Source organism: Hordeum vulgare, chromosome 6H, assembly GCF_904849725.1.
Source record: "Hordeum vulgare subsp. vulgare chromosome 6H, MorexV3_pseudomolecules_assembly, whole genome shotgun sequence".
Taxonomy (NCBI): domain Eukaryota; kingdom Viridiplantae; phylum Streptophyta; class Magnoliopsida; order Poales; family Poaceae; genus Hordeum; species Hordeum vulgare.
In genome coordinates, this window is record NC_058523.1 from 467,297,164 (window position 1) to 467,369,252 (window position 72,089).

The following is a 72,089-nucleotide window of genomic DNA, read 5'->3' on the forward strand; positions in this document are numbered from 1 at the left end:
ATTATGCCCTAGAGGCAATAATAAATGTATAGTTATTATTATAATTCCTGTATCAAGATAATAGTTTATTATCCATGCTATAATTGTATTGAATGAAGACTCATTTACATGTGTGGATACATAGACAAAACACCGTCCCTAGCATGCCTCTAGTTGGCTAGCCAGTTGATCAATGATAGTCAGTGTCTTCTGATTATGAACAAGGTGTTGTTGCTTGATAACTGGATCACGTCATTGGGAGAATCACGTGATGGACTAGACCCAAACTAATAGACGTAGCATGTTGATCGTGTCATTTTGTTGCTACAGTTTTCTGCGTGTCAAGTATTTATTCCTATGACCATGAGATCATATAACTTACTGACACCGGAGGAATGCTTTGTGTGTATCAAACGTCGCAACGTAACTGGGTGACTATAAAGATGCTCTACAGGTATCTCCGAAGGTGTTAGTTGAGTTAGTATGGATCAAGACTCGGATTTGTCACTCCGTGTGACGGAGAGGTATCTCGGGGCCCACTCGGTAATGCAACATCACACACAAATCTTGCAAGCAATGTAACTTAGTGTAAGTTGCGGGATCTTGTATTACGGAACGAGTAAAGAGACTTGCCGGTAAACGAGATTGAAATAGGTATGCGGATACTGACGATCGAATCTCGGGCAAGTAACATACCGAAGGACAAAGGGAATGACATACGGGATTATACGAATCCTTGGCACCGAGGTTCAAACGATAAGATCTTCGTAGAATATGTAGGATCCAATATGGGCATCCAGGTCCCGCTATTGGATATTGACCGAGGAGTCTCTCGGGTCATGTCTACATAGTTCTCGAACCCGCAGGGTCTGCACACTTAAGGTTCGACGTTGTTTTATGCGTATTTGAGTTATATGGTTGGTTACCGAATGTTGTTCGGAGTCCCGGATGAGATCATGGACGTCACGAGGGTTTCCGGAATGGTCCGGAAACGAAGATTGATATATAGGATGACCTCGTTTGATTACCGGAAGGTTTTCGGAGTTACCGGGAATGTACCGGGAATGACGAATGGGTTCCGGGAGTTCACCGGGGGGGCAACCCACCCCGGGGAAGCCCATAGGCTTTGGGGATACACACCAGCCCTTAGTGGGCTGGTGGGACAGCCCCAAAGGGGCCTATGCGCCAAGGATAAGAAATCAAAGGAAAAGGAAAAAAAAGAGGGAGGAGGTGGGAAGGGAGGAGGACTCCCTCCCACCAAACCTAGTCCAACTCGGTTTGGGGGGGGGGAGTCCTCCCCCTTGGCTCGGCCGACTCCTTGGGGGTCCTTGGACCCCAAGGCAAGGCCCCCCTCCCTCCTCCTATATATATGGAGCAATTAGGGCTGATTTGAGACGATTTTCTCACGGCTGCCCGACCACATACCTCCACGGTTTTTCCTCTAGATCGCGTTTCTGCGGAGCTCGGGCGGAGCCCTGCTGAGACAAGGTCATCACCAACCTCCGGAGCGCCGTCACGCTGCCGGAGAACTCTTCTACCTCTCCGTCTCTCTTGCTGGATCAAGAAGGCCGAGATCATCATCGAGCTGTACGTGTGCTGAACGCGGAGGTGCCGTCCGTTCGGTACTAGATCGTGGGATTGATCGCGGGATTGTTCGCGGGGCGGATCGAGGGACGTGAGGACGTTCCACTACATCAACCGCGTTCTCTAACGCTTCTGCTGTACGGTCTACAAGGGTATGTAGATCACTCATCCCCTCTCGTAGATGGACATCACCATGATAGGTCTTCGTGCGCGTAGGAAAATTTTTGTTTCCCATGCGTCGTTCCCCAACAAATGCATGATTTGCTCTCATTATGGTCAACATTGAGTAAGCGGCATCCTGGAGCGCCACATCAACAGTGACCCCAATTCTTAAGACCAATGGATTAGCTTCACGGTATTCTGGATATACCCTAACAGTACATAGTGTTGGGGAACGTTGCATGGGAAACACAAAAATTCCTATGCACACGAAGACCTATCATGGTGATGTTCATCTACGAGAGGGAGATCGGATCCACATACCCTTATAGATCGCTAAGCGAAAGCGTTAACAAACGCGGTTGATGTAGTGGTACGTCTTCACGATCCGTCCCACGAACCATCCCACGATCCGTCCAGATCAAGTGCCGGACGGACGGCACCTCCCTGTTCCGCACACGTACAGCTCGATGACGATCTCCGCCTTCTTGATCCAGCAAGAGGGGCGGGTAAGTAGATGAGTTCTCCGTCAGTGTGACGGTGCGCCGGTGATGGTGATGATCTATTCCTGCAGGGCTCCGCCCGAGCTCCGTAGAAAACCGATCTAGAGGAAGAACTACGAACTAGAGGAGAGGGAAGCACGTGGCAAGGTTGTCTCAAAAGCCCTAAAACTCTAGTATATACAGGAGGAGGGAGGAGGCATCCTTGGTGTGCCAAGGGATTCTCCCTTGGGTCAGCCGAAGTGGAGGAGGGAGGAGTCCTCCTCCAATCCCACTTGGATTAGGACTCCTTCCTTGATTTCCCACCTCTTTTGGATTTTCTACTTTTTACTCATGGGCTTTCCTTGGATGACTTTCTCAGCCCATTATGCCTTATTGCACATCCAATAAACCCATGTGACCCCTTGGGGCATGGTGGGACCACCCAGTGGGCCCCCAGAACCCATTCGTCACTCCCGGCACACTGCCGGCAATGCCCGAAAACCTTCCGGAATCCAAATACCAACTTCCTATATATCAATCTTCGTTTCCAGACCATTTCGGAATTCCTCGTGACGTCCGGTATCTCATCCGGGACTCCGAACAAAACTTCAGTCACCAACACACATAACTCAACTATATCGAAACGTCACCGAACCTTAAGTGTGCAGACCCTGGGGGTTCGAGAACTATGAAGACATGACCTGAGACACTCTCCGGTCAATAGCCAACAGCGGGACCTAGATGTCCATATTGGCTCCTACATATTCTACAAAGATCTCTATCGGTTGAACCTCTATGTCAAGGATTCATATAATCTTGTATAATATTCCCTTTGTCCTTCGGTATGTTACTTGCCCGAGATTCGATCGTCCGTATCTCTATACCTAGTTCAATCTCGTTAACGGCAAGTCTCTTTACTCGTTCCGTAATACAAGATCCCGTAACTAACTCCTTAGTCACATTGCTTGCAAGGCTTGTTGTGATGTTGTATTACGGAGTGGGCCCTGAGATACCTCTCCGTCACACGGAGTGACAAATCCCAGTCTTGATCCATGCCAACCCAACACACACCTTTGGAGATATCTGTAGAGCACCTTTATAGTCAACCAATTACGTTGCGATGTTTGATACACACAAGATATTCCTCCGGTGTCCGGGAGTTGCATGATCTCATGGTCATAGGAACACATACATTGACATGCAGAAAAGAGTAGCAATAAACTGACACAATCATATACTACGTTTATAGTTTGGGTCTTGTCCATCACATCATTCTCCCAATGATGTGATCCCGTTATCAAGTGACAACACTTGTCTATGGTCAAGAAACGTTGACCATCTTTTATCAACAAGCTAGTCAACTAGAGGCTTACTAGGGACGGTGTTTTGTCTATGTATCCACACATGTATTTGTGTTTCCAATCAATACAATTATAGCATGGATAATAAACGATTATCACGAACAAAGAAATATAATAATAAATAATTTATTATTGCCTATAGGACATATTTCCAACAGTCTCCCACTTGCACTAGAGTCAATTATCTAGTTCACATCACTATGTGATTTTAACGAATCCAACACCCATACAGTTCTGGGGTTTGATCACGTCTTGCTTGTGAGAGAGGTTTTAGTCAACGAGTATGAACCTTTTAGATCTGTGTGTGCTTTACAAATCTCTATGTTATCCTGTAGATGCTGCTACTACGTGCCATTTGGAACTATTCCAAATGACTGCTCCATTATACGAATCCGCTTTACTCCTTAGAGTTATTCGGATTAGTGTCAAGCTTGCATCGACACAACCCTTTACGACAAACTCTTTAATCACCTCCATAACCGAGAAAAATTCCTTAGTACATTAGTTACTAAGGATAACTTTGACCGTTGTTCAGTGATTCAATCATCGATCACTCTTTGTACCCCTTGACAGACTTATGGCAAGGCACACATCAGGTGCGGTACACAGCATGGCATACTTTAGAGCCTACGGCTAAGGCATAGGGGACGACCTTCATCGTTTCTCTTTCTTCTTTCATGGTTGGGCTTTGAGTCTTACTCAAATTCACACCTTACAACACAGCCAAGAACTCCTTCTTTGTTGATCTATCTTGACCTCCTTCAAAAACTTATCAAGGCATGCATTTCATTGAAAGTTCTATTTAGCGTTTTGATCTATCTCTATAGACTTGATGCTCAATGTTCAAGTAGCTCTATCCAGGTTTTCCTTTGAAAAACCCTTTTCAAACAACCCTTTATGCTTTCCAGAAATTCTACATTACTTTCGATCAACAATATGTCAACCACATATACTTATCAGAAATTCTATAGTGCTCCCACTCACTTCTTTGGAAATACAAGTTTCTCATAAACCTTGTATAAACCCAAAAGCTTTGATCATCTCATTAAAGCATATATTCCAACTCCGAGATGCTTGTACCAGTCCATAGAAGGATCGCTGGAGCTTGCATACTTGTTAGCATCCTTATGATCGACAAAACCTTCTGGTTGTATCACATACAACCTTTCCTCAAGCAAATCGTCGAGGAAACAATGTTTTGATATCCTATGTGCAATATTTCATAAATAATGCAACAACTACTAACATAATTCCAACAGACTTTTAGCATCGCTACGAGTGAGAAAATCTCATCATAGTCAACTCTTTGAATTTGTCGGAAACATCTTTGCGACAAGTCGAGCTTTTCTTAATGGTGACTTTTCACCATCATCGTCTATCTTCCTTTTAAAGATCCATATGTACTTAATAGTCTTACGACCATCAAGTAGTTCTTCCAAAGTCTATACTTTGTTTTATACACGGATCCTCTCTCGAATTTCATGGCCTCCAGCCATTTGCCGGAATCCGGGTCCACCATTGCTTCTTCATAGCTCGTAGGTTCATTGTTGTTCAACAACATGACCTCCAAGACAGGGTTACCGTATTACTCTGTAGCAGTACGCGGCCTTGTCAACCTACGAGGTTTGTAGTAACTTGATCCGAAGCTTAATGATCACTATCATCAGTTTCCACTTCAATTGGCATAGGTGCCACAGGAACAACTTCCTGCGCCCTGCTACACACTCGTCCAAGTGACGGTTTAATAACCTCATCAAGTTCCACCACCCTCCCACTCAATTCTTTTGAGAGAAACCTTTCCTCGAGAAAGGACCCGTTTCTAGAAACAAACACTTTGCTTCCGGATCTGAGATAGGAGATGTACCCAACTGTTTTGGATATCCTATGAAGATGCATTTATCCGCTTTGGGTTCGAGCTTATCAGACTGAAACTTTTTCACATAAGCGTCATAGCCCCAAACTTTCAAGAAACGACAGCTTAGGTTTCTCCAAACCATAGTTCATACGGTGTCATCTCAACGGGATTACGTGGTGCCCTATTTAAAGTGAATGTGGTTGTCTCTAATGCCTAACCCAAAACGATGGTATTTCGATAAGAGACATCATAGTATGCACTATATCCAATAGGGCGCGGCTATGACGTTCGGACACACCATCACACTATGGTGTTCTAGGTGGCATGAATTGCGAAACAATTTCCACATTGTCTTAGCTGTGTACCAAAACTCGCAACTCAGATATTCATCTCTATGATCATATCGTAGACAGTTTATCCTCTTGTCACGACGATCTTCACTCTGAGATAGCTTTGAACTTTTCAATATTTCAGACGTGTGACTCATCAAGTAAATACTCTTGTATCTACTCAAATTGTCAGTGAAGTAAGAACATAACGATATCCACTGCGTGCCTCAGCACTCATTGGACTGCACACATCAAAAATGTATTACTTCCAACAAGTTACTTTCTTGTTCCATCTCACTGGAAAACGAGGCCTTCAGTCATCTTGCCCATGTGGTATTATTTGCATGTCCCAAGTGATTCAAAATCAAGTGTGTCCAAACGATCCATCTGCATGGAGTTTCTTCATGCGTTTATACCAATAGGTATGGTTTGCATGTTTCAAACATTTCAAAAATGAGTGAGTACAAAGATCCATCAGCATGGAGATTCTTCATGCATTTTATACCGACATGACTCAAGCGGCAGTGCCACAAGTAAGTGGTACTATCATTACTACTTTGTATCTTTTGGCATTATGAACATGTGTATCACTACAATCGAGATTCAATAAACCATTGAAGGTATTTATTCAAGCAAATAGAATAACCATTTTTCTCTTTAAATGAATAATCGTATTGCAATATACACAATCTAATCATGTTCATGCTCAACGCAAACACCAAATAACAATTATTTTGGTTTAACACTAATCCCGATGGTAGAGGGAGTGTGTGATGTTTGATCACATCAACCTTGGAAACACTTCCAACAGATATCGTCACCTCGCCTTTAGCCAGTCTCCGTTTATTCCGTAGCTTTTATTTCAAGTTACTAACACTTAGCAACTGAACCGGTATCTAATACCCTCGTGCTACTAGGATTACTAGTAAAGTACACATCAATATCATGTATATCAAATATACTTTAGTCGACTTTGCCAACCTTCTCATCTACCAAGTATCTAGGGCAGTTCCGCCTCAGTGATCGTTCCCCTCATAACAGAAGCACTTAGTGTCGGGTTTGGGTTCAACCTTGGGTTTCTTCATTAGAGCAACAACTGGTTTGTCGTTTCATGAAGTATCCCTTCTAGCCCTTGCTCTTCTTGAAACTAGTGGTTTTACTAACCATCAACAATTGATGCTCCTACTTGATTTCTACTTTCGCAGTGTCAAACATTGCGAATCGCTCAAGGATGATCATATCTATCCTTGATATGTTATAGTTCATCACGAAGCTCTAGCAGCTTGGTGGCAGTGACTTTGGAGAACCATCACTATCTCATCTAGAAGATTAACTCCCACTTGATTCAAGCGACTGTTGCACTCAGACAATCTGAGCACATGCTCAACGATTGAGCTTTTCTCCTTTTACTTTGTAGACCAAGAATCTTGTGAGAGGTCTCATACCTCTCAACAAGGGCACGAGCATGAAATCCCAATTTCATCTCTTAGAACATCTCATATGTTCCTTGACGTTAAAAACGTCTTCAATGCCTCAATTCTAAGCCGTTAAGTATTACGCACTGAACTATCACGTAGTCATAAAAAATGTGTATGTCAAATATTCGCAACATCCACACACGACGCTCGAGGTGCGGCACACCGAGCGGTGCATTAAGGACATAAGCCTTCTGCGCAACAATGAGGACAATCCTCAGTTCACGGACTTAGTCCGCAAAGTTGCTACTATCATCTTTCAACTAAATTTTCTCTAGGAACATATAAAAACAGTAGAGCTACAACGCAAGCTACAACATAATTTGCAAAGACCTTTTTGACTATGTTCATGATAATTAGTTCAATTAATCATATTACTTAAGAATTCCCACTCAAATAGACATCCCTCTAGTCATTCGAGTGGCGCGTGATCCAAATCCACTAACTCAAGTCCGATTATCACGTGAGTTGAGTTTAGCTTCAATGGTGAACATCTCCATGTTGATCATATCAACTATATGATTCATGCTCGACCTTTCGGTCTCTTGTGTTCTGAGGCCATGTATGTACATGCTAGGCTCGTCAAGTTTAACCCGAGTGTTCCGTGTGTGCAACTCTTTTGCACCCGTTGTATGTGAACGTTGAGTCTTTCACATCCGATCATCACGTGGTGTCTCGAAACGACGAACTGTCGCAACGGTGCACACTCAGGGAGAACACAATTTTATCTTGAAATTTTAGTGAGGGATGACCTTATAATGTTACCGTCGTTCTAAGCAAGATAAGGTGCATAAAAGGATTAACATCACATGCAATTCATAAGTGACATGATATGGCCACGATCTTGTGCTTCTTGATCTCCATCACCAAAGCACCGACATGATCTTCATCGTCACCGGCGCCACACCATGATCTCCATCATCGTGCCGCCATCGAGGGTGTCGTGCTATCTGTGCTATTACTACTAAAGCTACATCCTAGCAATATAGTAAACGCATCTGCAAACACAAACGTTAGTTTAAAGACAACCCTATGGCTCCTGCCGGTTGCCGCAGCATCGACGTGCAAGTCGATATTTAACTATTACAACATGATCATCTCATACATCCAACATATCACATCATGTCTTTGGCCATATCACATCGCATGCATACCCTGCAAAAACAAGTTAGACATCCTCTAATTTGTTGTTGCATGTTTTACGTGGCTGCTATGGGTATCTAGTATGATCGCATCTTACTTACGCAAAACCACAATGATGATGTGCAAATTGCTATTTAACCTCTCTCCAAGGACCGCCTCGGTCAAATCCGATTCAACTAAAGTTGAAGAAACAGACACCCGCTGGTCATCTTTATGCAACAAGTTACATGTTAGTCGATGAAACCGGTCTCTAGTAAGCGTACGAGTAAGGTTGGCCCGGGCCGCTTCAATCCAACAATACTGCCGAATCGATAAAAGACTAAGGAGGGCAGCAAATCGAATATCAACGCCCACAAAAACTTTTGTGTCTACTCGAGATTACATATACGCATGAACCTAGCTCATGATGGCACTGTTGGGGAACGTTGCATGGGAAACAAAAAATTTCCTACTCACACGGAGACCTATCATGGTGATGTTCATCTACGAGAGGGAGATCGGATCCACATATCCTTGTAGATCGCTAACCGGAAGCGTTAATAAACGTGGTTGATGTAGTGGTACGTCTTCACGATCCGTCCCACGAACCGTCCCACGATCTGTCCCGGTCAAGTGCCGAACGGACGGCACCTCCGCATTTCGCACACGTACAGCTCGATGACGATCTCCGCCTTGTTGATCCAGCAAGAGGGGCGGGGAAGTAGATGAGTTCTCCGACAGCGTGACGGTTCGCCAGTGATGGTGATGATCTATTCCTGGAGGGCTCCGCTCGAGCTCCGCAGAAAACCGATCTAGAGGAAGAACTACGAACTAGAGGAGAGGGCATCACGTGGCAAAGTTGTGTCTCAAAAGTCCTAAACCTCTAGTATATATAGGAGGAGGGAGGAGGCAGCCTTGGCGCACCAAGGGAGTCTCCCTTGGGTCGGCCGAAGTGGAGGAGGGAGGAGTCCTCCTCCAAACCCACTTGGATTAGGACTCCTTCCTTAATTTCCCACCTCTTTTGGATTTTCCACTTTTTCCTCATGGACTTTCCTTGGATGACCTTGTCAACCCATTATGCCATATTGCACATCCAATAAACCCATGTGGACCCCTTAGGGCGTGGTGGGCCCACCCAGTGGGCCCCCAGAACCCATTCGTCACTCCCGGCACACTGCCGGCAATGCCCGAAAACCTTCCAGAATCCAAATACCAACTTCCTATATATCAATCTTCATTTCCGAACCATTCCGGAACTCCTCGTGACGTCCGGGATATCATCCGGGACTCCGGACAAAACTTCGGTCACCAACACATATAATTCAACTATACCGAAACGTCACCAAACCTTAAGTGTGCAGACCCTGCGGGTTCGAGAACTATGCATACATGACCCGAGACACTCTCCGGTCAATAACCAACAGCGGGACGTGGATGTCCATATTGGCTCCTACATATTCTACGAAGATCTCTATCGGTTGAACCTCTATGTCAAGGATTCATATAATCCCGTATACTATTCCCTTTGTCCTTCAGTATGTTACTTGCCCGAGATTCGATCGTCGGTATCTCTATACCTAGTTCAATCTCGTTACCGGAAAGTCTCTTTACTCGTTCCTTAATACAAGATCCCGTAACTAACTCCTTAGTAACGTTGCTTGCAAGGCTTGTTGTGATGTTGTATTACCAAGTGGGCCCCGAGATACCTCTCTGTCACACGGAGTGACAAATCCCAGTCTTGATCCATGCCAACCCAACAGACACCTTTGGAGATATCTGTAGAGCACCTTTATAGTCACCCAGTTACGTTGCAACGTTTGATACACACAAGGTATTCCTCCGGTGTCCGGGAGTTGCATGATCTTATGGTCATAGGAACAGATACATTGACATGCAGAAAACAGTAGCAATAAACTGACACGGTCATATACTACGTTTATAGTTTGGGTCTTGTCCATCACATCATTCTCCCAATGATGTGATCCCGTTATCAAGTGACAACACTTGTCTATGGTCAGGAAACCTTGACCATCTTTGATCAACAAGCTAGTCAACTAGAGGCTTACTAGGGACAGTGTTTGTCTATTTATCCACACATGTATTTGTGTTTCCAATCAATACGATTATAGCATGGATAATAAACGATTATCACGAACAGAGAAATATAATAATAACTAATTTATTATTGGCTCTAGGGCATATTTCCAACACATAGATATTGGCTCTGGTTAAAGTCTCGGTACTGCTCCTCCACTATATACCCTGGGTACCCGCCGTAACCGGCTACTGACATCACTATGGACAACATGGTCGTGTGACCCGGTACATCAATGCACCTAGTCATACGGACCACCGGACAAGAAGGACGAGGAGGCATCTGAAATAGAGGATAATGCAAAGGCATTAGAGCTCTTAGCAAAAATCGGGCAGCATAATGGCTGAAAATGCTCAAAAACAATTTTGAGACATTGTGCAAAAGATTGGATAGCATAACCACTCAACTTTCAAGTTCGGGATTCCATGGTCAACAATTATTACTCACAAAGGAAAACTTGAAACTGAGTTGACTCTCAAACAATTTTCCCTGCAAGTCTAGAGAATAGTAACACGTGATCCTGAGAGATACATAAGAAGCCTAGTTCTTAATCCCCGTAGAAAGGATGAGGGTGACTCATAATAGAATAACTTGAGAAGAGAAGCAAAAAAGAGCCTTACGATCCCTTCCACAATCAATTCCCTTATATAACTAAAGCATTTCTAGACTCAACTTTGACCAGTTTGGCTTGGTAATCCTACAGTTAGTCACGCTCTGGTACCAACACTGTCGGGACCCCAATCCTAAGCCATAGGAATCCATCCTGTAACACATCACATCACTTTGCGATCTCACGCACGGTTATCCCCACGGCTACCACCTTACCTTGGCTTGGACCGTATGCGTCTTTTGACTCACGTATGCAAATGTGTCGCTAGCATTCCAATGTCAAAGAACCCGAGTTGACATAAATAGTTATAAACCCAAGTGGCACATCCATACAAAGACATGCATACATAACCCAACAATGCAGGTGTCGGTCATCAATGTGTGTAGACGAGTCATAGCAAGCTACAAGGACTCCATTACGCCGTGGGACATTAATGTCATCACTACACGTAGACGAGTCGTAGTAGGCTACATGGACTCCATTACAGTGCAAGCCATTTCCCCGAAGGGACACACACAACAACAAAGAAGGATACATGTCGGTCAACCAATGTGTCCGGAGTAGTAGCAAGTAATCAAGGCTCAGTGGAGGCACAAAGGGGCATATCCCTATTAAGAGTACTACTAAAGGCACACAACTAAGTGTCAAACCCCATACATATCGCATCACATCACACGTACGCATGACATACTCAATATGCATAGATACAACAATGCATCACAACATAACCATCCAACATCACAACATTTATTTAGAAGGCTCAGAAGAGCCTTGCATAATATGTTCATACAGGTAGGGGTCACATGACCCGACATCAAGTCATACAAGCCGTGTAGAAGCTTAAGGCTGTATGAGTACAGACAAATGAAAGGTAAAAGGCATAAAGCCTGACTATCTACAGTTCCCTTCCGAAGAGGCCATATCATAGCTAGGACATCAGCTACTCGTTATCGTCAACGTCTAGGTAGAACCCACCTGATGGATCATGGGTGTCGTCTACAACAGTTATTAAGCAAACATGAGTACGAAAGTACTTAGCAAGACTTTAAATAAGATCTATCTACTCATGCACATGTATCATCAAGGGGTTATGGGGTTTCATGCAGCAACCCAGCTTTGACTCTTGGCTAACCTGTACTGCGACTACGAGTACTTTTGAACAATTTTGAGAAGTCATACACGAGTCCACTATCTCCATAACAATACACTATCATGGATTATTTCTCGTCTCCCTACGAGAATGCCATCCATGGTACTCACACTTCTCTTGATACTTTTATGAGTAGCCATTAACGTTATCTATGAACAACATATGTTTCCAACTAGTCTATATCCGAGGACGCGGCTATTCGAATAGATCATACCCTGCACGGGTGTACTTCTTCACACACGCTCTCGCCACTTATCACCATGTGTACTTCACGCACCTCGGCAACCTTCAAGCGGAAGCCTGGCGAGGGAGTCGGCCACGACAGTTAACCACACTAACACCTAGTCCAGGTTTATCGCCTATTTGAGACTGAACCCGCACGGAATTCCGGCCGAAGTTTCCTCTACAGCCTCAAAAGATGTATGCAGGGTTCCCAAGCCCACCATCCGGGTGCCACTTGGTACACCGTGCCATTTCCTACCGCGTCACAACCGACCTCTAAGGTCAGCGCTATGCACGACCCCCAACATATGCTACAAACACCAGAAACTACTTGCAACTCTTGGACATGACACTAGGCGATTAATAAGCCGAGAGGGTCAATTAAGCATCCCAATGTGTGGTAGCATCTAGTCTTGGATCACATACACGAAACTCAGTTCCTAAGAATGGTTCCAATGAGACAAACCGCCATGTACTCCTACACAGCCTCTCATCGGTACCTTTACCAAATCAGGTTCAACACTTAACTTTTGCCACCATAACACATTCATTCACTCCAGTTCATCATCCAGATGAACACAGGCCTGACACAACTCTAAGCATAGCAAGGTAAGGCACATCATGGCTCCAGCACCTACCAGGTATGCTAGGTTGCATGGTTTAGCTATTTACTATGACAATGACATGTCATGCAGAGGAATGGGTTCAACTACTGAAGCAAGTAGCATTTGAAACGTTGTGTCCTAATGCAATAAATGAGAGCAGGAGCGAGAACATGGGATTTTATCGAAATGATCAAAAGGGGTGCTTGCCTTGTGGATCAACGGTGGGATACACTCCTTCACATGGATACTCCTGGGTATCATGTGGAGCGGAGCCGACTGTAATGCAAACAAGTAACAATCAATACACAACAAGTGCAACAACATGATGCATGGTCATGACATGACAAGAGTAAGTTGGATGAGCTAATGCACCTATTAACAAATTGGTTGAAGCTCGTTTGAATCAAAGATTCAAATTCGACTTCAAATAAGGTATTTTAAAGACCCCTTAATTGATTTGACCTCATGAACAGGTGCAATTTGTTCTATCATGTATGATAATAGCACCAATGGATTCCTTGGAGTTTTTTGATAATTTTTCATATATAAATTATTTTAATCTGAGTTACAGATTATTTTCTATGAATTTTAGAAGTTTTAAGCTATTTCTAGAATTAAATTAAACCAGAAAAGTATTTACCGCATCAGCACCGCGTCAGCATGACATCAACTCGTCAAATGACCGTTGCACGTCACATCTGACCATCGGGGTCCACTAGTCAGTGACACAGACACTAATTGAGATTAAAATTAATCATTAAACCTAATTAGTGGAAGTGGGGCCACTGTTAGCATGTGATTAGATTAATTTATTTAATTAATTAAATTAGTACTAATCTGAAATTAGTCAGGGGCTAGGCCCCACCTGCTAGTGACCCAGGGGGTCAAACCTGTGGTCAAAGGGGTCAGGCTCACTGGCATTGAGCCGCCGGTGGCACCAGACACTATGGAGGGGATTGTAATCCCTTCTGCAACGACCATTTGGCCGACAAAGAGCATATACAAATCGACCACTCATTGGCGCATCCAATGGGAGCAACCCCAGGGGCTGGGGTGGACCAGAACGTCGCCGTCGATGAGCTTGGCGACTGCTGGAGCTCGAGCGAGCTCGGGGTCGACGCCACAGGGAGTGGAATCCCCACTTGAGGCCACCTACGTGCTCTATGTGAGCATATGGTCGTAACGGCGACATTGACTTGACCTGAGGGGCACCGGAGTGTCGACGTCGAGGTCCGCGACGGAGCTTTTCGGGCTTCGATGGCAACGACGACTACGACACACAATCGATCAGGGGAGAGGGGGAATGGGTTCGCCAGCTCACTGCGAGTCTGCAGCCATTGAAAGCGGGCTCGGAGACGCCATGATGACGACGAATCGGCGGCGGTGGCTCCGGTGGCCGGAGGTTGAAGATGACCTTGGGGCGGCATCTAGGAAGCTCATGGCGTCGGTTGGATTGGCAAGGAGCGGCAACAGGTCACGACGGAGCTGATGAGCTGCTCGGAGGCGAGAAAGAGCGGCAGGGCTGCGCTAGCAACGACGACGAGCTTCGGCTGTGGCGGCCATGGCGATAGAGAGGAGAGGAGAGAGTAGAGGGGGCGAACGGCGAGGAGGGATGGATCCAAGCGGCTCCTCGAGTACCTATCCACCTCGCGAGCGCGATGGGTAGGCCAGACATGCAGCCTGTTGCGTGCCGATGGCACAACGAGCGGCGTCCATCTCCTCCCATGCCTATTGGCACGAGGAAGACGACATGCTGATGGTGAGCTGGGCTGGGCCGACTACAAGTGAGCGTGAGGTAAGGTTTTCCTCTCTTTTCTCTATTTCTGTTTTCTATTAAATTGCTTCTGTTTTTATTTTGTTTGGGCAAAAATCTAATGCCAAAAACCCTAAAATATTTTATGGAGTATAATTGGATTATTCCCTAACTCCACAAAAAGTTTCAGAAGTTTTGGTGCAACTAAAATATTTATAATGCTTTTATTTGATATTTTCAATGGCTTCTATGATTTATATAAAATGCCTAACTTGTTTTAAAATTATAATTCACCTCTGATATGCTGTTGCCAACATTTATATGACATGGTGAACCTTTTTTTGAAGGCCATTTTGGGTTCATTGAAATTCACCACTATTTGGAATTGTTTTATTCAATGAGGTGCTAGGGTTTGTTAGTCCCCATTTCAATTTAGCAAAATTTTAAACATGGCGCACACTCTAGCTAGCACAATGCAAGTGAAAAGACTAGGTATGTGAGAGGAGCATAAAAAAGAATCACCAAAGCTATTGGCATGATCATCATCAAGGAAAAATAGAAACATTGTATGCACGTTCGATTAACTTCGAGGCTGCAGTTCGTCTCTTCGCCAATGATGCAACATGTCATCCAATGAATACAAATATAAATGGGATGTAGGCCGTTACCTTACTACGACGGCTGAATGTGGGTAAACCCCTCGTGTAACCTCTATTCTGGTACTTTCGGCCGCGTTCGTCACCCCACCGAGGGTATTGACGATTTTCTGCACCGTCACGCTAGTTCACTTTTAGGACACAACTATAGTGCAAAGGAGGCCTAGACATAATAATATAGGTTCGCGGTCCGCTCTCGATATCCTACTACGTACTCTCACGACACAAAATGCTCGACTTCTTTTATCAACATAACATCATGCAACAATTTAGAGCCTCTTTAATCCACATGATTTTGAAAACGAACCAATATAAAAAGTACTCCCTTTATAAACTAATATAAGATATTTATATTACCAAAATAGTGTTTTAAATGCTTTTATAATAGTTTACGGAGGGAGTAGTATATAATTAGGGTGATACGCCCACTTGAATCAAAGGAGGCCTAGCAGTGAGAAGACTTTCACGAGTTTTTTCCCACCCATCCCTCTTTCAATTTAGTACTCCCTACGTTTTAAAATAAGTGTCTTAAGCTTAATACAATTTTGTACTAGAGTTAGTACAAAGTTAAGACAGTTATTTCGGGACGGAGGGAGTAAATGTTTCTGTGGAGAACAATGCATGGCTACCGCCTCCTACCACGTGCCTTCTAACAAAAACCACCAGCTCTTTCCTTTCCGGGATGATAAGATGTAACAAGAGGAGCATAGGCAACACTGGTCGAAACATTAACGATACATGAGTTGAGAGTAGGTAGAAATGGCAAGAAAACATACTCCCCATTTGTTCGGAGAACCGTACTCCCGTCAAATTTTCGTTTTTTTTCCAGTTGAGACATTTCGTTGCAATGCTGCGCGCGGCTTGGCACATTGCCATTTGATTCGGGGAAACGTTTCCTTCGGCGCGCCGGCGGAACCGACGCGCCGGTCGCTCGCTCGCTCACGCGGGCCATGCAACATTTTTCACACACGCGCGCTTCGTTGGTTAGTGGATGCAACTTTTATACCGTGTAAATTTGCTATAACTACTGTTTAATTTTGCTACTAGCGTTTTTCATTTGTTACATTTGTCCATTAAAAATGTTGCATTCACGTTTAGTTGCAACTCAACTTCGCTGGTTTTTTTTGCTACAACCGATGTTTTTTGACTTTTGCTACAACCGGCATCATTTTGTGCTGCAACTGTTCATTAAAAAAGTTGCATACACGTTTACGTAGATTTTGCTATAATCGGCGTTTGACTTTTGCTACCACGCATCATCAACTTCGTTTTTTTGCTACGATCACGCAAATATTTTTTTTGCTACAATTTTTTTTTGCAACCGTTGATGAAAATTGCTGCATCGCGTCGAAATTTACTGCATCAAGAAAAAAATATTGTATGGATAAATCTAACGATACGGACGCACGGCTCGGTCGGAAGTTTCGGCCGGCGCACCGGCGCAGAGCACTCGCTTTTGATTCGGGACTGACGTGAGGTGAGTGCGCTTCGAAAGAAAAGAAAAACAAGGTTGGTCGAAGGCGGCGTTGGTTCGTGTACCAGCCCGAGTCCCTCGGCGCGGGCACACTCGCTCACGCACGCACGCACACGGCACGAGCTCAGCTCACGCCGAGGCAGTCGCGCAGGAGACGCGGTGAAGCGCACACACCAACCAAACACTAGTCAGCACGCAGCCCACCCAAGTTGACAAACGTCACTCGCTTGTCTCCCCCACCCAGCAGCTCCCCTCCCTCGCTCTCGCTCACGCTCACGACACAGGTCCGCATAGCCGCACGGAGACGAATCGAATCGAAGCCCGAGCGGAGGAGAGCGCGAGGCCGTACCTAGGGTTTCGCTCGCCGGCGAGGATCCCCACGCAGCGCCGCCGGAGGCGGCGCCTCCGCCGAGGTAACCGCCCCTTTGCTCCGGGCCCCCCTCCACGCCGCTGGGTCTAGTCGAGCTCGAGCTAGGGTTTCCGCGACGGAATTCCGGGGGGGTTTTCGGCCGGGTTCGCCGGATCTGGAGGGACTCGGCGGGCCGATTGGGGGTGCTCCTCGCGGGAATTGCGGGCTCCGGAGGCGCCGCATTGGCGGGGGTTGGTGGGGGGTGGAATTGGGGACGCTTCCTGCGCCTAGTGCTTGTGGCGTACACTACGGGGTTCCACTTTCCGGGGAGGTTGTATGCATGTACGAGGCGAATGTTGAAAGTTTTATATAGGAGTATTGGGTAGCGATGGCTGCTCGACCTCTCCCTGGAGGGACCTGGAAATGATGCTGCCTGCTTGGGAGCTTAGTAGCACCGTGCTGCTGCACTCTGTGCTTTTGTTGCCGTCCGGGTCGCTGTGTTAAGGTGGTGTTGATTTGTTGGCCGTTTGGGAGACTTTGTAGCAAATGGCTTGGTTAAATTTAGTCTGTCTCTTCATCCTAGACACACCGAGTATAGACATTAGGCTGGTACTGTTTCAGATATAGCTGTGGATAGGGTGATTTTGCCGGGCAACGGTCGGATTTGGTGTTTTTTGTATGCATCTTTGAATTTGCGAGACATATCTCTTTCCATTTTTGCTTGCCAGGCCTCCGCGTTGGCGCCTACATGACTAATGTGTTTAGAGATATTAATATCCCTAATGTTCCGTGTAGCTTAGTTCTTGGTGATTTAGGCTAAGCCTCTGATTTTGGCAACCTTTCTGCATTAATAATGGGTAATTTTTTGGTTGGACCGTTGAACTGGATGTGCTTCATTAAATTTTAGAAGCGAATTTTCGTTAGGGTCAATTAGAAGATTCACTGTACTGATCAAACTTAGTATGCCGTGTTAATGTTTTAACTCCACTTCATTGATTGGACTTCACCGATGGGCAGCAATTTGTCCTGTGATACTGTATTTGTAATTTTGACGGAATTGGGATTATTTTAGGTGATGACGTTATTATTGGTCCTAGCGCTATTATTATTTTCTTGATTTTTTGGCGTTATTCTCATGGATCTGGACTTAGTCTTCACCCGATTGGAGCCAGACAAGTGAGCTGTCCTACCTATCGTTGTAATTTTCATTGGTTCATAATGGTGCTGCTTAAGGGGCAATCATTTATTGGAATGGGCACTACCGTTTCGCTTCTCTAGCTTTCAGATAATGGACTTCTTAAAATGGGGTTGAAATATTATTTCCGTTTTGACGCTTTTCTGATTTAGTAACGAAACTCTGAACTCCTGAAGTCATGTTGGTATTGCGACTTTGAGTCTGTGTTGGCATTGTTTGGTAAATATCCTTGTTTTTAAGGCGTCCCTGAAGAGGCGTCAGAGCGCTCCCCCTCCGCTTTAGAAAATCGACCGCTTTGGGCGCCTAGGCGCCTAAAGCGTCCGCCTAGTCGTCGCCTAGGCGTCAAAGCGCCCCCCCTCCCTAAAGCGTTAAGGCGTCGCCTTAAAAACCTTGGTAAATATTCATCACCCTGTCTCTATGTGAAGTTGTGCTGGCTTAGGACAGCATGGTGATACGAAATTTATTATCATATAGTTTGGGTTTCTTGGTGTGTCTTTTTGTATGGATAGTAAACACTAAACCTGTATACTCGAGTGACGTGTAGTTATTGTTGGCAGTGTAATTACTAATTATGGGATTATTGCGTTCTACTTGTTTGGCAGGTTTCTTCGGGCCTGTATCTATGCTTTCAGCTTTCAGAAGGTGATTGTAGAGGGGGAGGATGGAAGAGGAGGAACACCGTGGAGTTGTTCTGGTATGCAGCGTCTGTGGGTTCCTCTTCGCTGTCCTTGGCCCTCTCAGCTTTTGGGTTCTATGGGCTGTGAATTGGAGGCCATGGAGGTTATATAGGTATGCTTTTGATTGAATATACTTTTTTGCTAGGCTTATACTTTTATTTGCATGTATCATTTGTGTTTCTTACTTGAGATTGACTAATAATCTGCTATGTTAAATTCGTTGTTTGTGCACTCTATTTTTCCTTACTGAAATTCCATGCATTTTATCTTTGTGGTACCATTGAATGTCGTTCTTGATATAAAACCTGACACCAGTCTAATCACATGCATCATACGCAAAGTAGCCCTCTCCCCAGTTATTCTTTACCTCACTGTGATTTCTAATGTTTTTACCGTTATCCAGCTAGTAGTTTGGTTGTTGCATTTGCAGGTATTTCACTCAATAAGATTCATTTTTATCCTAATGATATCGCGGCAGCAAAGTAGGTAGGGGTTGGTATCAGTAACACACTAGCACATGAAACTATTCTTGCAGTTCTATTATATTTCCATTCTACCTTCATACTTTTGGGTTACTAGCCTGCTGTCCATGTATGGAGTATAGTTTTTTTTTCCTGATCCTGCGTTTGTGGGAAGTAATGGATTGGCAAATATGCATCCTTATTTAGGCTCATTGTGTTCACAGTGCATTGACTTCTGGTTTCACTCGTTTGGCTTTCCTAGTTAGCTGTTGATCTTTTTCATCCTATTTCTTATTCAGCTGGATATATGCAAGGAAATGGCCAGCCTATGCGCAAGGACCTCAGCTAAGCACACTGTGCAGCTTTTTAACCCTTTTTGCATGGCTTGTCGTCATCTCCCCTATAGCAGTTCTGCTAGTGTGGGGAAGCATTCTTATTGCTCTTATGGAAAGGAACATAACTGGTTTAGCTGTTATAATGGTTGGCGTTGCTTTGCTTCTGTCATTCTACTCTATAATGCTCTGGTGGAGAACACAATGGCAAAGCTCAAGTATGTTTTCTATCCTCTCTGTTGATTTTATAAATTGGCATTTATTCTTCTAGAATTTTGTCCATGTAGTTCTCATTCTTTTTCCAAACGCCATCTTGCTTGAGTATGGTTGCTCCTGAAATGCATTAGATTTTACTGTGCGTTATATTTGTCTCTCTAGAACACTCAATTCAATGTTACTTGACCCCCCCCCCCCCCCCCCCCACACACACACACAATATATATTTGCCATGACATGGTATTTGGTACTTTTGTATCCAATTTGCACTGTGTTTGGTCCCGGCATCTACCATTCTACCCACAATGGTTGGCCATACAACTGCGATTATTCCATAAAATTTCTTGCAGCAGGATCTGACTGGTCACATGTCACATTAGAAAATAGAGATACCATAGAAATTGTTTCAAACCATGTTCGACATAAAAGGTTGTTAAATCATCACAACCAAAGTATGGCCAAATCACTTCCGTACCTAACCACATTTTGTCTAAGCTTAAATGTGGGTGAAGTTAGCCGTGAACCAAACGGGTGACTTGCATAAAGAGAAGTTCTAAATCCCTGTGGACTGTCGAGGTTCAAAATGTTCGCAAACGTTTCATCTAAAAAGGTTATCAGTAGTACTTGTTCCAGCATTTCTTCACTTTGTTTTGTATTAGATGTTTCTGCTATTGGGTGAATCAACTCTCTGTTTGTCCTTTAGTGAGCTGAGACACTGTTTTCTTTTTGGTTGATCTATTAACGATATTAACAAATGGAAATCTCCGTGGATTGTTGAGGTTCAAAATGTCATCAGCCGTTTCATCTAAAAAATGTTCCAGCATTTCTTCACTTTGTTTTGTATTAGTTGTTTCTACTATTGGGCCAATCAACCATCTGCCTGTCCTTTAGTGAGCTGAGATACTGTTTTCTTTTTGATTGATCTATTAACAGTATTAACATATGGATTTTTGTTGCAGAAGCTGTTGCTTATCTTCTCCTCTTGGCAGTGGGTCTGCTGTGCGCCTATGAATTTTGTGCTGTTTATGTCACAGCCGGTGCTAGTGCTACTGAGATCAATTCTCCATCTGGATTCTTCTTTGGATTATCTGCAATATCATTGGCCATCAATATGCTCTTTATATGTAAAATACTGTTTAATGGTAAAGACACTCTTCCCTCAGCTTAGTTGAGCGTCATCTTAATATGAAAATTTATGAAGCTTCTGAAATTCCATCCATATTATCTGCAGGAAGTGGATTCGATGTTGATGAATACGTCCGGAGATCGTACAAGTTTGCATATTCTGATTGTGTTGAAGTGGCCCCTGTCTCATGCTCCCCTGATCCCCCGGATCCTAGTGAGTTATACATGACAAAATCCAGCAGGTGAGTCCAGTATCTTATTCTCAAAATATCTTTTACCAACTTAACTAAACTGTGGTATACCAGCTTCCATAAGTTTCATGATATTTACTTGGCTAATCTATTTTTCGTTCAAATTTAATAAGATGATGAGTTAAATGCAGGGTGTTGCATCTAGGGCTTCTCTACCTTTGCTCTCTGGTTGTTCTTGTTGTCTACTCCATCTTGTATGGCGTGACATCAAAAGAAGCACGTTGGTTGGGCGCTTTAACTTCAGTTGCTGTAGTGATTCTTGGTAATGCTTTTTCTGTGGACTATCGATTGTTTGTACTCTGTATCTGTTTCTTTGACATCTTTGTTTTCTGTTGTACAGACTGGAACTTGGGCTTGTGTTCATTCCGGTTTGAGCTTCTTAAAAGTCGGACGCTTGCGTTATTTGTGGCTGGGACATCGCGAGTATTTCTCATATGCTTTGGGATTCATTACTGGTTCGTATTAATCTTTGTGCTTCTTTAGTTGATCATATTTAAGTCCTAGTACTTCTTCCTACTTACTGACTAAGGTATTAAATTAGGTACCTTGGACATTGCATTAGCTATGCTTTTGTGGCATCTGTTCTTTTAGCTGCTGCTGTCTCTTGCTGGCTTTCTATATCCAACCCCTCAGTTGCAAGGATAGATGCACTAAGAAGTACAGTGATAAAGCTGCGAGAAGGATTTCGAAGAAAAGGACAAAATAGTTCTTCAAATTCATCAGAAGGTTGTGGATCTAGTGTGAAGCGTAGTAGTGGTAGTGTTGAAGCATGTCAACATGGTAACACTACTGATTCTATTTACAGAAGTAATTCACAGAGTGATGGGGTCAATTGGAACAGTGTTCCTTTTGATCGATCCAACAGTTGTCAGGAAGGCAGGAGCTCTGACAAGAACATAGACAGTGGACGTGCAAGTTTAGCACATCGCAGTAATTCGTGCCTTTCTGCTGTCCAAGACTCTGAAACTGCGATCATTTCTGCTGATAGACATGGGGATACCACTGCTTCACTTGCTGTTTGTTCTAGCAGCGGTTTGGAAAGTCAAGGCTGCGGCTCTAGTGGATCGGCCACTGCCTCGGGTAATCAGCAACTGCTGGATTCGAACTTAGCTGCAATTTTTCAGGACAGGCTGAATGACCCAAGGATCACATCTATGCTAAAAAGGAATGGTGGACTTGGAGATGTGGAACTGGCTAATCTTCTACATGATAAAGGCCTGGATCCTAATTTTTCTTACATGTTAAAAGATAAGGTTATGGATCCACGGATTTTAGCTTTGCTACAGAGAAGCAGTCTAGATGCAGATCGAGAGCATCAAGATGATGCAGATGCTACTGCTACTGATGAATTGGATACGACTATTGCAAACCAGATCTCTTTGTCAGAAGAACTCAGGAGAAACGGGCTAGAAAACTGGCTGAACATTTCAAGAATGATTTTTCATCAAGTGGCTGGTACTCCTATACGGTCCTTTGTTGTATTTACCCTAATATTTATTGTAGAGACAGTTACTGTTGCTGTCCATCGACCAGAGCCCATCAAGGTGATAAATGCAATACATGAACAGGTAATATTTGTCGCAGAGGCACTATAGCAGCTTTGAAAGGTTGATTTAGTATTTGATAAAACATGTGATTGTTTTTTCCCCCTTTCATTTGGCAGTTTGAGTTTGGTTTCTCCATACTGCTTTTATCACCAGTCGTCTGTTCCATCATGGCATTCACATGGTCCCTGCGTGCAGAAGAGATGATGATGACATCCAAACCACAGAAGGTGATTAGTGATATAACAAAAGAACTTCTTCATTCTTTACCAATCATCATGCCATGTCAGATTATAACCGTCATACTAATACGAGGTTCTTATCACCATAATAGAACAAGTACTTTGTACTGTTTCTGTTTTAAAACTTACCATGAGCCAGATGCTATATAATGCGAAAGGAATATGACGCTAGAGGCAAATTGAAATGTTGTGCAAGAATTTTAGCAATACATGTGCGTGCCTCTGGATAACTGTGGGTATCTTTACTAGACATGCTTTAGTGCATCAAAGTCTCTTATGTAAAGGCCATCTATGCTTATCTTGCGGAATATAAATAAATCTGTGCTCATATTGCACCGAGTATGCTGCTATGTTGCTTAATTTTACTTGAAATGCAACTTCATTCTCAGCTATAGTGACTTGCCATTCTTTTCCACATCTTCAGTATGGCTTCATCGCGTGGCTGCTGAGTACATGTGTTGGCTTACTTCTCTCTTTCTTGAGGTACACTCGCTGCTTAATATCTGTAACTATTGTAATTTTAACCATATGCAATACTGCTAATGAATTTCTGCGCCTGTTTGTCTCACTTGAGACTAAATGTTTTCACAAGGGTATGAAATGGTAATATACACATCATGCTAGTCATAACCATTTGTTCTGTATCTGTTCTAAGGGCATTTTATTATTTTATATATGTTTCATACTCCCTCCGTCCGGAAATACTTGTCCTAAAAATGGATATATTGGATGTATCTATAACTAAAATAAGTCTAGATACATTCATCTCTAGGACAAGTATTTCCGGACGGAGGGAGTACATCATTTTTCTTCAAATGGCTTCTTCTGTACAAGAGAATCATTTGTGTATGTGATTTCTCTTAAAAAAGCTTATGGGACTTTATGTTTGTGTATACGAGAAATCCTGAGTGTGCCATCCTCAGTTGGCAAGTGAAGTGATCTATATATCTATTAGTATGTGTTACATGCATGTTTCACTTTAGGTGGCATGAGATGATGGTACATGCTCAAAAATAACTCTTCACTTTGTTTCTAAGGATACCAATTTACATCCGGTTCTACTATGAGGGGCTTTTTCCTGTAGGATGTTAGAGATACAGATCCAACTTTCGTACTCCAGTTATCCATTGAGCTAAGATATAATGCAATATAACATGATTCAAACAAATACAATAATTGTACTGGATTAAGCATTAGGCTAGCACACAGACACAGACACCCTTAACAAAGTCTAATGGTGGTGTCACTGCTGAAGGTTTTCTATTGTTTGTCAGTTTGTCTTAGGGAGGTATTTTTCGCTGGGTAATGATGATGGCTTGACAAATCATCCGCTGTCTATAGTCAAAACCTATTTTACATATAGACTCTGGCAACTAGATATCTTCAATGAGTGCAATTCATATTTTCATTGGTGAAATGTATCCTTTTTTGGGTCTGAAAGTTACCTATGCTATTCTGCAGCAAGTCATCAGTTATATTGGGTTTGTCTCTCACGGTCCCACTTATGGTGGCTTGCCTCTCATTTGCTATTCCTATATGGATGCGTAATGGTTATCGTTTCTGGATTCCGGGAGGGGAACTTGATAATCGTGAAAATATTCGTCAATCTCCAGGGAAGAAAGAGGTTTGTTTTTCGTATCTTAAATTTTTGGCATTGGGTATTATTTATATATGTGCTTACCAATATGCAACGTTCATCTATCTAAGCTCTTTGCATAGCTGTACTTATAATGTATGCCACACTCTGACCCAGCTTCGTGTTATGCCCTGAGTCGTAGTTTTAGTGCATGCACCATTTTCTGTAGTATACTTAAGCATGAGCAATTTGTCCCTATTTTGCACTATACTAGTACCACTAATGGTATTTAAAATTATGTTCGTGTTGCTCATTATTAGTCTTCTGTTGTCAGGGGACTCTCTTCGCTATCAGCATAGTTGTTTTCATTGCATCAGTTATTGGCCTTGGTGCAATAGTATCAGCGAAGCCTTTAGATGCTTTAGGCTACAGAGGATGGGATGCTGATAAAAAGAGTTTTTACTCTCCCTATGCAACGTCTATGTATCTTGGATGGGCATTATCTTCCACAATTGCGGTGCTTGTTACTGGTGTGATACCTATTGTTGCTTGGTTCGCCACATACCGATTTTCGCCTTCATCGGCCATATGTGTTGGCCTTTTCGCAAGTACGTCGTACTCGAACTTTTCTCAATTTGATATTGAAGCCGACACTTCTCAGATATTACAGACTCCTGAGTTGTTACTCTTTGCAGCTGTTCTTGTATCCTTCTGCGGTGCATCCTATTGGGGAGTTGTAAATTCACGTGAGGATGGGATTCCTCTGAAGGCTGATTTCCTGGCAGCACTACTCCCCTTGCTTTGCATTCCTGCAATGTTTGCCCTGTTCACTGGGCTGTATAAATGGTATAACGTCGACCTATAGCATTTGCACTTCTACTCATATTTTTTGCTGTGCTGAGATGAAATTCAAAAAATTGCAGGAAGGATGATGATTGGAAGATCTCTCGAGGAGTTTACCTTTTCGTCGGCATGGGAATGTTGCTATTGCTTGGCGCAATATCAGCAATTATCGTCACAATTAGACCTTGGACAGTAAGTTAACCTAAGTCATTGAAAAATCTTCATATACATGTTTAATTAATTCATCTGTGTATAAGTTATAACGGAGTATAATTGATATGCCATCTTTATACAGGTCGGAGTAGCATGCCTCCTAGTTATCCTGTTCCTCGTATTTGCTATTGGGGTCATTCACTACTGGAAATCTAATAACTTCTATTTAACAAGAACACAGATGCTACTTGTCTGTTCCCTTGCTTTTCTCCTCGTGTTGGCTGCCTTCCTTATGGGTCTGTTTCAGGGTGAGTACAGGTTCTCCCTTCATTTTCTTTCACTCTGCTTTCACTAGTTTTAGCGGTTTGGTGCATTGTACTACTGTTGTCATTATTTCATATTGAATGTCAATATCTTTTACAGGCAAACCTTTTCTTGGAGCATCTATTGGTTATTTCTCATTTCTGTTTCTTCTCACTGGAAGGGCTTTGACTGTAAGTTTGATTTATGTTACTTACGTAACCATTAGCCATCAGATGCTAGTTTTGATGTTTGCTGATCATCCCGTAACACTGAATGAATATAACCTTTGCAGGTCCTTCTATCCCCACCAATTGTTGTTTATTCACCACGGGTACTACCCGTATATGTTTACGATGCTCATGCAGACTCTGCCAAAAATGTTAGGTATAGTAAATAACCTCCGTACCATAACCTTCTGAGATGAACCTATGCACCACATATCTTTCTTATGTTCAGTATTGATCATATTTTTTTTTCTGTTTCTGTTCTGTCCTATCCTAAAAGTGCTGTTGTCATCTGATAAAATACCCTGACACCACTCTCTTTACAGTTACGCCTTCCTTATCTTGTATGGGATTGCATTGGCAACTGAAGTTTGGGGTGTTATTGCTAGTCAAATAATGAATCCACCATTTGTTGGGGCTGCTATTTGTGCTAGCACTCTTGTAATTGCCTTCAGTTTTGCTGTTTCTCGTCCATGCCTAACTCTTAAGGTTGGTACTTTTGTACAGTATAAGCAAACACTGAACATTCTTTGTTTCTGTCCTTTTTTCATCTGTAATTCCAAGTAATAATCTCTATGAAACTTGAATCAGATGATGGAGGACGCCATTCATTTTCTTAGCAAGGACACAGTTATTCAAGCAATGTCACGGTCTGCTAACAAAGTAAGTCGATTTATATCCTACTATGAAGATGATACTTAACAAACTACTGATTTGAAAACTGGTCAATATAGCAATTTTTTGTCCGCATACCACTGTTAAGCCTGTTTGAACCATCTTTTCCACGTTCTTTTCATTAATATCTTTTGTTGAGAGCTATCACCAATTTTGTGCTTAGCTGTGCATATTCTATTCTGTTGCATACCTTTCCTGCCCGTGAACTTTCAGAAGTATGTAAATGTTACCGAGATGGCATCCTTTTGTAATTACATGCCAATAGTTCTTCTTCCTCCGTAGGCATGGTTATCTGTCAGCTGTCAGTCTAGATGGGGGGATCTTGTTAGTTAGTCCACCAGTTTCCAGGACATGTACATAACAATAAGAGCACCATATAACAATATAATATTGTTGTTACCATATCGTTAACCATATGTTCTTTGTACAACTCAGACAAGAAATGCTATATCTGGGACTTACTCAGCGCCTCAGAGGTCTGCAAGTTCTGCTGCTCTTTTGGTGGGAGATCCTGCTGTTACTTTGGATAGGGCTGGGAACTTTGTGCTTCCTAGGGCTGATGTTATGAAACTGAGGGATCGTTTGAGAAATGAAGAAGTTACTACAGGATCTTTCTTTTGTGGAGTAAAAAATTGTTTCATGGTTTGCCCTGGATCCCCAGCAGACGTTGATTATCGGAGGAATATGTGTGCCCATGCACGCATCTTGGCTTTAGAAGAAGCAATTGATACTGAATGGGTTTATATGTGGGACAAATTTGGTGGTTATTTGCTTCTGTTGCTTGGATTGACTGCCAAAGCTGAACAAATACAGGTAAACTCAATATTTTCCGCCATTCTTGTCTCTCTCCTAATTCATGAGCATTGTTAATGCTGTATATTTCTGGTTGTTTCAGGATGAAGTTCGCCTTAGGCTATTTCTGGACAGCATAGGCCTTTCTGACTTGAGTGCTAAAGAAATTAAGAAATGGATGCCTGAAGATCGAAGGCAATTTGAGCTTATTCAAGAAAGGTAACATGCAATTTTTTTACATGATACCATAGTTATATGTAGGGCTCCTTGGAAGTCATGAGCTCATGGTCGAATTTTTGCTTTTATTTGTGTCTGCAGCTACATAAGGGAGAAAGAAATGGAAGAGGAGGTCTTGATGCAAAGGCGAGAGGAAGAAGGGAAGGGAAGGGAAAGAAGGAAGGCATTGTTGGATAAGGAGGAACGCAAATGGAAGGAGCTTGAAATATCACTGCTGTCTTCTATCCCTAATGCTGGAAGCAGGGATGCTGCGGCTATGGCGGCAGCTGTCAGAGCTGTGGGAGGTGATTCCGCTCTGGAAGACTCTTTTGCCAGGGACAGAGTCTCATCTATTGCCCTTCATATACGAAAAGCACAATTGGCACGACGGGCAGAGCAGGTGCTATTCCCATTATGCTTATATTTGTTTTTTATGGTGCTATATGCCAAATATGTACTCTTGGGGTGCATGAATTGCGGATAGCCATCCTTTGTGAGTTTATTGAATCTTTCGTGGTTCACCTTGAACTGGTAACCTAACAACACATCAATTTAATGAGTTCATGATCAAAAATGGGATTTTTAAATAAATTCTATAGCACATGCTACATGCACATTTGCTTTACTTACAGTTACTGCTGATACTAGTTAGATATCTGATACTGTTATGAACTATTGAATAGACTAATATTCTTCTTGCTGATACCATTTAGATATCTGACATTGTTATGAACTGGTGAACAGACTAGTATTCCAGGTGCTGTATGTGTACTTGATGATGAACCAAGGAGTACCGGGCGCCATTGTGGAGAAATTGACTTGTGTCTTTGTCAAAGTCAAAAAGTGAGCTTCTCCATTGCAGTAATGGTTCAACCGGTATCTGGTCCAGTCTGTCTTTTCGGAACCGAATTTGAGAAGAAGGTTTGCTGGGAAATCTTGGTGGCAGGGTCAGAACAGGGAATGGAAGCTGGGCAGGTTGGTCTTAGATTGGTAACCAAGGGTGAAAGGATGACTACTGTTGCTAAAGAGTGGAATATTGGTGCGTCAAGTATTGCAGATGGCAGGTATGAATTTTTCACCACTATTATAGTTTGTGTGGAAACAAAAGAAAATCAAAAGCGGCTAACCTGTTCAACTTTACCTTGCCACTACAGTGACTGCAAGCATTTGCTGTCTGTTACACACTTGCCCTGTTGTTTTCTGTGGGATTCCACTTCTTCTACTAGTATCTGTATAGAAAGAATGTTTTTATCAACATTTGTGGTTCAGATCTGTTAACTCCTGCTAGATTAGTGGTTTTCCCCTATATAGTGTTTGCTTTAGTTGTAATGTTTTCAATGAATAAGTAGGCAGTAGTTCCACTGAAAAATCTTTTGATGCAGAATTTCCTCTACTTTCTTTTACTAGTTATATCTCATAGCCGCCGATTTGGTTTTGCAGGTGGCATATCATCACAGTGACTATAGATGCTGACCTAGGTGAAGCAACTTCTTTCATAGATGGAGTTTATGATGGATATCAGAATGGATTACCATTGCCTAGAAACAACGGCGTATGGGAACCTGGGGCAGATATTTGGGTTGGTGCGAGGCCACCCACAGACTTGGATGCCTTTGGTAGGTCAGACAGTGAAGGTACAGACTCAAAGATGCAGATAATGGATGCTTTCTTATGGGGAAGGTGTCTGACTGAAGATGAGATTGCTGCGTTATATACAACCATGAGTCCCGCGGAGTATGGTTTTTTTGACGTTGCAGCTGAAGATGCTTGGCATGGAAGCTATTCTGCTAGGGTATATTCTAGCTTCTAACTCTTTGTTTGTACCCTTTTGTGATGTCATCATTTTGAAGGTAATATGAAAGTACAGATGCCATTTTCTTAAATTTACATTATTTTCATTCAGGTGGATGACTGGGAGAGTGAAGAAGCAAACTATGAGTTATATGATCAAGAGGATGTTGAATGGGACGGGCAGTATTCAAGCGGTAGAAAACGTCCGGTGCGCGATGCAGTAGCTATTGACATTGATTCCTTTGCTAGAAGACCCAGAAAACCGAGGTTTGAGACACGAGAGGAAGTCAACCAGCGTATGCTCTCTGTTGAAAGGGCTGTCAGGGAAGCACTTAGTGCAAAAGGGGAGAGGACATTTACCGATCAAGAGTTCCCTCCAGATGACCGATCTTTATACGTGGATCCAGGGAACCCTCCTCTAAAATTGCAGGTACTCTTCATGCATATCTGTGCTCCTGTACACCAAATATTGTTCAAGTCTTAACAGTTGATTTTTGTATGAGTTCAGGTTGTTTCTGAGTGGATGCGGCCTTCTGACATAGCAAAGGAGACATCTATTAGTTCTCAGCCATGCTTGTTCTCTGGTTCCGTGAATTCCTCGGACGTATGCCAGGTATATAATGTTTGGCTTGTGCTGGTCTGGTATCTTTCCCTGCAGTAGATTTTTTTAGCAAGATTAAACCATGTTTTGGTAGTACTAATGAATTTCTATAACTGTTTTTTTCAGGGTCGGTTGGGAGACTGTTGGTTCTTGAGTGCAGTTGCAGTTTTAACTGAGATGTCTCGTATATCTGAAGTTATAATCACTCCAGCATACAATGAAGAAGGGATTTACACTATAAGATTCTGCATTCAGGTATTCGATATTCTGAACCTGTCTCTGTTACCATGTGAGGAAATATGCAGCTTCTATTTGCATGAGGCTATAGACCGGTATATATACACGTACATGTGAAGTAAATAGGCGGAAACCCCTTAATCCCTTATACCAATGGTTTCCGCCTATTTACTTCACATGTACGGACACGTATATATTACACCGCTAAGATATTGGCGTTTCTCCTAAACCTAGAGATGTTAGCAAAGAGCTCATATTATCTTTGATGCCTCTTTGTTATCCATTCCTAAATAAGATCTTTTGGTAGTTCAAATTGAACTACCAAAATGTCTTGTATTTAGGAATGGAGGGAGTAACAAATACGGATTACCTTGCTGTCCATGTGGGTTAGCTGCCCCCATTTACATGTAGTGCATTATGCATGTATTGCAATAAAAAAGATAGCAAAATTATTCATTAGTGCAATCCCGCGCAGTTTCTTTCCCCCATTTAATTTAGTACGTTATATGCATGCATGTATTATAGATCAATTCATTCTTGATCAGAGAATTTCCTAATCTGACTCAACAGTATTTAAGAGAACGAACTAGTGCACAGACAATTTCCTAATCAGACTCAACAGTATTTAAGAGAACAAACTAGTGCACACATAGATTTGTCTAGGGCGCATCATATTTTCTCTAGGGCATATGCATTATCTTCCGCTAACTTGACCCTTTCTTCATCACACTTTTCCACTAGGGTGAGTGGGTGGCTGTGGTCGTTGATGATTGGATTCCCTGCGAGTCTCCTGGAAAACCAGCATTTGCTACGAGTAGGAAACAAAATGAGCTATGGGTATCCATTCTTGAGAAAGCTTATGCAAAACTTCATGGCTCTTATGAGGCACTAGAAGGCGGGCTTGTGCAAGATGCTCTAGTAGACCTCACAGGAGGAGCTGGCGAGGAGATTGATATGCGGAGTCCGCAAGCACAGATTGATCTTGCTAGTGGAAGATTGTGGTCTCAGTTGTTACATTTTAACCAAGAAGGTTTTCTTCTTGGAGCTGGAAGTCCCTCTGGCTCTGATGCTCATATTTCATCAAGCGGCATTGTGCAGGGACATGCTTACTCCATTTTGCAGGTTTGCTCTCATTTGTTCGTTTCAACTTTTGGCAGTCTCCATTCTACGTTGATACATTTATACTGTATTTTCAGATAAGAGAAGTTGATGGCCACAAGCTTGTCCAAATTAGAAATCCTTGGGCAAATGAAGTTGAATGGAATGGACCATGGTCAGACTCGTCACAAGAGTGGACTGAACGAATAAAGCATAAGCTCAAGCATGTTCCACAGGTATTCATCTTTTCCTTGCTATATAATTTTGAGTGAGTAGATGGTGCTCCACTAGCTTTGGTCAGAAAGGATTAATGTTTTTTTTGTACTAGCAGAACACAAACAATATATCTTTCTTATGAAAAAGCTCCACATGATTTTTACCATCTCAGTGTCTAAGCAATCAAGTAAACAGAATAGTGTGAAAATTAAAAATATCTTATTATCAATACTTCAATAGCCATCCCTGCAATTTTTGGTTATATTGTCTTTCGGAAAAACAGGCACCTGCATTTGAATTTACAACTCACCATACTATCTTATTATCTATTATTGGTGTTGCAGTCGAAGAATGGTGTATTCTGGATGTCTTGGCAAGATTTTCAGATCCACTTTCGATCAATATATGTTTGTCGTGTTTATCCACCTGAAATGCGCTATTCTGTCCATGGGCAATGGCGTGGCTACAGTGCAGGTGGTTGCCAAGATTATGACTCTTGGCATCAAAATCCTCAGTATCGACTTAGGGTAACAGGACGTGATGCACTGTATCCTGTCCATGTGTTTATTACCCTTACACAGGTATGCGCCATCTGCATGTTAATACTCCCTCCGTCCCAAACTTCTTGTCTTAGATTTGTCTAGATATGAATGTATGTAGTCACGTTTTGGTATTTAGATACACCTACATCCATTTATAGACAAACCTAAGACAAGAATTTTGGGACGGAGGGAGTATAAGACTTGAAGGGAGCACTTTGATGCTGATTTTGACACAAACTTCTGCTTGTCAGGGTGTTGGTTTCTCTAGAAAGACAAATGGTTTCAGGAACTACCAATCTAGTCATGATTCTTCCATGTTCTATATTGGAATGAGGATACTCAAGACAAGGGGCTGTCGTGCTGCTTACAATATCTACATGCATGAATCGGTTGGTGGGACAGATTACGTAAACTCAAGGGAGATATCGTGTGAATTGGTCTTGGAACCTTACCCGAAAGGATACACAATTGTGCCAACAACTATCCATCCAGGGGAGGAAGCACCTTTTGTTTTGTCAGTTTTTACAAAAGCACCAATCAAACTAGAAGCTGTTTAGTGCAAGATTGAGACTCCATGCGTTTGCTACTGATTGCTGTGCCTCACAGCTGTTTAGCCCAGGCTCTTTGGGGCCCGAGTGACGCAGAGTCCAGCTGTGGGTTCAAGAAGACCAGGAAATGGGTAAGCGCTTGATCCTTGCCAGTTGACTATGTTTCTGCTATGCCTGTTTCCTGCAGCAGTATGGTCTAATGCTGCAGTGTGCTCTAAACTATAAACATCCTATCTGGTGTGCAGCTACATGCTGCTGCATTGGTTTAGATTTTTCTTTTTTTGGAATTCAGCTAACCGACGGACCTTCTAACCGTTTCAGGGTATTTGCTATAGCGGGTACGCCTATAGCTGGGATTTATGATGCAGCAGCTCTGCACTTGGACCTGAATGTGCTGGAATCCATCAGGGTGCTCTACCTGCAATTGCATAAGTTTGATTGGTTCAAAGCTGATGAGAGAAGGCAATGCTTTCGCTAGCAAAGAGAGGCAATGTTTCCAGTGAGCAGGTTGCATGGCGGCAATTGATCGGTGCATGTGCTGGATGAGAAGAATCGTGGCGTTTTGTGTCCATGCTTGTAGATAGCGGTGACAGCTAACGTTTAGACCTAGTAGCCCAATCCTGTGTATACCTGTCCGTGTTACCCCTGTACATACTATAGAGTTAGATGAGTTTAACCTTGCGCCTGTCGTTCTTATAAGCGCATATCGCTCTTGTGCAGCTTGGAAATGCCGTTCTAGCAAGCTGCAGTTTTGCTGATCCGTAACCTGAGGTAGTCTGGCCATAGTTGTTTTCATTGATTGCCTGTATGTAACCGAAATCTGATCTCATTGAAAGGAAGCGATTTTTTGGTATATGATGTGAAGCCTTTGTTCCTGTGCTCGTCACTCAGCCATTGTGATAATGACAAAGGATTCTGTTCCCCTGACCAAATGGATTCCTACACAAGCAGTATTACTGTGCTATATAGATTTCAGAATTTATCAATGGAGGCTGGACGGTGTGGATCATGCGCAGCTGGGCAGAGCACGCACATTGTCTTGAACTCAAACCCTTTGAAGTGCTCCTCGTCTTTACGCCAATCTGGGCAGTGGCCGGCATGCAATAATACGGCGCCGTAGAGGTGGGTGCTTCTGGGGGACCGCCACCTGAGCCGGTGGCCATAGCCTGAGCTGCGTATGCATGCGGGAAGCAAAACGTCCGTAGTTGGCACGTACACGTGCAAGCAGCGGTTTTACTCACGCGCTAGTGGTGTCCTGGTAGCAGCTGCGCTACTTTGGTTGGCACGGTCGATCTACGGCGTGTCCCAACGGATAAAACTGTCTGATACCTCACGTCTTTTTTAAATTCCAGCTGAGCTCATCTAGTTTGCATGTACTCTCTTCATTCCATAATTTGAACTAAAACTACGAAAATAATTATGGAAGGAAAGGAGTAATGAAATTGCTTAAATTTTCTTTGCTTTCCATAAATATCATCCGCCTGTTTAATTATCCATTTAAAATGTTGACGGCTTCGCTAGCATTTTTTGTGGACTTTTTTTTAACACAAACGTAATCGTTTATATAAACAATGCATATACTCATCCACATGAACATACACATGCACATGCTATTCTTATGTACACATTTGAAAGATTGAGCCGACCAGGGGCGGACCCAAGATTAAATTTTAGAGGGGATAAAGATGGAGAATTTTTTTCTTTGCTAAGTGGGGGCAAATCACCATCTAGCTTGGCATATTTAAAGGGTGCCGAAAATTTAGTGGGGGCAGCTGCCCCCATGGCTTATACGCTGGATTCGGCCCTAAAGCCGACATGTCACCTTGAGATTTACGAAGTCACCGTAGGCGTCTCGTCATCGTCTCCTTTCATTAAATATGCATCGCTGAAAATCCTAAATAAATTCAAAAATAATACGAGCCCTGTAACTTAAATCCTAATGAGCTGAAGGTACCAATGTCCCTCTAAAAGCAACTTCAACCGGATGATTCATTTCGTCTGCCGTTAAATATTTGTATTTATCAAAAATCGGCTAACCGACCACGCGAATAAACATGGGTCGATCCGTAGGACGTGCGGCCGACCTAAATCATAGACCGGACGGATACAAAGCCGAAGGACGACTCACACGGACGAAAAACGGATAAAATCACCGTCCGTTTGGATCGACCTGCTTTAACCATCTAATTATAGGTTGATTCGATCTCTGTGGACGTTTAGCATGTCTGTTTTGATGGGATCGTATTGGAGGTGCACTACCGTCGCCCCATTTGGGTAAGGTGCACGAGTGTAGGCAGCAGCGATGATTACCAGGCCAGAAAGGAAAAAGGTGCCACGGAGAACTTTTACTGACGCCGAGCCCCGGTATCACGTCACCTATCGGCGTCAACCATGGAACGTCGACACACCCTGTGGCCTGTGCCCTCTCCCATCCGCCGTACCCGTACGTGCCCTGCCTGCCCGTTCGGTTGCTCGGCCGGCCGGTCGGTCCGTCAGGCGGCCGTGTTAATCTCATCGCGCCGGTCATTCAGTCTCCACCTCTCGTGCTGGTATTTACGCCGCGCCGGGCAGGGTGTTCCCAGCGCTCGCCGCTTTTGCCAAAAGCGTGCCTCCACCTGCACCTGCCAATTGCAAACCACCTTAAAGCAGGCGGCTTTGCCACTAAAACCCCATCAAATACTCCACCCAGCGGCCACGAATCATTATCGTCGCGCACGCACGGACGGGCGCGGCAAAGAAAGGCAGAGAGAGTGCCGGCGCTGCCCATCATGGCGCGAGCCTTTCGCGCGGCTTCCCCGCTGCCCCTCCCCTCTTCCAGCTCCAGGAGCGCCACCACCGCGAGCGGCGGCGGTGGCAGCGGCAGCTTCACTTGGCTGCTCAAGAAGCGCTCGAGCAAGGCGTCGCTGCGCAGCGGGCCGAGCGGCCGGGAAGCGGAGGACGAGGGGGACGAGGAGGAGGCGGGGGCAGCCGCTCTGTCCTCCGCGCACTCGTCTTCCATCGACGAGCAGTCCCAGTCCTCCTCGTCGTCGTCCAGGAAGAAGCGCGCGGACGCGCTGGCGCGGCTTCGGTCGGTGTTCCTGGCGGCGATCACGCACCGGCGCCGGCGCCGGCAGCTCGGGTCGTGCGTCACGGGCACCATATTCGGCCGGAGGAGGGGTCGCGTGCACGTGGCGCTGCAGACGGACCCGCGATCGGCGCCGGTGCTGCTGGTGGAGATGGCCGCCTACTCCACCGGCGCGCTCGTCAGGGAGATGTCCTCGGGCCTCGTGCGCCTCGCGCTAGAGTGCGAGAAGCCGCCGCTCAACGCAGGTACGTACGCCTGCCAACCACAGCGAGAGCAGCTCGAGCGCCAAAGCTACGGACTAACCCGCAGACACGTGCAGGGGAGAAGCGGCGGCCGCTGCTGGAGGAGCCGACGTGGCGCGCGTACTGCAACGGGCTCAAGTGCGGCTACGCGGTGCACCGCGAGTGCGGCGCCGACGAGTGGCGCGTGCTGGGCGCCGTGGAGCAGGTGTCCGTCGGCGCAGGCGTGCTCCCGGACGACGGTGCCGCCGGTGCCGGCGAGGGAGATCTGATGTACATGCGCGCCAAGTTCGAGCGGGTCGTCGGATCGAGGGACTCGGAGGCGTTCTACATGATGAACCCCGACGGCAGCGGAGGACCCGAGCTCAGCATCTACTTGCTCAGAGTCTGATGGCCGATCCACCAAAAAATTCTTCCTGTGTGGACTTTGTATACGTCCTTGTGCATGCAAATTTGGGGTTGTTTTTTATTCTCTTGAGTTCCATGTATTCTGGTGCACGACTTGTACAGTATGTAGTACGTACAATAGCATCATTGCTCACTCTAGTGTTTAATCAAACAAATTTGCTATTTCACATCTAGATATAATATACTTGGAGCAAGTCCAGCCGTTTGGGCCCCAGCACACCCGACGAATCCCTTTTGGCGTTTGCGTCGACGCTTTTTTCGTCCCGGGGCGAACGAGTTTACAGCCGCGTCCCAGATTTCGGCCCACGCATGCCAACTAATTCAAATTTATCTTTCCCGCTACCAAAAAGACGCCACTAGTTCAGCAATCATCACGTCATAAGTCGACGATCAGTATGCCATAGTTCGGCGATCAAACACACCCAATAGTACGGCGGTCAAAATGAAGGGGTAGTAGACATGAAACGAATCAAGCGGCCGGCTCAACATAGTGCGGCTCTTCTGCCACGAGACTGTCCGGTGTCGGGCTCGTCCTTGGCGTGGTTTCTGTGTTCGGGCTGGGCGTCGTCTTTGGTGTTGCCGTCGTGGTCACCGCCGTGGTCGCCACCAGGGGTTGGTGCGCCACCCTTAGGCCTATTTTTGTCCCTCTCCGGGTGGGTGGCCCCTCCCGGTGGAACCTCGGAACCCATTCGTCACTCCCGGTACTTTACGGGTAATGCTCAAAATCTTTCCGGAAGCCAAATGCACCCTTCCTATATATCAATCTTCGTCTCCGGACCATTCCGGAACTCCTCGTGACGTCCGGGATCTCATCCGAGACTCCGAACAACATTCGGTTACTATCATGGTTTTGTCACAACAGATGTCCTCGTGAAAGGACTTAGTGATGGAGCCATCACATCTTGGTGGCGACTCAAAGGGGTTAAGCGGAAGCGAGAGTCGGGTTTACCCAGGTTCAGCCCCTCTGATCGAGGTAATAGCCTACGTCCTGCTTTGTGTATATTGATGGTGGAATCGATTACAAAGGTGCGTATTTTGCTTGACCTAGCTCTCGATTGATTGTAACTTAAGTCTACCAACCCTAGAGACCCGCCTTTATATACAGGTCGAGACGCTAGGTTTACAAGAGTCCGGATCACGTTATGATTCGTGACCTGTCATATCTCTAAATCGCCTTGTGCCCTAAGCAAGGAAACTCCTGGCGACCTTCTCCTTATGGTCCATGAGTTGCCATCTTCGTGTCTTAGGCCACCACCAACTCTCATTGGTAAACGACCTTGCGCCTTCCGTTTCGTGGGTCAAGGCCCATATTGAGTATGAATGTTGAGCCGCCATCACCTTGACCCGGCTTTCCAGGGTGGTCATATGGTGGATAATATCCCCAACATTTACCAACATACATAATTCAACCATATCAAAACGTCAACGAACCTTAAGTGTGCAGACCCTGCGGGTTCGAGAACTTTGTAGACATGATCGAGACACTCTCCGGTCAATATCCAATACCGGGACCTGGATGTCCATATTGGATCCTACATATTCTATGAAGATCTTAATCGGTTGAACCTCTATGTCAAGGATTGAGTTAATCCCGTATAATATTCCCTTTGTCCTTCTGTATGTTACTTGCCCGAGATTCAATCGTCGGTATCTCTATACCTATTTGAATATCGTTACCGGCAAGTCTCTTTACTCGTTCCGTAATACAAAATCTTCTGGCTAACTCTTTAGTCACATTGCTTGCAAGGCTTGTTGTGACGTTGTATTACCGAGTGGGTCCCGAGATACCTCTCCGTCATATGGAGTGAAAAATCCCAGTCTTGATCCATGCTAACTCAATAGACACCTTCGGAGATACCTGTAGAGCACCTTTATAGTCACCTAGTTACATTGCGACATTTGACACACACAAGGTATTCTTCTGGTGTGAGTGAGTTACATGATCTGATGGTCATAGGAACATATACTTGACATGCAGAAAAACAGTAGCAATAAAACGACATGATCACATGCTACGTTCACAGTTTGGGTCTTGTCCATTACATCATTCTCCTAATGATGTGATCGCATGACAACACTTGTCTATGTCTAGAAAACCTTAACCATCTTTGATCAACAAGCTAGTCAACTAGAGACTTCTAGGGACAGTGTGTTGTCTATGTATCCACACACGTACTTGAGTTTCCATTCAATACAATTTTAGCATGGATAATAAACGATTATCTTGAACAAGGAAATATAATAATAACTATTTTATTATTACCTCTAGGGCATATTTCCAACATAACAGGGGAAACACACGGGCGTGTGCAGTTATCTTCCGGGGGAACCATTAGTCATTGGGGAACCGAGCTCCACCCCGGGGACGCCGCTCCTGATCCCCAAGCGCCACTAGGGCCATCACCCTCCGGTCACCAAAAGCCACCGACCCTTGTCGTCTCTCTCATTGAATGCAAAATGTAAGTTGTCCCTCTCCGAGCAACATTTGTAGCAAAAACATGGAAAGCAACTTGAGGGGGGGGGGGAGACGTGGCGCATGGTGGAGCTTTGGATGAGGAGGGATCTAAAGAGTCATGCGCCACCGACGCGAAACTCGGCGGGTCAACCAGGAAGAAACGTTTTCCAACAAAATAACCACACACAAAGAGAGGAAACAAGAAGCAAAAGAAAACCCAAATGATAACGCCCACACGTGTGGCATTTCAACACTTGGTCCAAACGCCCTAATCGTCCTTGGTTCTACATTGCACGAATCTTGGAGCAATCCGTCGAAATTTCAGTGCCACGTAGACGTAATGTGCCGTGTGGGGGTTAGAGAGCTCGCCCAAACGGCCTTGCACGAATCGCAGAGCGCGGTTGCTAGCTTCGCCGTGTGGGTGAACCGCTACTCACTCACACGGACACCATCTAGTCCATTAGCACACGGATGATCATGTTGTCGTGCGGGTGAACTCCTCTTCGCCCACACGACGCTCGCACGATGATAGATGGCAACTATAGTTGTGCATATATGGCAACTATAGTTGTGCATATATGGCAACTAGTTCAGCACACAAGGCAACTATGGTTGACCATACATGATAACTATGATTTGACCATACGTGGCAACTAGTTAATCACACATGACAACTATGGTTTGATCATATGTGGCAACTAGTTAATCACACATGGCAACTATGGTTGTCCATACATGGCAACTATGGTTGTCCATACATGACAACTATTGCTTGATCACACGTGACAACTAGTTAATCACACATGACAACTGTAGATGACCATACATGTCAACTATGTTTTAATCACACGTACCAACTACCGTTAATTAGACATGACAATTTTAGTTAACCAGAATGATAAGTGCCACACGTGTGGCATGAAGTAACACTGTCCTCACGTTTCTACAACTAAAATTTCCATCTGAGAAAAGAACGAAACCCCAAAAATGAAACTTGTCATCGAAACATAGAAGTTGTCATGCTTTACAACTAAAGTTGCCATCCTCGGATAACTAAAACTATCATCAAAAAATGTGAGGGCGGAATTGCTTCGTGCCACACTTGCGGGATGTGATGAGTAGTTGTTGTTGGTTCGGCGTGTGGAACGAAGTTGCTGTGCCCGGAAGTGTGGGAGATTTTAATGTTCGTTCATACAGAATCGTGTGGGCTATATCTGGTATGCCACAGTGGGTTGTGTGGTTGGGTGTTCATTATGCCATGTGTGTGGTGAATATCACAAAATCAACTTCTATTCACAAAGGAAAAAACAACGCGTTGGTTCGTGCTGGACGGGCCCGTCCCTTTTGCTTCGGGAGTCACTAGTTAGCGAGCGCTCCTTCGGGAGCTTCACAGCGAGCACTTTCATGCACCACCACTTGGCGCGTTCTCAATCGTCGCCACGTGTTGTGCTCTGTGAGCTTCCTGCAGATTTCGTTTTTTATTTTTTCACACGCGTCTTCGGCTTTTTATATTGTTTTTTTCCTTATTTGGTCTTTCTTAGTTTTTGATGATTTTTTTAAAATGTGTGCAAAAAACATGTTTTTTCTTCCGTAAGAAGCATGTTTTTTTCCGTGAGAGGCACGGTTTTTCTTTCATGAGAAGCACGATTTTTCCTTCACAAGAGGCATGGCCTTTTGAAAAAGGAAAAAGCGCATTTTCTATTTTTTTTCGTGTGAGGCACGGTTTTTCTTCCGTGAGAAGCACGATTTTGCTGTCACAAGAGGCACGGTCTTTCGGGAAAGGAAAAACATGTTTTCTATTTTTTGTGAGAGACATGGTTTTGCTTCCGCGAGAGGCACGGTTTTGCTTCCGTGAGAGGCACAACCGTGCCTCTCGGAAAGGGAAAAACGCGTTTTTTGTTTTTTTCGCGAGAGACACGGTTTTGCCTTCGTGAGATGCACACCCCTACCTTTCGGAAAGGAAAAAATAATGCGGTTTTTCAATGAGAGGCACGGTTTTGCTTTCGTGAGTGCCTCTCGGAAAGGAAAAAAACACGAAAAAACGTGTTTTCCGACTTTTTACCTATCACGAGAGGCACGGTTTTTTATCCGGTTTTTTCGTGGAAAAAAATGTTCATCAAAACGTGTCAACATGGGATCTAATTTTAAAGATCTCGACGTGAGAAATCTAATGGTGAAAACGGTTCGAGATTTGAACGCATTGTTTAGAATATAAAATGTTTTTAAAGATACGAATCTACGAAAAAAAAAACTTTCATATTACGACAAGTGATACGCTTTCAGTGTGCCACTTGCCGCAACCTAGAAAGATGAAAGTGATCTTTAAAAAATGTACTCCCTCTGTAAACTAATATAAAAGCATTTAAATTACTAAAATAATGTTTTAAATAATTTTATATTAGTTTACGGAGGGAGTAATTTCTAATTAGTGATTTTGTTTTGCCTCTGACTTTAGGAAACCGCGAATATGACGCCCCTGGACCCTGGCGCCTATGGGCCTGGAGCCTCTTCGGCGGGGAGAAGAAATCGCGACATGAGAAAGTTTGCAGTAGAGAGGCTTTAGGCCCACCCCACCCTCATTATATCTCAAACCTCTCTGATTTCGTTTTGCAAATCCATATCCTTGGTTCCCCTCTCCCCTCCTCCCTCGACATCTCACGACCCTGCCCCCAGCGCCGCCTACCGTCTTGGAGACTATGGAGGAGCAGGAGGACCGCATCAGCCTCCTCCCAGACTGCCTCGTAGGCACTATCGTTTCCATTCTTCCACCTAAAGCCGCTGCCCGCACCATGGTACTCTCGCACCGATGGCGACACATCTGGCCATCCCTGCCTCTAGATCTAAACTTGGACACCGATTCGGATGCTCGCTTTCTGGGCGCCACCGATTCCGATGCTCGCTTTCTGAGCGCCAAGTCTATTTTATCTATCCTCTCCTCGCACTGCGGTCCTATCCGCCGATTTTGTGTAACAACCTTGGCTGGAGTTGGCACCTGCACCTGGCTTCAAACCCTAGCGGAGCGGCGGATTGATGACACACTCGTTTTGCGGTTTGCGTCAGGCATGCAGCACCACCCTCTGCCCCGCAGCTTGCTCAGCAGCGCTGGGGTTGCTATACGACATCTGGATCTCCATTGCTGCCGCCTTGGCCTCCCCAATAACCCTTATTCTCCTGTGCAAACCTTGCAGCATGTTGAATATTTGTCCTTATCCGACGTGATCATCTCTGAGATGGCACTCCACCGCATGATCGAGGTCTGTCCTGTTCTGAGCGAGCTTCATCTCTCTATGATTGATGGACTTCACCGTATTTGCTTTCATTCATGCACCCTTACAACCATGTCCATAAGTAGGCCGTATGTTCCTCTAAGTGAGTTCTTTGTAAGTGGCACTCCTGCCATAAAAAGCATCATTTTTTCTTATGTTAATCTTTAGCGTATACCAACCTTTATAATCAATGTTGGTAATGGAAGATATCCAAAGCTTGGGCTTAAGCTGCCTAATATTGACTCGGCAAGCCTTGATACATTTTCTAGTAAGGTATGTATTAGCTTTTTGTTATATGAGTGTAGCTAGTTATTGATCAATTAGTCATAATTCAGTAATTTGCCAATTTACTACAGTTATTTGAAGTATCTATTTTTTGTTTTTTATGCAGGTATCATTACCTTATATAACCTCGCTTGTTATTGGTATGAAATTCATGAATGGCGAAGAGTTAAGGAAAACCATACATATCTTAAATTTATTCAAATATTTACAACATCTTGAGATCCTGGTAATAATATGTTCTGTTTTCTAATTGTTTTTTATTTATAAATTATAAATTAAATTTTATTATTTGTATTAGTTAGTGTTATTTGATTTTAAAATATTATATGTTGAAATTGTGTTTTAAATTTATTTATGTTTATTCTTTACATACATATTAACCTTAAAACTTGTAAATTATAAGTTTATATCACATTACAGTAAGCAATTATTAATTTCTTTCATCTTATATTTATATATGTAAAAGATTGATCCTACTATTTCTAATTATTTCAACATGCGTGCTTACACATCATCAAAATTGTTGTATTTGTTTGATCCATGCATGCGAATCCTCTACAATGGGGCATGCATTCCATCAGTATATTCCAAGTGTGTTTTAATTTTGAAGTCACATTGCATTTAATTGTGACATTCACAACTTTTCATGGTAAGATTATTTTTTTTCTTATGTATAAAATTCTAGTTTTAATCATAATGACCGAATTAGTATTATACAGAATATTTAGAAACTATATATCCAATTCCGCAGCAACATGAGGGTATCGTCAGTTTTATATACAAATATGACTCAATGTTTGGTGGTTAATGGAAGACACTCTCCTTTTGTTATCTATACGTTTATTATATGGTTGTCAACATATATGCCAATTATACAATTATTTGCGAAGTACTCCCTACGTTCCTAAGTATAAGTCTTTTTAGAGATTTCACTAGGGGACTACATACGGGATAAAATGAGTGAATCTACACTCTAAAGCATGTCTATATACAATGATATGTAGTTCCCTAGTTGAACCTCTAAAAAGACTTATATTTAGGAACAGAGGAAGTATTTATTTGTAATTTCAACGCATTTCTTCTTGCATAGAGTAGGGCTGACAATATGTTAACTCTGGTTATTCCAGTGCTTTTACTTCGGTTTAAATAGTGAAGTTGGTTATGGCGATTGGGAAATGGTGTATGAGACGGCCATTTGTCAAAATAAGCATTTGACGCATGTGCAACTTAGAGGATACAGTGCTACTGTCGGGGAGCTAGATTTTGCAAGGTGTCTTATAGTTAGAGCCCAATCTCTAAGGTCCATGGACATCAGCCATTCCGTTGATTTGACCCCAGAGGATATAAGCCGTCAAACTGAGTCAATATGCAGACTAGGGAAGGCCTCGCCCCTGGCTCAGCTTTTCTTTAGTAGAAGTGCTGACTCAGGTTACAAGCGAAGAAAAGAAGCTAGATTTCTTGATAGAGTAACCATGCTTTGATGAAGGCACATCCCCTTCGATCTGCACTTATATATTTCCCCTCCATGTGTCTTTGTATGAATGGGTTTCATCTGTGTTAAACGGATTCTTATGTAAGCGCAGTGAAGATGGTGTGAAAGAGAATTCAAAGTCATTTATCACAAAATTACTGAATTTAGATAATTGCCTTCCAGTTTTACTCGTGGTGAGTCCTAAACTTTTTTTTGTCTTGTGCTAAAATGGGCGTAGATGGTCTAATAATTGGCTTGATTTTCTCCAAATTATCCAGTATATCCCTGCTTCATGCGCGTCCCAGACACTTCATATTCTTAGTGTGCACAAACCCATGATTGTGAACATAATAAATCACGGAAGATAATTTTGTGTAACGATGTGATGTGCCTGCGAGGAAACTTCTGTGTTTTGTATAATGATGATGTGATGTGCCTACGAGGAATCTTCTGTGTCCGCTGTTACCTTTCTGGCGCCTCTTAACACTGATAATGGCGAACTTCATTTTCTTCTGCCTGCTCCTGTTAACACCGATAATGGCAAAAGTCATAGAAAATGAAATGACATGTCAGATTCTATAAATTTAAAAATAGTAAAAGAGACAGTCATAGAAAGTGAAATGGCCTGTAATGTCAGATCCTATGAATAGAAATATTAAAAGAGATGCTCTTCGGTTCGCATCATAGGAATTTTTCACTGATGTCAAACGAAACGGTCAGTACCGATGGTTCCAAGACTGTATCTACATCGGAGAAGACACAAGTTCAGAAGAAGGCAAAGAATGTGATGCTGTGAATGAACCTCAAATATGGCGACTCCCGGGTCGGGAGTTGACCAGACGCAATGAAAATCCTTAGCTACAATGGCCGTGGGTTCCAAAAACCCACGACTATCTGGGCTTTGCTGAAACTGATTAAACGGAGTAACCCGGACTTGATTTTTTTGTCGGAAACTCATCTCGAGGAGTGGCCTGCAGAATGCTTGCGCCCGTAAAGTAGGAATGGATTATAAAGAAGTGGTTGGCAGTGATGGGAAGAGTGGGGGTTTGCTCCTACTCTGGAAGAAAGATGTAGTTGTTTCATTGCGCCACAAAATGAGCAACTACATTGATGTGTTTGTGGGAAATAATCAAAATGATGTTTGGCGGTTTACTGGTCTCTATGGAGAACCGAAGTGGAAGGATAGACACAAAACTTGGGATCGTCTGAGAGATCTCCATGCAGCTGTGGATCTCCCATGGCTCCTGATGGGTGACCTGAATGAAATCCTCTACCCGTTCGAGAAGGAGGGTGGAAATCCTAGGTCGGTTCAGTTTATGGAAATTTTAAATTTTTAGAACAACTCTTGCTGACTGCGGACTCTCTGGTTGTGGATTCATTGGAAAAAAGTTCACCTGGCATAGAGGGGGTATTCGAGAAAGACTCGATAGGGGCTTTGCAAATGAGCCTTGGAAAAATAAATTATCTACTCTTGTTCTGCAAAACCTCGAATATGGCCGATCTGACCATCGGCCGATTCTCATGTGTATCGACGTGGAAGCCCAGCAGGAACTAAATGGACCTTCGGTCCTTCGATTTGAAGCAAAGTGGTTGAAAGAGCCCAACTTCCAGCAAGTTGTGGAGGAAGCTTGGGCCAGATCGGGTGAGAGAAGTCCAAATGGGGACCGGGTGAGAGAAGTCCAAATGGGGACCTGACGACAAAACTATGAGTGGTTCATAAATTACTGCATACGTGGAACCACACTACCCTCCAAAGCACTAGCAAGAAATTAAAAAGAGTGCAGAGAAAGTTTGAATCAGTTGTCTCAGGTCCCTTATCTGAGGAAAGCATAAAGTATCAAAAGGAGTTGGCTCCTCAAATTGAGGTTCTTCTGGAGCAGGAGGAGATTAGATGGGCTCAAAGAAGCCGGATAAAGTGGCTCCTGCATGGCGACAAAAAAACTAGCTACTTCCACAACTTTGCAAATGCTAGACGAGCCAAAAACAGAATAAATAAACTAAAGGATGAGACGGGTGCGTGGAAGGAAGGATACCATGATCTAAACCCGCTTATTACCCAATACTCCGCGGGCTTGTTCGCGACTGAGGCGGAGGAATGTGATCCTGATATCCTGCAGAAAGTTAACCCGAAGGTTCCAACGTGATGAATGAGAACCTTCTCAGACCATACACATCGGAAGAGGTCAAGAATGCTCTCTTTGCTATTGGTGATATGAAGGCACCCGGGACAGACGGATTACACGCTATCTTGTTTAAGAAGTGTTGGAATCTGATTGGAAACGAGTTAACAATTGAAGTCCTTGCAGCTATAAATCAAAAATCAATTATGCCTGGCTGGAACGATACGGTAATTCTGTTGCTTCCAAAGGTAAATGACCCCGAACTCATTGCACAACATCGACATATAAGTCTTTGCAATGTTCTTTACAAAGTCATTTCCAAGATGATTGCTCTTAGACTGAAATAGGTCCTGGATGAGGTTATCTCCCCAGTGCAAAGTGCTTTCGTCCCTAGCAGGCTGATCACATATAACATCCTCTTGGCCTACGAAAGCATTCACATCATTAAAAACAAGAAGAGGGGGAAGTGGGGTTACTGCACGATAAAACTTGATATGCACAAAGCATATGACATGGTGGAATGGAACTTTCTTCAGAGTATGATGATCCGGCTGGGGTTTGACAAAAAATTCGTTGATCTTCTAATGTCGTGTGTGAGATCTGTCAAGTACAAAGTCAGGTTCAATAATCAAGAGACACACGAGTTTATTCCGAGTCATAGCTTACACCAGGGGGATCCATTGTCTCCCTATTTGTTTCTTATTTGTGCAGATGGGCTCTCAAGTCTTCTGGCTCATATGGAGGAGGTTCATGGCATTGAAGGAGTTAGGGTGTGCAGAAATGCACCATCAGTTTCCCATTTACTTTTTGCTGATGATTCCCTGATCCTTATGAAGGCAAATCTGACTAATGCAACCTCATTGAGATAGACTCTTGATCAATACTGTGCAAGCTCGGGACAACTGGTAAGTGAGGCAAAGTGTAGTATTTTCTTCAGCCCGAATGTTCCTGTGGAAACAAAAGTTGGCATATGCACCGAGTAGAATATCATGTCCGAAGCTCTATCTGATAAATATCTAGGCCTACCTGCTATGATTGGGCTTCGGACATGTCACCATTGATTACTTCATCAGATTGATCATTTCGTCGGCTTGCGGCTCTCCGTCTGCAGACTGATTACTTCATGTGTTCATCAGATCGATCCCGCGATCCGATTCAGGCCACCGCCGAGACTCGTCGTCTCGTCGGATCGATCCCAGTTCATCCGTGCAAGACCCAAAACTAGGTGAGATAGGGCCCCATTTTTTCGTTCCACATAGGGTCCCGGATTTTGCCGGCCCGGCCCTGGCACTCTGCTTATTATGCCCAATGGGATTATAAGTTTGGACCAAAACTGGCAGCCTATAGTGGACAGGGTAGAGCAGAGTGTAACCCGAGTTGGGAAATCTAGTGGCGGCTAAGAGTACCATCGAAGATTAATATCTTCCTATGGAAAGCTCTATCCCTGGGTTAGCGGTTTTGGCAAACATACATATCAAAACTTCTACGCAATTCCCTGTATGTCAAAGTGGTCCGGAAGATATAAAGCACTTCATGTTCAGTTGTTCGAGAGCAAGGCAAGTGTGGAGCTCGCTGGGACTTCTTGATGCTACCGAGTCAGTGCTATGGATCAATAGATCGGGCTCGGTTATTCTTGAGGAAATTTTGCGTCATCACAACCTGGATATTCCCGCCCTGGGAAGTCTAGGTTTCAAACAGGCGACCGCTGTTGGCTCTTGGTACATATGGTGGCAAAGACGAGAACCACTCAAGGGCGTCTGTTGATAGTCCGGAGCGTTCTGCGTTTGCAATTCTGGGGCTCGCGACAAACTTCCAAGGAGATGCGGGGCGGCCTAGCCCACATGTAATCTCGTGGAAAAAGCCGGCCTTCAATACCTACAAACTCAACATCGATGCCTCTTTCTTTCCAAATGGAATGGGGGCAACGACTGCTGTTCTCCGCGACCATCGAGGTGCTGCGGTGGCAGGAGGGGGGTGGCCTTTAACTCATATTCTTCATGTAGCTACAACAGAGGCAATTGCTCTACAAAAAGGGTTGGCTCTAATTGAGCAACTTGGGTGTTCCCCCGTGATCATTGAAACAGACTCACTAGAGCTTGTCGAGGCCTACAATGGGGTGGTCGAAGTTTGGAGTCCCTTCACAGCGATTCTTGTGGAACGCGTTGTGAAGGCGCATAACATTGGTTCAGTTTCTGTTCAACACTGCGAGCGAGAAGCAAACTCTCTGGCACACAATTTAGCTAGGCATGCTTTCATATCTCAATCGGAGATCTTCTGGGATTCAAATGCACCTATTTTCATTAGACAAGATGTAATAAACGATGTATCCTTGTTTGTGTGAAGCAGCGGGTTTCTTACGCACCCTTTTTTTCCAGGGTACCTGAGGGGACTGGAAGGTTTTTAATGAGGCGGCCTGCTTGCTTAATAAAGTGGATTTGAATTTGCGTTTAAAAAATAGGATTTTTTCACTTAGTTTAGTCTTTTTTTAGGGGGAATCACTGAATTTGGTCTAATGTTTATTTCTCTATGAAAGATGGAGGACAGATAGAATTCCTGCATAGTAATAAAATTATATTCCTACAAATTAAAGGCCTATAAAGGATTATTTTTTCTATAGGAATCCTACCATATGAAATTCCAACCTAGTTCCTCCAAGCCGTGATGATATCTTCAACGATTTAGAGCAACTCTAACACATGCACTATCTTCCCATCCCACAAAACCATTTTACGAGCTGCCCGTATAAACTTTTGCGGTACCCGAGGGCTTGAGTGGGTAAACTCAAGTTTACATGACTTGTTCACCCCTGAGCCCTCGCGGCATCGCAAGTATTTTTGGAGGCAAATTTTTTACATTGACTAGAATTAATGTAGATGCTCGAAATTCAAATAAAATAATCACGCCATAATAGTTCACATCTAAAAATCATCTGCAGTGTTAAGAGGTAGCAAGTTTGTCTTTAAGAATGCGTAAGATCATTGCTACCACCACCGGCCATAGCATGGCGCACACCATCTCCATCAACATTGACCGAAGAATGATCACTTTATTTCCCGGAAGCACTGCCATCTTCATTAGTTGGCACATCAACATCAACTCCATTGGGAGGGGGCAGGGGGTGGAGGTGGTGTTTGTTTTGACAATGGCGATGGCATTTTTTTCAGGTTGTGGTGGCGAAGCTACCATGGTGAAAGCAAAACCTCCTTGAGAACCCCCAACACCACCACCATTGCTGAAGTCACCACCACCATCAACACTGCCGAAACCAAAACCACCACCAGTCATAAGATTTTGAAGCTTCATCATCCATGGACACATGATCTTCATTCTTCTCATCTTCCAAAATTCTCTTGGCATTCCATCCATGCCCTGTGAATTCATCATCATGGACCGGTCCTCCTCGGCGGTCTTCTAGTCCCTACTCTTTTTGCTCCTCTAGAGCGATCTTGCACTCTTCAAAGGGAGACCTTCTCTCCCACTTTTCCTCTTTGTGTTTGTGTGTCTTCTCTCGGCCAAGGCAACATTGGTTCCAAATGCTTGCCATCAAAGTTTCTTTGACCTCCACCGTGTCACTAGTTTACTACCATAAAGTAGATGCATCAATCGACCTCTCCACTCTCTCTTTCTCCTTTATATTTTCATCCAACTTACCCTTGTTTCTTTCTCCCCCTGGTGCATTATCACTACCATCATCACTCTCCAAGTTACCAAGTGCACCTTTCTTTGGAGGAGCTTCCTTGTCCCTCAAACTCCGTCTCTCACTATCCTTGAGCAAAAGCCAACTGAAAGTGCATATGGCACTTAATTATATTTTGGTGTGATGACAATATGGTTAGTGGAATTAATACATGTTCACCTATATGATCAAAGCTTTGAGATACCCTTCGTTGATTTTTGTGAAATTTGCATGGTTCCTGTTGAGGGTGAGAGAAGTGAATCTCAACCCAATGAGTTTGAGGGATTCCTACATACTATAAATGTGGGAAAATTAGAGGGGTTTCTCACGCAAGAGTCACTAGCCCGCATTTTCCTACCGAGCATTACTGTGGGTTATTGGTAGGGAAGTGTTTAACTACCAGGCAGGAGGGCAGTAGACTCAGTGCCCTCGACCTTGCCATTTAATGTAACGCACTTTCTGGTGGTAGGAGTTACAGTTTGGGAGCTATTATCACCCGTCATCTACACACTGATAGTTCTAACGACATCATTCATGATGGTATTTATGCTACTCATCTTGCTAAATGTCTTAATGTTGACATCCAATTAGGCAAGGAAGGTTTGCTACCGAAGATTTATTTAGATTATGAGTCCACGCGGTTCCATGCTTTTATTTAAAAATATATCCCTCCTCATCATTATTGTTACAACCTGATATTCGGTGAGGATACATGTAAGATTATTTTGCTGCCTTCTACAACCTTGTTTAATGCAGATGCCAGGAGAGGATACATTATTTTATCGAAGGACATTAAAGCCTATGAGAGCACACTTGGTGCTCTTGAGAGCAAAGCCCAACCCTGGGACGCTCAGGTGTGATGACCCGCAAGTACAAGGGATCACAACAGTCTTCGAGGGAAGTATTTTACCCAAATTTATTGATTCAGCACAAGGGGAGCCTAATAATATTTATAAGCCTTAGCAGTTGAGTTATAAATTCAACCACACATGGAAGTTAATTCTATGCAGCAAAGTATTAGTAGCATAGTACTTTAATATTTTTGATAGTAGCAGTAATAGTAGCAATAATAACAGTAGTAGTAGCAATTGTAGCAACAAAAAAAATAGTAGTAACTTAGCAAACACAATATGACAAAAGCGTAGGCATGTAGTAGCGATGGATACTTGATGAAATAAATCATATAGCAGTCACAACCTAGAGTGACACAGAACTAGCTTCAATTCATCAAACATTTGAGGCATGTATTCAGTATATAGTTATACGTGCTTATAATAAGAACTTGCATAACATCTTTTGTCCAATCCTCCCATGTCAGCGGGGTCCTAATGGAAATCTAAGGGTAATTAATGTCTCCTTTTAATAGAGAAAGAAAATAATGAATTAACACATAGTGAATACATAAACACCTCATACTATGGCAATCACCGGAGTGAATCCCAATTTTTGTCACCTTGGGGTCTACGGATCATAACATGTAATATGTGCACACAACTTGCAAGATAGGATCTAAAACACACTTGTATTCATGAAAATATAATAGGTTCATATATGAAATCATGACACTCAGGCCCTAGTGACAAGCATTAAGCATAGAAAAGTCATAGCCACATCAATCTTAGAACATAGTGAATATTAGGGATCAAGCCCTAACAAATTGTTAATTACATGATCAATATCATCCATATCCATCTACCTGCATTACGCCTACAATGGAATTACTCACTCCTGGTGGTGAGCACCATGAGGTTGTTGATGAAGAGGGGTTGATGATGATGGCTTCAACGATTTTCCCTCTTCAGAACCCAAACTCGCTCCAAATCAGGTCTCCCAGCAAAGAACAAGAGGTGGCGACGGCTCCGTATCGTAAAACGTGATGAAACTTCTCTCTAACTTTTTCTTGGGAAGACGATACTTATAGAGTTGTATATATGGCAAACAGAGTCTCAAGGCACCCACAAGGCATGGACGCGTCGTGCCCCCTTGTGGGCAGCTAGTGGGCCTCCTTCGGCAGGTGTTGAATCTAGTATTTTTATATTCAATAAAAAAATCCTCGCCAAGTTTCATCCAATTCCGAGAACTTATATTTCTGCACAAAAATAACACCAAGGTACTTCTGCTGAAAACATCGTCAGTCCGGGTAAGTTTCATTCTAATCATGCAAATTAGAGTCCAAAACAATAGAAGAAGTGTTTGCAAATGTAGATAGGTTTGAGATGTATCAACTCCACAAGCTTAACTCATTGCTTGTCCTCAAGCAATTTAGCCCATAAACTGAAAGTGATAAAGAAAAATATTTATGAACTCTTTTGTTTTTGTTGCCGTATATAAGCTTAACCAGTAACCAGGTTTTTAGCCAAGATCTTGAAGTAAACATATCAATGATAACACTTAAAATTCACATTTATTCATATGAATGGCACAGTCAACTAGCAAACAATAATACTATATCTCAAATGCCAACACTTTGTCAAAACAATCATGATACAATATGTTAGAATGCTATCTCACTAGCCCTTTCTAAGACCACACAACATAAATGCTGAGCACCTCCAAAGTTCAAGAAGTGACTAATTTTGTCATATGCATATAGGTAGTGTGATTTTCCCATGAGGCCCTTATTCTATTCTATTGTCCTCTTCCAGTATAAACCTATCAAATGCCTCCGAGACGTGCTTCGTCACCCAATGGCCCAGGATCCAACTTCCTACCGGAACTTCAACAGTTGATCAAGACCCAAAACACCCTCATGAAGATGCTTATCCAGAACCAAAACAAGAACAACAACAACAACAACCCACCACATCCACTTCTAGTTGACATACTTTCCCGTTTCCTAAGGCTTAACGCTTCGATGTTTTCTAGCACAACAGAGACCTTTGTTGTTGATGATTGGTCGCAAAAAATGGCAAGGAAGCTAGCCACTATAGGATGCACTGATGTGGAGAAGGTGTGATTTGTCGCTCATCAACTGGAAGGACCACTAGCTTCATCGTGGAAGAACTGCAACAACGCCTTTGCCATGGCATATGTGACTTGGGATCAGTTCCAATAGGCGTTCCGTACTGCCCATGTCCTAGTTGGCGCAACGAGTCTAAAGAAGCATGAGTTCCACAACTTATGCAAGGGGTAACCGTTTTGTTGCTGAGTATGTGGACGAATTCAACAAGTTGGCCATGTATGACCCCAGAGACATGGACATCGATGTAGCCAAGAAAGAGAAGTACCTTGAAGGAATTAATGATAAACTAGGAATTCAGTTGACTATTGCTAGCTTTGCCAATTACCTGGAGCTCGTAGGCAAGGCTATTGTTTTGGAGGAGAAGCAACACCGCACTGAGAACCGCAAGAAAAAGTACCCGTAGGACAAGTACAAGTATGGAGCTCATGAGAAGTCTCCCCATTCTTGGAACACACGGGTTAAGAACCCGGGAAATTCATTGGTCATAACCACCATAACCATGGAGTACATCCTCACCATGGAGGAAAAAAACAACTATCACAACCACAACAGCCATAAGAATGTCCATGGAGGAAGTGGCAATCATCACCGTTCCACTCCTGCATCGAAGGATCTGAGTCATCTCTCATGTTCCAAGTGCAAGAAGACATGGCATTATGCCACAGGTTGTCCTGAGACCAAGCTCGAAAATGGAAATGTAAACTCTAGAGCCAAGAAGCCCAACACTCTTCCCCGAGCTCGGGTGAACCACATTGATGTGGTGGAAGTTTATGATCAGCTAGAGACAATGATTGGTAAATTTTTGTTAAATTCACACCCAATAGTGGTTCTCTTTTGTTCTTGTGCATCACATTCATTCATATCAAGGGTTGTTGTGGTATAGTATGGGTTACCCACTAGAACCCTTAGTAGACCCCTTCAGGTCATTTCCCAAGGAGCCGAGATGACAGGAGGAGTAGGTTGTCACCCGATGAACATCAACAATTGAAATAATGAGTTTCCCCCAGACCTCATCATATTGGAATCAAAAGGATTTGATGTAATCCTAGGCATGGATTGGTTGACCAAGTATGAAGGAAACATTTATTGTGCCTGCAAGTCAATTTTTCTCATCACCCCGGAGCAGAAGAAGATCAAGTATGTATCAAGACACACACCAAATAAGACTCAGGTGACTTACCTTACGAGGATTGTTTAAGAGGAGATGTCAGTAGTGCAAGATTTTCCTAATGTATTCCTAGAGGAATTGTGAGGCATGCCGCCAGACCGAGAGAATGCGTTTTTCATTGAGTTATTACTAGGCACATGACCAATATCCAAGAGACCCTATCGGATGCCCGAGAATGATTTGGAAGAAATCAAGAAGCAGATCAAGGAGTTATTGGACAAAGGATACATTCACCCAAGTTCTTCACCTTAGGGAGCCCCAGTTCTTGTGGTAGAGAAGAAAGATGGAACATTGAGAATGGTTCTGGATTATCGTGCATCGAACGAAGTGACCATCAAGAACAAGTACCCTTTGTAAATTATCAATGATTTTTTTGACTAGTTAGTTGCAGCAAGTATTTTCTCCAAGATTGATCTTTGTCAAAGATTGGTTTTGTGCCTACGGGAAAACCTCTCAAGAACCCGGTTCGAACACTAGGGACATGCTCGCAGTCTACGACCTGTCTATTGACATGGTCAAGGCAACGCACACAGAGCACACATGATGAACACAGAGGGTGTTGGGGATATTACCTCCGGTGTAACCCGCCCTAGCTAGGCCGGGTCACTAAAGGGGAGACTCATCCTTTAGTAATGCAAGCCTTGGACCAGGTGCCTAGAAGCTGGATGGCGGTTCAGGAGCGATGCAGAGGATAGGCCGCCAAGGAGGTTTCCAGTCTTGGAAAGCACGACGACTTGGATATATGGAAAACCATGATCTGTAGCGTGGTTAGGACTCTTGTAAACCCTAGGGCCTCGACCTGTATATAAAGGCGAGTCCCAGGGGAAGATAGGGCAAGTTAGAAATCATCAAGAGCTAGGTCAGGCGAGTTACACCCTCCTTGTAATCGAAACCACCATCAATCTACACAAAGCAGGATGTAGGCTTTTACCTCCATACGAGGGGCCGAACCTTGGTAAATCTGAGTCTCTCTTTCGCTCACCCCCTTTGAGTCGCCACCAAGGTGTGATGGATCCTTCACGAAGTCCTTTCACGAGGACATCTGCTGTGACAAAACCACGGCAGTTGGCGCCCACCGTGGGGCTAGCGCACGGTGGAGTTGAGTTCTCAAAGGGAGCCCTACCAGGGTTAGAAAGCTATGCGGTCGGCATCATGACGAAAAGCCGCCGCGGAAGGTACTACATCAATAACTCGCTGTGGGGGCCTAAAGCCGATTCATCGAATCTGGTTACAGGGTCCCCTTCGGCAAAGTCAACATCTTCATCGGCATGATTGGAACACTCGTGCCTGAGCCGGACACCTCCACCGACATCGTTGAGCCGGCCAGGTACGCCCTCCCCATCACACGCCAGGACAGGAGACGCCATGTTTTCGTCGGTTTTACGCAGGGAGCCAGCGTACACGACGAACCGGCAGTCCAGGAGATCACCCCTGTAAACTCTCATGACGAATCATCCATGGGCGACACAGATTCAATTCGCCCTCTTCATGAAGGACAACTCGGAGAGTTGCCACTGGCGATGGACCCCGAGGTCTTCGAAAAATCCCGTCGACAAATCGCCATCTACATGGCGGGGTGGACACAACCTCAACCAAACCCGGTCGGCAACAACGAGACTGGCGAGTCTTCGAAAACTCCGGCTCAAGCCATGGCGGACTTGACGAGGGAGATCACCAGACTCATGACAACCGTTGTGACGACAGAGAATCGGGAAGCGATCAACGCCGAGCTAGCGAAGCTGCGGGAGGAGATGGCCAAAACCCAGCGCGACGTGGAAGCAGAAGCCACCAGGATGGCGGCACAGCAGGCCTGCATCACCGCGGAGATAGAACGACTAAACACCGAAGGCTGGCGGTTCGAGAGATAATAACGCGCTTCCGATGCTATTCATGAGAGAAGGCATCACGGGCGCCTCCCGACCGATCTACATCCAACTCGCCTTTTCGACACCCCACACACTCCTGGGATGGGACCCGATCGGCCTTTGCAGGTCGCTCCAGGGGAAGGCCCGGTTCAACCGCCTAACTCGCCACCACCTCAACCAACAGATGCCCACACACCTCCCTTCCAGGCACCATGAGGCCACTTCTCAAATCCCGTGGATAACGTGCTGGCGACAAACCGCCACTTGGAGTCCCTCCCGATCTATGGCAACTCCCCGGCCGAGGTGGAGGTGAGAAACGCCATCGAGATGCCGAAGACAGAAATGGTCCAACACGTGCAATACTCACACAACCTTGACCGGTTACACTCCACACCCCAGGCGAGTCACACCAGGAGTCGCCATGAGAACCAACCCGCGGTGACCAGTGGGCAACGGCGTTTGCCTCAGACCAACCCGCCCGGGGTGCATGATACTCGAGCCCAAGACATTGTGGATGCAACGCGCTGATACGTCTCCAACGTATCTACTTTTCCAAACTCTTTTGCCTTTGTTTTGGACTCTAATTTGCATGATTTGAATGAAACTAACCCAGACTGACGCTGTTTTCAGCACAACTGCCATGGTGTTGTTTTTGTGCAGAAATCAAAGTTCTCGGAATGACCTAGAAACTTACGAGGATTTTTATGGAATATATAAAAAATATCAAAAAAAAAATAAACTGAAGATACGGTGCCAGTGGGCCACAAGCCGTGCAGGCGCCCCCCTAGGGCGCGCCTAGCAGGCTCGTGGGGCCCACGTGGCTCCTCCGACTTCATCTCCAACTCTATATAACCTCTCTCGCCTAGAAAAAAATCAGAGAGGAGAGTTCATCGCGTTTCATGATACGGAGCCACCGCCACCGCCTGTTCTTCCCTGGGAGGGCAGATCTGGAATCCGTTCTGGGCTCCGGAGAGGGGAAATCGACGTCGTCGTCATCATCAACCATCCTCCATCACCAATTCCATGATGCTCTCCATCGTTCGTGAGTAATCTTATCGTACGCTTACTGGACGATGATGGGTTGGATGAGATCTATCATGTAATCGAGTTAGTTTTGATGGGGTTTGATCCCTATTATCCACTATTTTCTAAGATTGATGTTGCTACTACTTTGCTATGCTTAATGCTTGTCACTAGGGCCCGAGTGCCATGATTTCAGATCTGAACCTATTATGTTTTCATCAATATATGTGTGTTTTTGATCCTATATTGCAAGTTGTAGTCACCTCCTATGTGTTATGACCCGGCAACCCTGGAGTGACAATAGCCGGAACCACTCCCGGAGATGACCATAGTATGAGGATCCCATGTATTCACCATGTGCTAATGCTTTGTTCCGGTTCTCTATTAAAAGGAGACCTTAATATCCCTTAGTTTCCATTAGGACCCCGCTGCCACGGGAGGGTAGGAAAAAATATGTCATGCAAGGTCTTTTCCATAAGCACGCATGACTAAATACGGAATACATGCCTACATTACATTGACGAACTAGAGCTAGTTATGTATCACCCTATGTTATAACCGTTACATGATGAATGCCATCCGACATGATTATCCATCACCGATCCAATGCCTACGAGCTTTTCCTATACTGGTCCTTGCTAAGTTACTTTACCGCTACTGCTGTCACACTTGCTATACAAATTACTAGTGCTACTGTTACCGCCGCTACCGTTACTATCATACTACTTTGCTACTAAAACTTTGCTGCAGATACTAAGTGTTTTAGGTGTGGTTGAATTGACAACTCAACTGCTAATACTCGAGAGTATTCGTTGGCTCCCCTTGTGTCGAATCAATAAATTTGGGTTGAATACTGTACCCTCGAAAGCTGTTGCGATCCCCTATACTTGTGGGTTATCAAGACCTTTTCGTGGCGCCGTTGCCGGGGAGCATAGCTCTATTCTCTGAGTCACTTGGGATTTATATCTGTTGATCACTATGAGGAATCCGAGAGATCCAAAAACTAAAGTCTTGCCCTCAAGTACGAGGACAGGTAAGGAACTGCCATCTAGCTCTGCACTTGATTCACCATCTGTTATGAGTAAATTTGCGACACCACCACCTACTAGTAATTCTGATATGTCGCCTGTGCTTGATGATGCTACTTTTGCTATCCATGATGCTTATGATGATGCTTTGCTTGATAATGATATGCCATTGGGTGATATTCTTGATGCATAAATTGCTAGAGTTACTGCTGAATCTGATGATACTTCTGAAACTGATGAAATTATCGAAGTTGAACCTGCTGTGACACCTGTTAGACCTAGCTCTCCTAGATATGAATTGCCTAATATACCTAAGGGTTATGTTATGGAGGGAGAGGTAGCTGAATACTTTCTTGCTTGTAAGGATAGCTATGATCTTAAGAATTTATTACGCAAGTGGAAAGAAAAATCTCTGAATGCTAGAATGAAATATGATCCTAAGTTTGCTACTTCACCCATCTTTGTTACTGATAAGGATTATGAATTCTCTGTCGATCCCGAGTTAATCACTTTGGTTGAATTTGATCCTTTTCATGGTTATGAATCTGAAACTGTTGTAGCACATCTTACTAAACTGAATGATATATCCACCCTATTCACTAATGAGGAAACAATTCGCTATTACTATATCCTTAAGTTGTTTCCTTTCTCACTAAAGGATGATGCTAAAACTTGGTTTACTTCTGTTGCTCCTGGTTGTCTGCGTAGTCCCCAGGATATGATATACTACTTCTGTGAGAAATATTTTCCTGCCCATAATAAACAAGCTGCCTTGCAGGATATATATAACTTTGTGCAAATTGAAGAAGAGAGTCTCCCACAAGCTTGGGGGAGGCTTGTCGAGTTACTTAATGCTTTGCCTGATCACCCTCTTAAGAAAAATGAAATACTTGATATCTTTTATAATGGACTAACCGATGCTTCTAGGGACCAACTAGATAGTTGTGCTGGTTGTGTTTTGAGGGAACGAACTGTGGAACAAGCTGAAATTCTATTGAGTAATGTCTTGAGCAATGATAATTCTTGGACTATTCCCGAACCACCTCCGAAGCTAACTCCAAAGAAAACAGGTATTCTATTCCTTAGTCCTGAACATATGCAAGAAGCCAATAAATCTATGCAACAGAAAGGTATTAAATCTGAAGATGTTAAGAATCTACCACCTATTGAAGAAATACATGGTCTTGATAACCCGACACATGTAGTAGAGGTAAATTCTCTTCGTAGATTCAATGAAAGTGATATTCCTTATGATAAACCTGCCAGCTTATGCTTAGATGAATTTGATAACTTTGTTGCCAAACAATAAAGTTTTAATGATTATGTTAGCAGACAACTGAAACAAAATGCTCGTATGATTAATCATATAAGTGCTTGTGTGGATAGAAATGTTAATGATCTTAAGCTTATTAGTAAACATGCTTCTATGGTCACTACTCAAGTAGAACAAGTACTTAAGGCTCAAAATGACTTGCTTAATGAATTGAATGATAATTTTGTTAGAGTTGTTACTAGAGGTGGTAGAATGACTCAGGAAGCTTTGTATCCTGAGGGCCATCCTAAGAGAATTGAATAAGATTCTCAAGGAGTTAATATTGATGCACCCAGTCATCCTGGTAATAGGAAGAAAAAGAAAGATGATAGGAATTTGCATGCTAGTAAACCTGTTACTGTTACACCTGAGAATCCAAATGATGTTTCTATTTCTGATGCCGAAACAAAATCTGGTGATGAACATGAGCCTAGTGATAATATTGATAATGGTGTTCATGTTGATGCTCAACCTAGTAATGATAATGATGTGGAGATTGAACCTGCTGTTGATCTTGATAACCCACAACCTAAGAACAAGAGATATGATAATAATGATGTTATTGCTAGGAAGCATGGTAAATAAAGAGAACCATGGGTTCAGAAACCCATGCCCTTTCCTCCCAAACCATCCAAGAAAAGGGACGATGAGGATTTTGAGCGCTTTGTTGAAATGATTAGACCTATCTTTTTGCAAATGCATTTGACTGATATGCTTAAAATGTCTCCTTATGCTAAGTACATGAAAGATACTGTGACTGATAAAAGAAAGATACCTGATGTTGAGGTTTCCACCATGCTTGCTAATTACACTTTTAAGGGTGGAACTCCTAAGAAACTAGGTGATCCCGGAGTGCCCACTATACCTTGCTCCATTAAGGAAATTATGTTAGAACTGCTTTATGTGATCTTGAAGCCGGTGTTAGTGTTATGCCTTCTCTTTATATCGTAGACTTGAATTGAATAAGTTGACACCTACTGAAATTTCTTTGCAAATGGCCGACAAATCAACTGTTTTACATATCGGCATTTGCGAGGATGTGCCTGTTGTGGTTGCGAACGTTACTATCTTAACGGACTTTGTTATTCTTGATATTCCCGAGGATGATGCCATGGCGGTCATCCTTGGAAGACCCTTTTTAAACACTACATGGGCTGTTATTGATTGCAACAAAGGCAATGCCACTTTCCATGTTAATGGTAATGAGCATACGGTGCACTTTCCGAAGAAACAATATCGAGTTCATTGCATTAGTGCTATTGAAAAATCTTCATCAATTATTATTGGAAGCTTTGAATTCCCTATACCTACTCTCAAGATGAAATATGATATACTTGTTATTGGGGATATGAACACCCCCGTTGAGGTAACCTAGTGATTATTCGAAAATTCTCCGGTTTTATGTGATTCGAAAAAAAGTTTGTCAAGGAGACTTGATCAACCTCATTGATGGATTTCTTTTGATGACCATGAGATGGATGAATCTAGAAGTCACAACCTTCTGTTATTTAGTAGAAAAATAATAAATATTGCATTATTTTCCTGTTTTCTGCATTATCCGTTCAATAAAAAATGACCTGAAAATAAAAGTTCTCGAAATGCCCTGAAATTCAAGTACGATTTTTTCTGGAATATTTAAGAATTTCTGAGATAGATAACTAGTCAGGGGGATGCACCAGTGGGCCATGAGCCCAGGAGGCGCGCCTGGCAGGCTCGTGGGTCCCACATGGCCTCGCTCCACTTATTCCAGCACCCATCTCCTTCGTCTACCTCCAGAAAAAAATCATTCCACAGCTCAAACCCGTGTTGTTGCTCATTTTGCTGCAATTTTTTGATCTCCTTGTGCAAAGCCCCAATCACCAAACTATTTTGGGGAATTGTTCCTTGGTATGTGACCCCTCCATTGGTCCAATTAGTTTTTATTCTAGTGCTTTATTCATTGCATATTATTGCTACTTTGGTGACCCTGTTCTTGAGCTTTGCATGTTAATTTTAGTTGGTCCCAAGTAGTTTTGATGCATGATATGGCCTCTAGGCACTTGTAGGAGTAGTTGCTATGAGTTTTGTTAAACTTTGTTCACTTTTATTTTGAGTCACTAAAAATTTCAGAATTATTTCAGAAAAAGGAAGATGTCCAGGAAGAACTATCATGGTGGTTCCTCAAGCAAAAGGGGTCCCTGTCTCGCGATTCGGGAGCCGAATCCTTATTAGCCGAGGAACGCATCGGTGCAACCATGTGAATGGCCTTCCGATGAATTCATGATTGATGCAGGTTTCAAGCACGAGTTTGATACATTTGTTCGCAACGCCGGGCTCGAAGAATTCATCTCCAATAAATGTGAACAATATACTACACTCACTGCCTCTTTTGTTCGTAGATTCAAATTTTCAGTTGGCCGTGACACATCCATACAGTTTGATATTTATGACAAATCGTATACTATGAATTTAGAGGATTTTAATAGATTATGCAGGATACCTGATTGGGGTAGTCCCAATGACCCTCCTAAGTCTTCGATTAGAGATTTTATTTCTAGTATAACTGTTGGAGAAACTAGAGATATTACGCAGGCTCCCATGGGGAGCATTCATTTTCCTGCCTTACATTATTTTTCCCTCTTCATAGGTAGATGCATTAACGGCAAGCATGACCATAGTCACCTCTGCGCACCTGACCTTAGTATTTTTAAGAGTGCAGTAATGGGTGATAGAAGTTTCAACATGGGAGCTATAATTTCTAGGAGGCTAAATAATAATGCTAATGAAGGGAATTTCTTCGGTGGGATCTATGCCACTTGCATAGCAAATTCTCTTGGAATACCCATCCGCATAGGAGATCCCCCGCTCCACACAGCTTTCCTTGATCGCGCCGCTATGATACGTTATCTGTTCCTTGAGAGGGATAATGAATCCCTCCTATACCGGTTAATATTTAACCGACAACGTGTTTTCCATATTACCCTTCCTTCTTCTGCCTTCTTTGACTTTCAGGGAAAACGAAGATATTACATAACCAGAGGAGAGGCAGAGGAGTATGAGAGGGAGGTGAAGGCTGCTCGCCTCCATGAGGCAGTTATTCAGGCGGTAGCTGCCGCATCCTAGTACAACCCCCATTATGATTTTGGATATCGACCGGACCAGCCGTGGAACTAGACCAACTTAGGCCAAAAGCCTAAGCTTGGGGGAGTATGTGTCTCTCACCGACTTTATATTCATGCTCACACATTCACTTTGATAGTCGGTGTTCCCACTCTTCCATTGTATCATCCATGCTAGTTTATTTCTTTTTCTTGCATTCTTCTCGTGTGTTTGTTTAAAAATGAGAAAAAAAATTAGTTGTAAGTTTACTTTCCAGCATGCTTAGTGGTAATTAAAAAGAAAACCCAAAAAGATTTCCCGTCCTTCTTTTGCTTGTTGGGAGCTTTCCCGTGTAAATAGTTTTCTTTTTCTTTGGGTCGAGGTAAAAGACCATGATTAAAATGATTAGTGGCTCTCATATGCATTATTTTTTATCCGTCAAAGAGCCATATTACTTTGTCTTCTCCTCTGAATTTGCTTGCAGATTCTAGCTTACTCCAATGCACGAACACTCTTATTATTATTCACATCATTGGGTCGTGCAAGTGAAAGGCAATAATGACGATATATGATGAAGTGACTGAGTCTGGAAAAGCTGGTATGAACTCGACCTATTTTGTTTTTGTAAATCTTTACCTAATAATAAAGAGGCTATCGCTTCCGTCGGAAAACCCACCGAGGTGATTTTACAAAAAAGCCCTTACTGTTTATGACATTAAACTCGTAGTATATATTAAATATTTTTTTAAATACTCATATCTTTTAAACCGTAACTCCAAATTTAACATATTATACATGGAATTTGATTAGAAAAATATGTAGAATTTAAATATGATATTATTTTATCTGTTAAACGTTTAATAAAAATACTATCTAGGGTGCAATCTTGATAAATAAGTCATTATTCGTCTTTCTTTCATACCGGTACTCATCCGGGTTGGGGATGAACACGTCAACAAAATCAGGATTAGAGATGAAACTGAAGGTCACTTGACTAATTCTTTGTACGTATTAAATCTACGTACAAGCCGTGTTAAAATAGAAGACCTGTGAAATTTTGAACTGCATTTTTGTAGGATAAGACCATCTTTATTTGTATCGTAACTATAAATTCTTAAATTATAGACATTTTTATAAATTAAGAGCGTGTGCCGTGTGGTATTTCTTTCTCCCGTTGCAACGCATGGGCCCTATCTTGATAAATAAGTCATTATTCGTCTTTCTTTCATACCGGTACTCATCCGGGTTAGGGATGAACACGTCAACAAAATCAGGATTAGAGATGAAACTGAAGGTCACTTGACTGATTCTTTGTATGTATTAAATCTACATACAAGCCGTGTTAAAATAGAAGACCTGTGAAATTTTGAACTGCATTTTTGTAGGATAAGACCATCTTTATTTGTATCGTAACTATAAATTCTTAAATTATAGACATTTTTTATAAATTAAGAGCGTGTGCCGTGTGGTATTTCTTTCTCCCGTTGCAACGCATGGGCCCTTTTGATAGTATGACTAACTCATCATTCCTAATTCAACATTGTTATGAGAGAATTGCAATGACAACTTAGAGATCATAGTTTCTGATGCCATGATTAATTAGCTAGGAGCTTATAATGGTTTGTCTTGGATGCCAACATGAATTTCAAGATGATTATGATGTAGTATGATAGGATGGTATCCTCCTTTGAATGATTCAAGTGGCTTGAATTGTCACATGTTCACGCATGTAGTTGAAACAAAATCAACGTAGCCTCTACGATATTCATGTTTATGGTGATTTATATCCTACTCATGCTTGCACACAACATTGGTTAATTTCAATGCATATTGATGACTGTTGTCGCTCTCTAGTTGGTCGCTTTCCAGTCTTTTGCTAGCCTTCACTTGTACTAAGCGGGAATACTGCTTGTGCATCCACTTCCATAAACCCAAAGTTGTTCCATATGAGTCCATCATACCTACCTATATGCGGTATCTAACTGCCGTTCCAAGTAAATTTGCATGTGCCACTCTCTAAATCTTCAAATAATAATCTTTTTGTATGCCCGAACCGCTCATGTGGTGACAAGGGGCGGTCAGTATTTTCCATGCTAGGCGTGTTATCCTCGATACATGTTTATTCACTATCACTCACGAGAAATGGGTCGGTAATCGGAATGCCCAGTTCCATGCTCAGATCAAATTAAAAATATAATTGCTAACAAAACTCCCCCTGGATTGTTGTTGGTATGGACGGCACCCGAGGATTCGGCTAGTCGTGGAGTGTGATTGATCGGTGGTGGGGGAGTCAAAACTTTACTATTCTATTTGGGAACCGCCTATAATATGTGTAGCATGGAAGATGGTGAAAACTCTTGTTCATTGCGTTGACAATGAAAGCATGCCACCCTAAATTATTTATCTTCGTTTTAAAAAGCTTGAGCTCTGGCACCTCTGCAAATCAATGCTTCCATTTGCGAAGGGCCTATCTATTTACGTTTCTGTTGAGTCATCCTCTTCTTATTAAAAAGCACCAGTTAGAGAGCACCTCCGTCATTTATATGCTTTGCTATTAATTGATATTGAGTATGACTATGATTGGATTTTCTTTGCCATGAATTACAATTTCCAGTCGGCCTTTGGTGTTTGAAGGTGCTCTGCATTTATGTTTTGCGGTCTCAAAAAGGGCTAGCGATATACCAATTATTCATATTGTATTATGATTATTTTGATTGAAGTGTTGACGTTTGAAACTTATTATTATTGCTCGCTAGTTAATTACGCCATTGATATGAGCATACCATGACACCTAAATGTCATTGCTTATGTGGTTAGCTTATGATCTTGCTGAAAATATGAATATGAGTTAGACATAATGACAACAACAAGATCAAACAGAGTTCGTAAAAGTTTTTCTTTTGTCTCTTTCAGTTTATCAACTGAATTGCTTGAGGACAAGCAAGGCTTTAAGCTTGGGGGAGTTGATAATTCTCCAACGTATCTACTTTTCCAAACTCTTTTGCCCTTGTTTTGGACTCTAATTTGCATGATTTGAACGAAACTAACCCGGACTGACGATGTTTTCTGCAGAACTGCCATGGTGTTGTTTTTGTGCAGAAATAAAAGTTCTCGGAATGACCTGGAAACTTACGAGGATTTTTTATGGAATATATAAAAAATCAGAGAAAGAATCAGCTGAAGATAAGCTGCCAGTGGGCCACGATCCCTGCACGCGCGGGCGCGGCTGGCGGGCTCGTGGGGCCCACTTGGCTCTTCCGACTTCATCCCCAACTCTATATAACCTCTCTCACCCAGAAAAAAATCAGAGAGGAGAGTTCGTCGCGTTTCACGATACGGAGCCGCCGCCACCGCTTGTTCTTCCTCGGGAGGGCAGATCTAGAGTCCGTTCTGGGCTCCGGAGAGGGGAAATCGACGCCATCGTCATCATCAACCATCCTCCATCGCCAATTCCATGATGCTCTCCATCGTTCGTGAGTAATCTTATCGTAGGCTTGTTGGACGGTGATGGGTTGGATGAGATCTATCATGTAATCGAGTTAGTTTTGATGGGGTTTGATCCCTAGTATCTACTATGTTCTAAAATTGATGTTGCTACTACTTTGCTATGCTTAATGCTTGTCACTAGGGCCCGAGTGCCATGATTTCAGATCTGAACCTATTATGTTTTCATCAATATATGTGTGTTTTTGATCCTATCTTGCAAGTTGTAGTCACCTACTATGTGTTATGACCCGACAACCCTGGAGTGACAATAGCCGGAACCACTCCCGGAGATGACCATAGTATGAGGATCCCATGTATTCACCATATGCTAATGCTTTGTTCCGATTCTCTATTAAAAGGAGACCTTAATATCCCTTAGTTTCCATTAGGACATCGCTGCCACGGGAGGGTAGGACAAAAGATGTCATGCAAGTTCTTTTGCATAAGCACGTGTGACTAAATACGGAATACATGCCTACATTATATTGACGAATCGAGCTAGTTACATATCACCCTATGTTATAACTGTTACATGATGAATGCCATCCGACATAATTATCCATCACCGATCCAATGCCTACGAGACTTTCCTATACTAGTCCTTGCTAAGTTACTTTACCGCTACTGCTGTCACACTTGCTATACAAATTACTACTCGTACTGTTACCACCGCTACCGTTACTATCATACTACTTTGCTACTAAAACTTTGCTGCAGATACTAAGTCTTTCAGGTGTGGTTGAATTGACAACTCAACTGCTAATACTCGAGAGTATTCTTTGGCTCCCCTTGTGTCGAATCAATAAATTTGGATTGAATACTCTACCCTTGAAAACTGTTGCGATCCCCTATACTTGTGGGTTATCACGCGCGCCGCGCGCCTGACGGAGACGGCGGTCGCGGCGGGTCAGGGCTATCCGGCTTATACCCAGACACCTCCCGCAGAACTCGAAGCCGGCGGCAGGTACGTTGGGGTGCCCTGTCTCATGCCCGCTCTGCGCAATGAGCGAATGCCGAAGGATTTCAAAGGACCGAGGAAGGTACCCAATTACACACCAGATCTCGAGCCAGGCTCATGGATCGAGAGTTACGAACTTGCGATGGACATGCTCGATGTGAATGAGGCGGTTTGCGCCAAGTATTTCACTATGATGCTTGAAGGAACGACGCGTACATGGTTAAAAAATCTGCCACCTAACTCCATCAACACCTGGGCAGAGTTAAAGGAGCGTTTCATCAAAAAATTCCGAGGGACTTGCCAGCGCCCGATGACCATCGTCGACTTACAGCACTGCGTTCAACGACCGGATGAGTCGGCCCATCATTGGACACGGCGAGTTGCAGAGGTCATTCATTCGTCGGACGGCATCTCGGCGGATCAGGCAGTGCTGATTCTAGAGAAAAATTGCCATTACGAACCTCTGGTACTGAAGCTGGGGCGACTTAAGCGTAAGGTACATGACAGGAGCGAGTTGATGGACACCCTCACCAGATATGCCGAGTCAGATGACACCAAGGATCCCGGGGAGGACGATGACAGGGTTAGCACCGCCAGGAGGGGCGAGTCGTCAAAAGGTCACTTCCAGTTTGAAGGGCCGGGTAACCACAACCACGATGGGCAAGGTAAGAGGAGACAAGAGGAAGGTCCCACAGACTTCGTCGCCAATACCAACGCCGACAATAGGAACGAGCGCCAGAAGAAGCGGGGTTTCAGTGGGAAGAAGCCGCACAACTATCATGAGATGCTCAAAGGCCCTTGCCCACATCATGCTACGGCTGAGGGACCAGCAACCCAATCCTGGGAGGATTGCTATGTGATGCAGGAGTTCTGAGCTGAGGCGCTCAAGAAAGGCCAAGGAGGCGATCAGGGCCAGCGATAGGAGCAGTTCGGCGCGCCCGGGCCACGCCAAAACCCGTTCGGTGGGTTTCCTAATCCGGGTTCGCAGGGCGGGTCACAGCCTAATAGTGGATAGTACCAAGTTCATAATCAATAACGGTACAACCCACATGGCGTGTTTCAGCAACCACCCCCGCAAGGAGATCCCCAGCGGCAAGATGACAATAGCCATTTTTAGAATAACCCTAAGCAGCTGAACAGTGGACAGTATCATGTGTTCACCACCAGCACTTGCAAGCGGGACCAGAAGGTGAAACATAGAACTTTCAGCGTGGCTGAGCCGACACTCCCTAGGTATCTCCATTGGCCCGATCAGCCCATCACCTGGAGTAGGGAAGATCACCCGCCCCGAGTTGACAACCCTGGCGGCTTGGCTTTGGTCGTGGCTCCCCAAGTCAGAGGATACACCCTTTCCAAAGTCCTTATGGATGGTGGCAGCAGCATAAACGTCTTATACTTCGATACCTTTAGAAGGATGAACTTTTCAGGGAAAGACTTGATGCCGTCATCCACGGTTTTCCACGGCATCTTTCCGGGTAAGTTGGCGTATCCAATTGGGCAGATGAAACTTCACGTGGCTTTTGGCACAGAGTCTAATTACAGGAGCGAGTCACTCATGTTTGAGGTGGTCAAAATCAAGAGCCCTTACCACACATTTTTTGGAAGGCCGGCTTACGCTCGGTTCATGGCTCGCCCTTGTTATGTTTACCTCAAGCTTAAAATGCCTGGTCCTAGGGGGACCATCACTATCAATGGAGACAGGAAAATAGCCCAAGAGTGCGAGGAAGGGGACGCAGCTTACGCCGAGACGGCTTGCGCGGCCGAGGAGCTCAAATTTCACCAAGCCAATGTTGACCCGACGGATATGACGCCGCTCAAGAGGCCAACAATTGACTCTGAGCCGCCCCTCAAGTTTAAACCAACGGATGACACCAAGGTGATAGACTTCACGGCTGGCGACTCAACCAAGCAGTTCACTATTGGGATGGGTCTGGATCCCAAATAGGAAAGCGTGCTCATCGAATTCATCCGTGAGAATTGGGACATCTTCGCGTGGAAACCTTCTGACATGCCAGGTGCAACGAGAGAATTCGCTAAGCACCATCTTAATACTGAACCCAAAGTAAAGCCAGTTCGGCAGTATCTTCACAGGTTTCATGAGGAACGATGCAAGGCGATTGGAGAGGAAGTCGCCCGGCTTTTGGCCGCCGGATTCATCATCGAGGTTTTCCATCCTGAATGGTTGGCTAACCCGGTCCTGGTGCTAATAAAGAACGACACTTTCCGCATGTGCATCGACTACACCAACCTCAACAGAGCATGTCCAAAGGATCCCTTCGCCCTCCCCCCATTGATCAAATCATTGACTCGACGGCGGGTTGCGAGCATTTGTGGTTTTTGGATGCTTACTCAGGATACCACCAGATCAAGATGGCTGTGGCACACCAGGAGAAAATGTCCTTCATAACCCCCTTCGGAGCCTTGTGTTACGTATCTATGCCATTCGGGCTTAAGAGTGCTGGGGTGACTTATCAGCGTTGCATCCAGAATTGTTTGCATAACCAGATCGGACGTAATGTCCATGCTTATGTTGACGACATCGTAGTCAGATCTCAGAAAAAAGAGTCGCTCTTGGAGGATCTCAAGGAGACTTTTGACAATTTGCATGTATACCATATGAGGCTTAACCCCACCAAGTGTGTGTTTGGGGTTCCCACAGGAAAGTTATTGGGTTTCCTGGTGTCAGAACGCGACATTGAAGCTAACCCGAACAAAATTGAAGCGATCACTTTGCTAGGAAAACCGGCCAATATCAACCAAGTCCAACGCATGGCGGGTCGCATCGCGGCCCTAAGTCGCTTTATAAGTCGCCTTGGGGAGAAATCCATCCCTCTTTATCAGTTGCAAAAGAAAACTGATCATTTTGTTTGGACGGATGAAGCCAACGAAGCCTTTGAAGCCTTGAAGCAACAACTGGCTAAGCCGCCAGTGTTGGCCACTCCGACGGGCAAGGAGCCTATGCTCTTGTACATCGCGGCTAATTCTAAGGCAGTGGGAGTGGCAGTGGTCGTCGAGTGGAAGGAAGAAGGGAAGGAATATCCGGTTCAGCGACCAGTATATTTTATCAGCGAAGTCCCGACCCTCTCCAAACAACGCTACCTGCATTGGCAGAAGCTGGTCTTTGGGGTGTTTATGGCGAGTCAGAAGCTGAAGCACTACTTCCAAGAGCATCCCATCACGATGGTTAGTTCTGCCCCCCTTGGTGACATTATACAAAATTGAGAAGCGACTGGACGAATTGCTAAGTGGGCCATCGAGTTAGGACCTCATCACGTGCGATATACTCCCCGTACGGCCATTAAGTCTCAAGCACTTGTGGATTTCATCAACGACTGGACCGAGTTGCAGATTCCAGAAGATAGGCCCGATCACACATACTGGACGATCCATTTTGATGGATCCAGGCAGTTGGAAAGCTCGGGGGATGGTGTGGTGTTAACTTCGCCTCAGGGTGACAAATTGTGCTTTGTCCTCCAATTCATGTTTCCATGTAGTGATACGTCTCCAATGTATCTATAATTTTTGATGGTTTTATGCTATTATCTTGTCAAACTTTGGATGTTTTGCATGCCTTTTATATATTTTTTGGGACTAACTTATTAATTCAGTGCCAAGTGGCAGTTCCTGTTTTTTCCATGTTTTTGACCCCTTTCAGAGGAGGATTTTGAACGGAGTCCAAACGGAATGAAACTGCCAAAAAGATTTTTTTTCCGGAACATAAAAAGATCAGAGAGCCGGAGAATCAGGGCAGGGGCCACCAGGGACCCCACAAGCCCTCATGGCGCGGCCAGGGGGGCCCTTGGCCCCCTGGCTTGTGGGCTCCGTGAGGCCCCTTTGCCCTAGGTTTTGCACCTATATATCCCCAAAAATTCCACAAAAAATCATGAGATCACCGAAAGAACTTTTCCGCCGCCGCAAGCTTCTGTCTCCGCAAGATCCCGTCCGCGGCACGTTCTGGTGCCCTGCCGGAGGGGGATTCGGATACAGAGGGCTTCTTCATCAACACCATGACCTCTCCGATGATGCGTGAGTAGTTCACCATAGACCTACGGGTCCATAGCTATTAACTAGATGGCTTCTTCTCTCTCTTGGATCTTCAATACAAAGTTCTCCATGATCTTCATTGAGATCTATCTGATGTAGTCTTCTTTTGCAGTGTGTTTGTCGAGATCCGATGAATTGTGGATTTATGATCAGAATATCTATGAATCTTATTTGAGTTTCTTCTGATCTCTCTGATGCATGATTTCATATCCTTGTAATTCTCTTCGAGTTGTGGGTTTTGTTTGACCAACTAGATCTATGATTCTTGCAATGGGAGAAGTGCTTGGTTTTGGGTTCATACCGTGCGGTGACCTCACCCAGTGACAGAAGGGGTAGCAAGGCACGCATCGTGTTGTTGCCATCAAGGGTAAAAATATGGGGTTTGATACGTCTTAAACGTATCTATAATTTTTGATGGTTTCATGCTGTTATCTTGTCAACTTTGGATGTTTTGTTTACCTTTTATATCTTTTTTGGGACTAACTTATTAACTGAGTGCCAAGTGCCAGTTCCAGTTTTTTCTGTGTTTCTGACTCTTTTCAGATCTGATTTTGGAACGGAGTCCAAACGGAATAAAATCCCCAAAATGACTTTTTCCAGAACGGAAGATCGGGAGGCTTGAGGGCCAAGCAAGTGGGCCCAAGGGAGCCCACAAGCTTGGTTGCCGCGGCCCCCTGCCCTAGGTCTTTGGCCTATAAATTTCCTAAAAATCCAAAAAAAATCAGGGCGTCCACGAAAACACTTTTCCACCGTCGCAAGCTTCCGTTTCCGCGAGATCTCATCTGGAGACCCTTCCCGGTGCCCTACCGGAGGGGACTTTGGAGTTGGAGGCTTCTTCATCAACATCATTGTCCCTCCAATGACTCGTGAGTAGTTCACTTCAGACCTACGGATCCATAGTTACTAGCTAGTGTTGCAAATATGCCCTAGAGGCAATAATAAAATGGTTATTATCATATTTCCTTGTTCATGATAATCGTCTATTGTTCATGCTATAATTGTATTAACAGGAAACAGTAATACATGTGTGAATAAATAGATCACATTGTGTCCCTAGCAAGCC

The 72,089-nt window shown here is 43.7% G+C and overlaps 2 protein-coding genes and 1 pseudogene across 2 annotated transcripts; all 3 read left to right on the forward strand.

Moving 5' to 3' along the window:
• The first annotated feature begins 17,120 nt into the window (after positions 1–17,120).
• LOC123401574 (calpain-type cysteine protease ADL1) lies at positions 17,121–33,971 on the forward strand. Its single transcript, XM_045095403.1, has 32 exons — positions 17,121–17,324; positions 19,058–19,244; positions 19,893–20,143; positions 21,101–21,283; positions 21,373–21,508; positions 21,649–21,779; positions 21,858–21,972; positions 22,059–23,085; positions 23,181–23,291; positions 23,728–23,786; positions 24,765–24,927; positions 25,214–25,487; positions 25,575–25,725; positions 25,803–25,914; positions 26,018–26,183; positions 26,299–26,369; positions 26,471–26,562; positions 26,729–26,891; positions 26,994–27,065; positions 27,513–27,890; positions 27,973–28,088; positions 28,188–28,485; positions 28,830–29,149; positions 29,526–29,877; positions 29,989–30,306; positions 30,385–30,489; positions 30,604–30,732; positions 31,456–31,836; positions 31,911–32,048; positions 32,373–32,609; positions 32,822–33,249; positions 33,440–33,971. Exons 2-31 carry the CDS (start codon positions 19,117–19,119, stop codon positions 33,125–33,127), a joined length of 6,483 nt encoding a protein of 2,160 aa, XP_044951338.1. The 5' UTR covers positions 17,121–17,324; positions 19,058–19,116; the 3' UTR covers positions 33,128–33,249; positions 33,440–33,971.
• A 1,759-nt stretch (positions 33,972–35,730) lies between these two features.
• On the forward strand, positions 35,731–37,046 carry LOC123401575 (protein MIZU-KUSSEI 1-like). Its single transcript, XM_045095404.1, has 2 exons — positions 35,731–36,427; positions 36,502–37,046. The coding sequence occupies exons 1-2, from the start codon at positions 35,887–35,889 to the stop codon at positions 36,810–36,812; spliced, it is 852 nt and encodes a 283-aa protein (XP_044951339.1). The 5' UTR covers positions 35,731–35,886; the 3' UTR covers positions 36,813–37,046.
• A 4,832-nt stretch (positions 37,047–41,878) lies between these two features.
• On the forward strand, positions 41,879–44,382 carry LOC123401577 (annotated as a pseudogene).
• The last annotated feature ends 27,707 nt before the right edge of the window (positions 44,383–72,089 follow it).

Coding starts and splice junctions, on each gene's coding strand:
- LOC123401574 (XM_045095403.1), top strand. CDS start 19,117: ATGGAAGAGGAGGAACACCGTGGAGTTGTTCTGGTATGCAGCGTCTGT. Junction 23,787..24,764: donor TTACTTCTCTCTTTCTTGAG/GTACACTCGCTG, acceptor GCTATTCTGCAG/CAAGTCATCAGTTATATTGG. Junction 27,891..27,972: donor CCAAAGCTGAACAAATACAG/GTAAACTCAATA, acceptor TGGTTGTTTCAG/GATGAAGTTCGCCTTAGGCT.
- LOC123401575 (XM_045095404.1), top strand. CDS start 35,887: ATGGCGCGAGCCTTTCGCGCGGCTTCCCCGCTGCCCCTCCCCTCTTCC. Junction 36,428..36,501: donor GAAGCCGCCGCTCAACGCAG/GTACGTACGCCT, acceptor AGACACGTGCAG/GGGAGAAGCGGCGGCCGCTG.